Source organism: Malania oleifera, chromosome 1 (genome assembly GCF_029873635.1).
Source record: "Malania oleifera isolate guangnan ecotype guangnan chromosome 1, ASM2987363v1, whole genome shotgun sequence".
NCBI classification, from domain to species: Eukaryota; Viridiplantae; Streptophyta; class Magnoliopsida; order Santalales; family Ximeniaceae; genus Malania; species Malania oleifera.
In genome coordinates, this window is record NC_080417.1 from 51,951,352 (window position 1) to 52,023,440 (window position 72,089).

A 72,089-nucleotide genomic window follows, 5' to 3' on the forward strand; every position below is an offset into this window, starting at 1 on the left:
AGAATTAGTGAAGCTTAGAGATGACAATATAGTTAAGCCGATACCCGCCACATGAAATTGGAGTTTGATATCGGTGATCATGTGTTTTTGAAAATAGCTCCATTGAAAGGGGTTATGAGAGTTATAAGGAAAGGTAAACTTAGCTTTAGGTTCATTGGCCCGTTCGAGATTCTAAAGAAAGTGAAGCTGGTTGCCTACATGCTAGCTTTACCACCTGTGTTGTCCAGGATACACGACGTATTCCATATCTCCATGTTAAGGAAATACGTCCTAGACCCTTCTCACATAATCAGTTATAATGAATTAGAGCTCAATGATTCACTAGTTTATGAGGAGGCACCAGTACAGATTCTGGACAGGAAAGAGTAGGAATTATGTAATAAGAAGATTCCTCTAGTAAAAGTCTTGTGGAGAAATCACACAATAGAAGAAACTTCTTGGGAGCTCGAGGAACAAATAAGGCATAAATATCCACATTTATTCAGTGGGGTTCAGTTATAATCAGAAAAGTGTAAGTGGTTCAAAAATGTTTCTTTTGCAAGTTAGTATACGTAATAGTTTAGTTAGTAAGTAGTATTTTGGTTTTGGGAGAATTTTAGTTTATATATGTAATCTCCCAGAACTCTGAATGTAACCACGGTATTCCTCTGCCACAAGTGAGGGTAAGTAATAAAATAAGTAGACTGTTTGTTTTTAGGGAAGGGGATGGTGAATAGCATGGATAGTAAATTTCGAGGATGAAATTTTTATAAGGAGGGGAGAATGTAGAGACCCAAAAAATTATAGTAATTTAATAATAATGGAAAGGAGAGAAAAAGAAAAATTGTAAGGGAGTAAACTAAAGCAATAATTTTCTATGAAAATTATTATTATTTAATAGCAGAATATTTTTCAGAAAGCATGTATTATGTGAGTATATTTGGGAAAATATATACTTATATATATTTGGGAAAATACTGCTGTGACATAGGAATATGTTTTAGTGTAAAATGTCAGAAATTGTAATTCTAAAACAGATTTCATGTTTTATTTAGTTTGTGTGGCATGAATATTATTTCATGTATATTGTATTATGTTAAGTCAGTTTTATAGAGAAAAAACATGTTTACAGTTATTTTTAGGAATAACATGATAAAACAAGAAATTATGGTTTCAGAATATATGATAAACAATACATATGCTCAATTCAGCATCTATGATATGTTCGGCGCAAGGCGGTGATTGTTAGTCGGCACAAGGTTGCAGTTATGTATGTATCTGCTATCAATCTGTTTATGTTAAAACAGTATATGATTATGTACTATATGTTATCAGAACCTGGATTATAGTTCAAATTAGTTTTCAAAAGTATGGTACGGTAGCTATATAGTTTAGACTTGTGCTAACTACCCCTGCTAGTAGAGGAGTTGGGAGATGGATAGTCGATGTGGCTTTTAGTGTAGAGTTGTAGACGTCCACCTGGAAGTTCGGACCAGGGTGTGGCAGGCCCATCGTACTTACAGGCATTTTTGACTCGGCAGTGGTTAGCCAGCCATTGTCCGGTTCGGCCCTCGGGCTACACAACCAGTCATGGGGGGTAATATATGACACCAACTAGCTATTCATCCTGGGTATATTTTAGTACTACTAGTTATATTAGATGATTTTATGAACAGTGAGATACAATATGATTTAGTATAACAATGAAATTGTATGTTTATTCAATTATGATATTATCAATATTTTCAAGCATGTAATATGTACTGTATATTTATTATAGCACGCAAATATTCATGTTGCCACACAACTTCATTTAGTTTATTTCCCTTACTGAGAGGTGTTTCACCCTAACTTAAAATTATTTCAGGAAACCCAGACAGACAAGCGGATTGAGCTCCGCGCTATTAGAGGCAGTTTTTACTACCCCGCTACGAGGGTGAGTTTGTGAACTAGGGTCAGTAGGTTTTTGATGTAAGATCCTAGTTTTATCTTTTGGTATTTTTGAGGATTGTATATATACATCTAATGAAATATGGTGGAATGTAAGAAACTTTGGTATTGTATTTTATGGTTGGGCGGATGAAATTTATATTTACTACTGCTTAGGTGTCTGCTGTGTGTGACAGGTGTGTCCCTGTTACCCACGGGTTCGGGTTGATGTTGTTATGCTATAAGTTAATGATATCAGGGTATTTAATGTGGTTGATTATATAGTAAGATAAGCAGGTCATTATAAAAAACATAAGATGTAGTAAAATAGGGGGAGCATAAGAGAAAATGAAAATAATTAGGAGCATGTTTCGTAGTTGATCATTGGCCAAGTTTTACCTTTGAAAAAATTAATGATTTTGGGCCTTATTAAATCCTTTTCTTCTTTAGTCAATACCCTCAACTTACATTACGATCCAAATAAAATTCTTGATTGGATTGGCATATATTGCTATCTCAAATGAATTGTCACTCTCGTTGTTGAATATAAACTATGTTATGACCTGATCCTAACAAGGTACGTAGGCAACTTGTTCAAAGAACAAGTTTGGTCGATATCTTTGCACTAAATAGGGGCTGAAAATGTCATTTGGGGAAAGGATGTTTGAGCCTTGGTTTCCTTTTTTCTTCTGAAAACCTTATTCTTAGCGCCCTGACTCGCCACGTAGGCCTGGAGTACTAGTAAAACATCTAAATATGTTCTGATACCATAATCTCAATCACGCAGTAGAAATAATAAACTCAATAATATACCAGAGTTTCTACATAAATATAATCTCAAAAGGGTATTCTCCTACATGTAGTATTCACAATATACAACTCAGAAAACATAAATATAATACAATTCCAAAAATATAACCAAAGTTCATCCTCTCTCACACAAAAATGCTACACCACTAGGCCAACCCCGAGCTCACAATGTGATGACCCAAAAAAAAATATATATATATATATATAATTAAAGTACAATAATAATAAAATAATAAAAATGGTCATTAAGTTAATATCAATACAGAAGTGTTTTTCTGTAGGATCCTTGATTCCATGTTTGAAGCCTAAGAAAGACCTTGTCTTAGTGAGTGCTCAGAGACCATTACTGCTTAGTCACTCCCTGGAGGTTGGCCTGGTCAAAATGGAATTTCATAGGATAAACAAGATAGACACTATTTGTACACGTAAATAAGTACATAAAATAATGTTTTGACTGACATAATTTACAGAAATATATAATAAAATAATAATAATATAGGTATCCTATGTGGGGCCCACAAAACTGTGTGGGACCCACATGAGTCCCGAAGCCGTGTGGAGGTTTACATGAGTCTCGAAGTTGTGTAGGGCTAATAAAATCGTATGAGGATTATTGGAGTTACGTAGGATCTGTTTGAGTCTCGAAGTGGTGTGGGGCCCACAAGACCATGTGGGGCCTACATAAGTTTTCAAAATTCAAATTTAATTCTTATTCAAAAATAAATAATAAAATAAATAAATACTAAAAATGGTTCAAAATTAATAACAATGATAATAATAATGATAATAATGATTAAGAAAAATAATAAAATAATAAATAATTAATTAACTAATTGATTAATTAATTAGGTAAGTGATTAATTAAAAATTTATTTAATGGGAATGGTGACAAGCACTCCCACATGGCCTCCATCCCCATCCCATACTCAACCTATACCTTGCCTATTCCTTGCCCATTCTTTAATTTTTAAAAATTATAATTTTACCTATCTTCCCACACTTTTATAAATTTCATTTCTTCCCCAAAATTTTCCTATATATATATAGAGCTCTCAACCTTCATTTTTCACAACAATTTTTCCAAAGAAGAGAAGAATTAGTGAGTGAAAGAAATTGTGGTGGAGAGAGAATTTTTGAATAAGTTTTCAATCACCCACTCTTTCCGATCTCATTTTTTAGAGATAGTTACAGTGTTCGTAAGGAAGAAAGTAAGTAAATTTTGAGTAAGTAAATTATGTTAGTTTTTTTTTTTATTTAAAATTTATACCCGAGTTTATTTTATAAGTAAATTTTAATTATGTTAATTAGTTCCACAAAATTTCTATGAGTTTATTTTTACGCATATTTAATTATACCAGTTCTATCTTTAATATACTTGCATCTATTTTAGGGTTAAGAAATGTTTTAATCCCCTCGGATAAATTTTCAGCATTTCTTTCTATTCAAAAATAAAATTATATATTTTTTTAACACAAAAATTGTGTGGCATAAGTTTATTTCTACGTTGCATTTTTTTATTTATTTATGAAAATATGAGTAAAGATGAGATTTTTATGATGTTATTTTAAATTGCATAAATTATAATAAGATGATTTTAAAACTCCTTATGGCAATGAAAGTTCAAAATTACAGATGCTCGGTACCGCAGCTTAAAGTTTATACGGATCAGAGTGCACCCACACTGTTTACAGAGTGGTTATTTATGTTAGTGGATTTCTCCTGAGTGCACACCTGGTTCTGGACGAGAACTTAATAAGGAAAATCTCACTTAAAGTTTACGTATGTTGATTTAGTTTGGTCGGCCAGCCAGCTAAGTCCAGTCTTTGGACCGCACAACCCAGTTATGAGAGTAAACATGACTTACGGCAAACATGCCTAACGGTGGTTTTTACAATATATGTTTATATATATTTAATTACGTGTACAAAGTGACCGATGATTTGAAAGAAAAGTATAAGTTTATATGAAAATGATCATTTTAGTGCTTAAATGACGATCTAAAGAAAACGTATAAGGAAAAATATATATATATTTATCATTAAATATTTATACAGTTTTAAAGTTAAAAGTTTAATTTAACAGTTATAGTATATAATTATAAAATTTTACTGTTATAATTGATGACAAAAGTTTTATGCAGAAATTTTTAAATTTATATTTATTCTAAAAGAAAATTTGAAGTTATAGTATTAAATATTGTTTTACGAAATTTTTAAAAAGCTTATTTTGGCCACACACTAATAATAATCTTATTTACTTACTGAGTGTCGTCTCACTCCAATCATATTTTTATTTCAGATAACTATGAAGAGCATGTTGGAAATCAGGCTTAGCAAGCATGCGAGTGGGGATAGAAAAATAAAGATTTGTTTAGAAATATTAGTATGATGTCAGATATTTATGCTTGTGTAATTTTTCTTCTTTGAAATAAGTGATTGTAATATGGATAATTAGCGCTCTGGTTTAATAAAAAATGAAGTTTATTTGCTTCCACTGTAAATCAGTAGTAAAAAGTTAATATCCCAGGCCCCTCGGGGTCGGAGTGTTACACACTAAGCTCGATCACGTGAAGGTCCTGAAAAAGATAAAATTTCATATCAAGTGAGACACATCTCAGTAAGACGGAATAAATTAATACCAGTGTGGGGTTACCATGAGGTTTGTGTACAAATTATACAATCATCATTTACAATTTAATCCACAATTATAAAATCATTCTCTATCCCTACTCACACACATGCAACATATTTTACCTATGAGAGTTCCTAAAGACAAGGGTGATTACCCACCCATACAAGTATTACCCCTCTGCTCTGATACCTTATGCAACATATAGCTACAACTGAAACATATGAGGGCACTAACCTTACTCGGTAAGCCCTTAGGTGGATAGTTTATCTCATATACACACACATTCACTCAAATGTTTATCGGCAAAGGTTCTCAAGAATAGGGAAGATTACCCGCCTATACAAGTAGCTTCCCTCCGACCTAATACGTTATGCAGCCTAGTATAGCTACATCTGATACCTATTAGGGCACTCACCTTTCTCAGCATGCCCTGAGATTGAGGTGTTATGTATTGTCATCCCTCAATCCAGCCATACACAATCATCGTCATCGGAGCGTTACGTATCGCCATCCCCAGAGACCTATCACAAAAATTCATCATCGGGACATTACGTATCGCCGTCCCCTGAGACCTTTCACAATATTACACATCACATAAATTTATTTCCCATTCGCTGTTCTCATATTATACATTTGGTTAAATTAAACAATTATGCATTTAGAACTCACTGTCAGATGGATAATTACTGTCATGCTTCCCCCCATGACGGGTTGTGCCGCTCGAAGGCTGGACTTAACCTTGGTCGACCCACCAGAGTTAAATTAGTAACAACATCTTCAGTCTGTAAGTCAGATTGGCTATTCTCATATTGGTCTAGACTCCAGGAGGGACTCAACCCTTCTCAGCCCTATCGACCATCCCATATCCACACTCTTTCTAAGACGCGTGGGTGTACTAAGCTCTATAGAAATCGCGCGCAACAGTATTATGCCTCACTATGGTCCACCAGAGTTCTCAAATCATACATTGCAATTTAATATTCACATCCTGCTTTGATTAAACAATTCACATGTTGTATATATTTCCATCACATCCCAGTATTTCCAACATGTAATACATGTACATATATATATATATATATATATATATCACAACTTAACTCAGTATTTTCATTTTTTTCATGCCACACATTTGAAGTAATACACATAATTATGATCTAAAATAGTAAGCCAACCCATATTCATCATCCATTTTACTGAAGTCACACATCAAATTATCTTTAAAATTTCCAGAAAAATCATTACTTTAATCATTCCATTTTCAGAAATAATAACTATAGCTCTAGGCTCAAAAATCTTAGTTTAAACAGTTGACTTTCAATACTCATAGGATAATCATATAAATACGCAAATAATTTTCATTTTAACCGGTGGAATTTCAAATCAACTAGCTTAATCTATTCCCTTTACTTAGTTTCTTGAACTACGCTAGCAGAGACCCTAAAATGATGCCTGCGACGCTCACCCGAACCCTGATTCAAAAACCCTAGTTTATCAACTCAAACCCCAAATCAACAACTATTAAAGCTCCCTAAGCCCATATACCTCATTTAAATTGTCATATACTAGCCAAACAATTCATTTATACCCTTACCTCAACTTTGGGCTAAAGCCTGGAAAAACCTCGTTCGAGAATCCACTTTGCTAGACTTGTAAAGAATCTCCCCTAGATCCTCATAATGGCTTCCGATCGTCAAATCAGGTGACGAACAACGAGAAAATCGAAGAGAGAGAGAGAGAGAGATAGAGAGAAGCGTCGTTTTAAAGAGAGAAATATAGAAAATAAGGTTGCTTAACAATGAAGAAATGAAAAATTCAATTTATAAGTTGTTGACTCGGCCAGCCTTGTCGACGAAATGACGTCTTCATCGACAAGTAACTGAAGGACGTTCGTCGATGAAAGAAGGACTTTGTTGACGAACCCAAATCCTGAAATTTCTGTCGCTCAGGATCTCTTTGTCTATGACGTTGGAACTTCGTCGACGAACCACTGAAGAACCTTCGTCGATAAAAATAGGAAATTCGTTGACGAAGCCTACTATTTCCTTTTAAAATTTTCCCCTTTCTTCATTCCTTTATTATTTTCCATAATTAAATTTTCTAGGTCTCTACAATACAATCCAAATGGGCATTAGAATTCAGTTTAAAGATTGAAGGAGTGGAAAATAGCAGGTAGGTATTTTTAAGTCTTGTTATTTTATTCAATATTCATTTTAAAATAGGAACAATAGCACTTTGAAAGCACTAAAATCCTACCCATGAGTCAGGATCTGAACCATTGACCAAACCTGTTGACTAGACCCGTTGACCAAACCATTGACCTGACCCATGGGTTGACCCAACCCGTTGACTTAACTCGGGACCTAGGTCCATTTAGACCTGGGTCCATTGATCCATTGTCCATTGACCCAATCCACTATTTTTTTTTTATAAAAAAAAACCTTGGGCCCATTTTTTTGATAATGACGAAGGCCCATTTTTTTAAAAAGCCCATATTTATAAAATCAAAGGGCCTAGGGCCCAATTTTAAACCTAGGTCCCTTTTTAAAACAAACAAGGCCCAGGGGCCCAAATTCAATTTTTTTTTTTAAACCCACTAATTTTTAAAATAGGGTCTGGGGCCCATTTTTTTAAAACCATTAATCTTTTAAAATAGGGCCCAGGGTCCATGTTTTTTTTTTATTTAAATTAAAAAAAACCCCATTAATTCTTAAACAACCGGCTCTGGGGCCCAACTTTTCAAAAATCCAACTCAGTGGGCTGACTCAGTCCGAGTCGACTCGAGCCCTCACCCACTAAGTTGACTCACTTCGAGTCAACTAATGAGCCCCAAACTCTTTGTGTTCATTGAGTTGATTTACCTCTATGCAAACCAAGCCACAGATCAAAGAGATTTGTTTTGTTTCAATAAAAAATTAGCAAAAATGAAAGGGGAGGGGAAAACTTATCTTCTATCAAGGCCTTTGAATTTCCCTAACCATTTTTTGAACTTGCAAAAATATAGAAAACCAAATAAAAAAATTGGAATACAGAAAGAAAACACAAAGAAGAGAGCAAAGCAAAAGGGAGAAGAGAGGAGAGAGAAAGAGAGAAAAAAGAGATTCGCAAGAGAGAACAAAAAAGAAAACGAAGAGAGAAGAGAAAGAGAGGAGAGAGAAAACATTCGGAAGAAATGAGGGAGGAGAGAGAAAAAAATGATTTTATATGAAGGGGTTAGTGGCCACATGTCACCACCGCATGGCGAAATGTAGCACACTCTCATCTGTTGAATTAAATGGGTGATGTGGCAAAATCTAGACCACTTGATCTGTGTTTTCTTTGGACCGTTCGGATCATACCTCATTAACAATCTGTGTCTTTTGGTCTGGGCCACCCGTAGGGTGACACGTGGCAGGGTGACGTTAGCACGACGTCACCCTCTTGAATATATATATTAAAGTGGGCCACGTGTCAGCATTCGTACGGTAACACATGTTACAACCCCCAACCGTTAGGTCTACGTTTGTTTGAATGGTTCATATTGGGCCACGTTAGTGATCCCTATCCTTTTGTCACAACTATTCATGAGCTGGCACGTGGCTAAGGTCACCCTTGCAAAAAAGAAAAAGTAATAAAAAAAATTTCTACCATGTGTCACCACTCGGGGTTGACATGTGGCCCTTACTTCTTGAACTAGTTGAATAGTCTATTTAATTTTTATTTTATTTATTTTATTAATTAAATTTTAAATGGGGAAAAATTTAAAAAATCATAAAAAATAGGAAAATATTCTAAAAAATTAGGAAAAAATGGGGAAAATCAGGGAAAAAAAAAAAAAAAACTACAAAACAATTTTGGGGCTATTTTAAGGCTACTGCTAGGTCTATGTTTCTTTGAACGGTCCATATTGTGTCACGTTAGTGGTCCCTATCCTTTTGTCGCAACCATTCATGAGCTCGCACGTGGCTAAGGTCACCTTTGCAAAAAAAAAAAGAAATAAAAAAAACTTACCACGTGTCACCACTCCGAGTTGACACATGACCCCTACTTCTTGAATCAGTTGAATCGGTCTATTTACTTTTTTATATATAATTTTATTTAATTATTTATTTTATCAATTAAATTTTTAATTGAGAAAAATATAAAAAAATCATTAAAAATAGGAAAATATTCAGAAAAATTAGGAAAATTGGGGAAAAATCAGGAAAAATATTTTAAGGGTAAAAAAAAAATAGAAAAGTATTTTTGGGCTATTTTAAGCCTAAAAAAAAAAAAATGAGTAAAGGTCTTTAGAAATCTCAAAAAAAATTAAAAAAATGTTGGAAATTTCCAGAAAATTCCTACAAAAATTTTGAAAAATCTCCAGTTTATTTTAACGACTCTTTTGTTTATAATATCACATCGGCGCCCCCCCCCCCCCCCAAAAAAAAAATTTGCCTCTGTGTGTCCCTATGATTTGAAAATGGGTAATGAGGTATTTTAGACATCACATGTATTAGCTTTGAGGGGGTTTATCTAACAAGATCCTATCATTTGGAGGTCTTATTAGAGATTCCTAAATCATATTGAGCTTTTTAACCTCCTTTTAATTTTATTTATTTATTTATTTTGAAATGAGTTAATTAAAGGTTATTAAATTTAATTTAGGAATAATTCATAATTAATTATTTACCGTTCATCGAACGGGTGTGTTGGGAATGCGTATACTTTCCTCTCGCATAATTGAACTCTCGATCTCGATTCTGGTATAAGCAAGCCGAGACTACTAGTTCCTTGGCTTAGGTTTAGTTTAGTGACTAATCAAATGAGTAGTGAGTAGGTATTCTAACGACACTAAAGAAAAATAGGTTAGTGGCGACTCCAAATAAGAATTTTTCAATATCATTTTTATCCCCTCGCAGTTCCGGCCCTTCTTCAGGACGTCGCAACATTATTATTACTTCAAAATTTTACTAACTTTCAATATTGAAAAAAATCGTTATGGCTATTCAAAATCATATTGATATTTGCAATCTAATATTGTCTTCATTCTAATTAAAAGGTCAAATCACAATAGATCATGAAGCTAGTAGGTTATATGGAGATACTTCTACTGCATTTGCCATAGTGAGAAAAATAAAAAACTAGAAAGTGCTACAAAATCAAATTGCTAATCCAATAAATAACGATGACCATAACACCATTTCATCCATGTAATATAAAGCCTTCATTTTTCACTTAACAACTATAAGTATTATTTTTATATACATTCGTTATGCAATAAAATATAAATTCATTTGTGACATGACTTTAAGAAAATCCTTAACTGTGTCATGTGTGGAACAAAGAAAAAAACCAAATAATACAAACTTTTGCTTGATTTTGAATAACTGTAAAAAATAATAACACGAAAACATTATGAAAAAAAAAACTTTATTGTCTAATTTCATCTTTAGTTTGACTTTTCTCAATTATGTATTGCTCCACCAACTTTAGAAAAATTCTAACACCTCAAAGAAGCAATGAAAACAGGCATATTTGCTACGTGTCTTATAAGGTTTTAGGAATTTGGCATACCAGAACCAATGTAGAAGAGAAACGAGACAAAAAAATTATATTTGAAAATTTAAATTTTGCATGTACATGCGTACGTGCACGCCCATGCGCGCGCGCACACACACACACACACACACATAGAGAGAGAGAGAGAGAGAGAGAGAGAGAGAGAGAGAGAGAGAGAGAGAGAGAGAGAGAGAGAGAGAGAGAGAGAGAGTAAGTTGCTTACTTGAAAATTAACCCTGAAAGTAATGGTGTAGTCCCAAGAGGGGGGAGGTGAATTCGGTATTTTAAAATTTTAAAGCACAGAAGCTTGATTAATTTTAAAAATTAATTACCACGTGCTCTCATTATTTCAATTACCACGAAAAGCTAAGCAATGAATGACTATACTAATTAGAAATCCTAAATATATAATCAACTCACAAGGTATATTATTTTTCCAGTAGATTAATTAATATAGATAACAAAACAAGTTATTTAACCTTACAAATTTCAGTCTTAAATTTGAACAATTAATTGGTTAATATCATGTAATTTGAGCATATTTAAATCACTTCTCAATGTGAAGTTACAACAGTATTTGATCTCAATATATTTTCAAATCATTCAAACCTTTCAAAAATTTAAGTAAGCATTCACAATATTCTCAAATAATAGTATATCAATCAAGCAGATGACTATCAATTTCTAAATACAAGAAACTAAAGAGATTAAAGGAAAAAAGAACACCAAGATTTTTTACAAGGTTCAGCGGCTTGCCTATGTCTTTGCCTCAAGCAACACACTGTGAGGATTTCCTTTACTCTCTCCATAAAATAGGTGGAGTTTTCTCTCTCTTTTCAGTAGGTAAAGACACCTCTCAAGAGAGAACAGCCTCTTGCTTGTTCGATTCTATCCCCAAATAGAAAGTTCAAAAGCAATACATCATCGGATTTTCGTACAGGTAGAAAACTCTTTAAGAAGAGCTGATTTATATAATATTAAACACAAATATACTCTCAATAATAATATGTTATAAAGCTTAAGAGAAATCTAGGTTTTCTTGGACTGAGAAGTATAAAAACAAAGAGGCAAAAACCATAAAATCGTTTCCAACAAGGAAGAACAGCGCACAACAACTTTAGGGTGATAAGATCAATAAAATTTCAAGCTATTGGATTGTCCTAACATGATTAGGGCTGCCCTAAAATAGTTGGTTTTGAAATTTGACCGTTTGCCCAAAATTTGGAAACAATATATTTTGAAAATAGTAAGAAATCGCGCTATTTATAACTTAACTCGTGATACTTCGGTCGACTGAATTAGAAGTTTGGTTGCCCAAATTGATTAAAAACTCAAATTTCAAACAGGCAGTACCCCTTCGGTAGATTGAACATTGAGTCTGGTTGCCTGAGCTTGTTTGGTTGACTGAACTTTTAGTTCGGCTGCCCAAACCAACATTGTCTGGGTTTATTACACTAGCAGTACCAATTTGATCACCTCACCCAAGAGTTTGGTTGCTTGAACTTATTGATTCTAAACTAGTTTGTTCAGTTTCTTGTGAAATTTAATGTTCTTTATTTCAAAACCCATTTTAAATTTTTTTAAAAAGATATTGTGACCTTGAAAAGATTTTTTTTGAGTTTTTGAAATAGGTTTCTAAGTCCATTTTTATCCTATGAGCTTCATATACAATCTTAAAATTAAGAAGTGCTTACATGAGACTTCTAATACATTACACATAAAATAAAAAATTAAGTCCTTATGTCTTGAAACTTTCACTTCACCCAAGCTTTAGCCAATCTTCATTTAGCTTTTGTTCTTCATGGCTTTTAAGCTTTAAAATAAGGTCCATTGTGCTTTTTAAATCTAATACTTATCAATTCACTTGAAGCATAATTAGATACCTTAGTTTGTCATTATTAAAATTGAGATAAAGCCTTATTAGAACCAAAATCTCCCCCTTTTTGACGATGATAAATAAGGAGCAAAATAAGGTAGCCTTGATAAGGCTTCCCCTCACAATGAGCATAATCATCATGCAAATAAAAAATTTCAATATGCTCCCTCTTAAGAAAATACAAGTAAAAATATGTTTTCAATAAAATCATATTTTGAGTAAGAGTATATTTTTAATACAATAAGCATACTTGAAATTTGCTTTCAGTTCATTTAGCTTGTTCTAGCTTGTTCTCTCAGTTCATAGTAACCACATCAATTCCACAGACATGTAGTTCTCTCAGTATGTTGTTCAATACATATTTTATATTTTGCTTTATTCTCCCCCTTTTGACATTAGCAAAAAGGATATTCAAGAACACATACTTGTCAAACATAAGTTTGTCAAACATCTAGCATGCAGTTCACAAGTATGATATTATTCAATATTTAGCATGCAATTCACAAATTCAATGTTGCTCAACGACAATATATAATGAATTCAAATAAAACATATAGCAATATATACATACATCATATGTTGAAGTTGTTTTCAAAACAAAAACAAACAAATAATTATATCCAGAGTAATAGTATTTAAAATACTTGTTCGAACAACAAACAACTAACAACTAACAACTCTCATCTAATCTTCCCCAATTGCTTTGTCACTGGATGAGCTCTCATCCTTCTCATCCTCTTCACTCGAACCCACTTCCATTGGAGCTTTCCCTTTGGAAGAAGAAAGACAACCCATGTTGCTTTCAATTGTGGCGAGTCACTGATCAAAGGTGCTAAAACTGGATTGGAAGGTCTGCTGAAGTGCTTTAAACTTAGAATCTATATCTGCACAAATAGCACTATATTGCACATCCATATCCCGATGATAGTCTAAGAACCAAGTAAGAGGATCAGTAGTAGCACCAAAATGAGCAGGTGGTACGTTATAAGATGAATCATTTCTATGTTCATGTCCTTCCTCCATTTGTTCTCTTGGTGGTGATCGGTATTTGGGAATCCAATCAAGTACACTAGTAAGCTCATATCCCATTAGCTTAATAGTGGTCGAGGAGAACTATTATGAGATTTTCCTTTTGATAAAAAGAGTTATAGAAATAGCTAGACCTAGGTTCTCAAAAAGGAGGTTCAAAATCCCACCATAAAGAAGTATGGCTCGTCTAGTCTCTTCTTTGGTGATCATTCATTTAAGTATAAGAGAAGGAAGATCCAAACACTTACCTTTATAGATACATCACATAACAAAACAGTCTTGATAGGATATATGGTCTCTAGAACCACTCTTAGGTAGAATGTTATAGGTTAAAAGCAAGTGTATGATCTTTGCGTCAAGGGTGAGCTACCTATACAAAGGTGGATGACAAAAAGCTACTGGTGGTTTAGATAAAACTAAGGGTAGAAATTCTTGGGGTGTAAAACCTTGTTGCATTAACCAATTTTGTTCTATATTTGGACATTCAAACTCCCCAAACTGAATTCTAAATCTTTCCACTATAGTTTGTGGGGTAAGGGCAACGAATTTATTCATGATTTGGGTCATGTAAATAGGTTTGTCCCTTGCTAGGTTTGCATAAAACAAAATGAACTAGGTTTGGACACACACCCTTGGGTTGATAAGTAATAAAACGATTCCAACCTAAATTAGCAAACATCCGAAGAATATGTGGAAAATTTGCTTCCATGAAATTTATGTTTAAAACCTTACCAAGAATTGGTTCTATAGATTAGAGATGCTCTTTGTAGAGTTTACTTGCATTTGGAATCACAAGCCACAATATGATCTGCTCAGTGGCATCTTTACCAGAAGAGGAGTGCTTGTGAGCAACTTCCTTTGTTTTAGGCATGATTTCGAATCTCAAAGTGAAGAAAAACTGAGAAATCTGAGGTAAAACAACAATATTGAGGTCTAGATCAGATGTTTTAGAACAAAAATAAATGGAAGAAGCTTCGAATGGGTTAGGATGCAACTTCGAGTGAGAGAGAACATGTTCGGGTGGCATAAGTTCGAAAAAGTTAGGGTTTTTAGCAAAAAGCAGAATATATATCTACGCAGTTTGGTCACTTGAACTATAAGTTCGGTCACCTGAGCATCCTGGAATATTGAAAAACACTAACATAGTAAGCATTTGGCCGCCTGAACAGAAAGTTAAGTCTCCAGTCGCTTGAACTTGCTTGAAATGCTCAGTGACAAGCCTTGTGAGGGTTCGATCGACTAACCTGGACCCTTCGGTCACTTGAAGTTCGTGGGTTTTTGAATAACTTAAGATTTGACCCGAAACACTCAAATTTATGAACTTCTTCTTCTAATATTTTTTTCATAGCATGCAATAGGCCTAACTCCCGTCTTATTGATATGAAATGATCCTCTTGAAAAGGTTTTGTGAATATATTAGCCCATTGTTCATCCGTGCTTACGAATTCAAAAATGATATTCTCCTTTTGCACCCGATTTTTAAGGAAATGATGTCTTATGTCAATATTCTTAGTCCTTGAGTAAGATATCGGGTTTTTGGATATGTTAATAGCGCTAGTGTTGTCACACTTTATAGGTACAACCTCATATTCCAAATTATTATATTTGAGTTGTTGCTTCATGTACAACGCTTGGCACAATAATTACCAACTGCAATATACTAAGCCTTGGCAGTAGATAATGCCATGGAATTTTGGTTCTTTGAAAACCAAGATACCAGAGATTTTCCAAAGAAGTGACAGGTACTACTTTTACTTTTGTGATCAACTTTGCACCTGACATAATCAGCATTAGAGTAGCTAATCATTTCAAAGTATGTATCCTTAGGATACCATAAACCTAAGTCTATAGTACCTATCAAATGCCTTAAAATCCATTTAACAATAATTTGATGTGATTCCTTGGGCGATGCTTGAAATCTAGCACACAAACAAACACTGAACATAATGTCTAGTCTATTAGTTGTAAGTAGAGCAAACTACCAATCATACCTCGGTAGTATTTAACATCTATCAGTTTTCCTTGCTCATCTCTATCAAGACTACTAGAGGTTCTCATTGGGGTTCCCAATGCCTTGCCACTTTCTATGTCAAATTTCTTGAGCAGGTCTTTTATATACTTAGATTGGTTTATGAAAGTTCCATTTTTGGCTTTGATTTGAAGACCAAGAAAATATATCAGTTCACTCATCATACTCATTTCAAACTCATCTTACATGCATGTAGCACACTATTTGCATAAATTCTCATTTGTAGTACCGAATATGTTTTTTTCAACATAGATTTGAATGATAAGCATATCATCGGCTTGGTTTTTGATGAAGAGAGTACTACCCATCTTTCCTCTAGAAGACCATTTTCTATAAGAAGGCCACTTAATCTTTCATACTAGGCTCTTAGAGCTTATTTTAACCCATATAAGACTTTCATTAATCTAAACATGTGGTTTGGAAAATGGAAGTCTTTAAACCCAGGGGGTTGTGCTACATATACTTCTTCATTTATGTAGCCATTTAGGAATGCATTTTATACATCCATTTGATATAATTTGAAGTTTTTATGGGATGCGTAGGCTAGTAGCATACGAATTGCTTCCATTCTAGCTACAGGAGCATAAGTTTCCTTAAAATCAATACCTTCTTGATTATAACCTTGTGCTACCGGTCTAGCCTTGTTACGAAAAACAATGTCGTTTTCATCCTTTTTATTTCTATAAACCCATTTATTTTCTATCAATGAATGATCATTGGGTTTAGGAACTAACTTCCAAACTTTATTTCTCTTAAATTGATTTAATTCTTCTTACATGACTAATACTCACGAATCATCGTTGATTGCATCATTAATTTTCTTAGGTTCTTCTTGAGACATGACTGTACAATGATCACATAGGTTCTTAAGTGAAGATCTAGTGGACACCCTCGTGATGGTTCAACAATGATTTAGTCCTTAAGGTGGTTCTTCACAAATTTCCATTCTTTAGGCAACTTAGCTTGTTCTTGATAGTCATCATTAGATGGTTATTTGGTTACATTGCTCTCATGTTTGATTTCATGAATTGCTAGGTATTCTAAGCTCTTTGTTATATTTAGATCATTATTTTCAGTAGTTTTAGAAAAAAATGGATTAGCTTCATCAAATACGACGTGAATGGATTCTACCACATATAATGTTCTTTTATTGTAGACTCTAAATTCTTTGCTATTTAGAGCATATCCTAGAAAAATTCCTTCATCTGATTTTGCATCGAATTTTCCTAGGTCCCCTATATCATTTAAAACAAAACATTTACATCCAAATACATGGAAGTATGAAATGTTTGGTCATTTTCCTTTCTAAAGCTAGTAAGGGGCTCGATTTAGGTTAGCCCCAATGGAGATTTTGTTCATTACATAACAAGCGGTGTTTATCGCTTCAACCCAAAAGTATTTAGGCAGGTTATGACCATTTAACATAGTCCTAGTCATTTCTTGTAGGGATATATTCTTTCTCTTAACAACTCCATTTTGTTGAGGTGTTCGTTGTGCTGAAAAGTTGTGTGATATTCCATTTTCATCATAGAAGTTTTCAGGGTATTTATTTTTTTACTCTCCACCTCTATCACTTCTTATGTGTAAAACACCATACCCTTTTTCATTTTGCAAATTCTTACATAGGTTGGTGAGCATTTTATACATTTCATCCTTGGAGGATAAGAATAACACGCAGGTGAACTTGGACTAGTCATCTACTATGAAAAATGCATATTGCTTTCCTCTTAGGTTTTGTGTTTTAGTGGGCCCAAACAAATCTAGATGAATTAATTCTAATAGCCTTCTAGTGGAGATCAATTTCTTCTTTTTAAAGCTTGTCTGGATTTGCTTCCCAAGTTGACATGCATCACATACTTTGTCTTTTGTGAAGTTTGTGTTAGGTAAACCATTAACTAAGTTCTTCCTAACTAACTTGGATAAGATGTACATGCTAGCGTGTCCTAATATTCTATGCCATAGCCAACTTGATTCATTTAAGGTTGTAAAGCATTTTACACCTTAGGATACTAGGTTTTCAATGGTTACGCAGTATACGTTCTCAACCTGTTTTGCAATGAAGAGTATTTCATATTTTTTGGTATTTTCAACTATGCACTTATCCTTTTTAAATACTATGTTAAATCCTTTATCACTAAGTTGACTAATACCAAGTAGATTATGCTTTTAACCTTCAACTAACAAGACATTTTCAATTATTAAACATGGTTCCTTATCGACTTTGCCGATGGCAATAATTTTACCTTTAGCATTGTCTCAAAAAGTGGTGTGTCCACCTTACTTTAGGGTTATCAATGTAAACTTAGACTTATGTCTCATCATGTGGCTTAAGCATCTACTGGCCAAGTACCACTTGTCTTTTGAAGTGGTGGACCCAAAACATACCTACAAAAGGATTCAAGTTGTTACTTTAGGTACTCAAACCTTCTTTGGTCCTTTTAGGTTAGTTTTAGAGGTTTCTTTGACTCTCCTCACCTTTTTGGTATTAACATGTTTCCTTTTAAATAAACACTCAAATTTTATATGTCCCTTTTTTCTTATGCAAGAAACATGTGGTGTGTGCGTATGCATTGGTTGAGGAGGTGCTTGCATACTGTTGACTTTTTAAGTCCAATTCCTATTTTGATTATGACAAACCACAACATATCATTTGTGTGTTTATTCTTTGAACAAATTTATGATTCATAAGGCACAAATAAGGGATGAAAAATGGAAGTCAAGGAGTACCTAATCAGGCACAAATTTTGGCGTATTCCATGGAGTATTAAGGAGAAGAAGCATGAAGATTTTATTTATTCTTTAAGTTGTCTTAATAATTAGGTTTCAATTTGTACATGCATAATCATATGATTTGAATTGAAGCTTTTAAAAAATTACCAAGACCTTAGGTTGACCTTAGGGGAATAAACTTCTCGTGAAAACATTTTTCCAAAGCAAGTTTTTTTTTTTTTTTTAAAAAAAAAACCCCTTCATGTTTCTTCCATCGCATTGATGAACATGTTTCTCTATCAATAACTCCTTAACATAAAAGGTGTTCAACATGAAATTTATGGGATTTTCTCTTAGATTTTTGTTGATATCAAGAATGTTTAATTTGGAGTTTTATAGAAAATGTTATGTTAAAAATACTGAAGAGTGTTCGCTGTAGAAAAATTCCCTTTATGTTTCTTTCGTCTCATTGATGAGCAATGTTCTCTATCAAAAACTCCTTATATTAGAAAGTGTTCAACATGAAAGTTGTATAATTTTATCTTAGATTTATGTTGACACTAAGAATGTCCAACTTGTAGTTGTATACAAAAAGTTATGTCTGAAAAACCAAAGAGTGTTCGTGCAAAAAGTGCCCCAACGGCTGAAAAACGGCTAGTTTTCAAATTAAATTATATTTTAATACCCCAACGGCCATCAAACGGTTAGTAATGAGTGTTCCTTATAAATACAAGCCTAAACCATTTGAAAAATGTTAAAAAAACCATTTGGGAGCATTCTTGCATATTCTCTCTTTTCCAAACATATTTTATACTCCATTTTTGAAGATCAACGTTTATTTCTTATACTTTTCTTCTTGAAAATCTTTTTGGGGGAATTATTTTTGGGGTTTACAAACAAGGTTTGAGTTTGAGCATATATTTATATCAATATATATTGCTTGAAAGCCTTCTTGCCATTTGATGCTTTTCAAAGGTCAATCTCGAAGAAATTCACTTTCCTACTCTTTCTTTGAGAAATCATTTTTGGAGAAATGTTGAGTATTACAAAAAGCCTTGAGCATATTTTAACTCATATATTAACTGCTTGAGAGACTTCTTGATTTATCAAAGGTCATTTGAAAAGAAAATCATTTTCCATTCTCTCATTCAATTAATAAAGAGGTAGCTACGCCTCATGTAAGCAGCGGATTGTAAAGAGAAGTTTTGCCCTAATAAGAAGTGGATTGTAATGGGAAGCTCCGTTCCAGTTTTAAGGAGCGGATAGTGGAATCCTTAGGTTGTTTGCCCAAGATGAGGACGTAGGCAGGAGTTGCCAATCCTCGTTAAAAACTTTGTTTTTGTACTCCCCCTTCCCTACACTATTTAATTTCCACACTTTACTTTCCGCACTTGTATTCTTATGTTCAATTTGTGTTAAATGTTATAATTATTTTAAATATTTGTATACAGTATTATTTGTGGGACTCATGCTTGTTTAAAAAGACCCTAGGTTGTGTTATACTGATTGTGGAATTAAAATAGGGATAAATTGACCTAGGAAGAATTTTTTAAATACCCAATTCACCCCCCTCTTTGGAATACATCATAACTCTCATGTATTTTTTAGACTCTTTTACAAAATAGCCCATGTAGAGTTTCTTTTTCCCCCTATTTTCTATTCCATTAAATCCAATGCCTTCTTTGTCTAAGAACTTCTTTTGAGACCCCAACTAGTTTCTCAAAATTCTCCTTTCCTCTTGTGAAGTTGTAGATGATTTTAAATTAATCTTCTATTTTTATTTCTAGACTAGCTATCTTTAAACCTTCCTCATTTTCACAAGTGGCCTATAATTTCAAATTCTCTAGTTATTTTAACATCTTGTTGATCTTATACTCTAGTTCAGTAATATATAAGTCTTTTTATTTTTTAGTAGATTTAGTTGACTCTAGTTTGTTTATCAACATTCCATTCTCTCATTTTAGTGTGGTGTTTGTTTTGGACACCCTCACAAAGCTTTTATGCAATATAAATAGCTTTGTTTTTTGTTCAGTGTATGATGGCATGTTGTCATAAGATTCCTTACAAGATTCATCAATAGATTCAATGAAGGAGTTTGAATAAGAATTTACCTCTTCATTTAACGCCATGAGGCAGAAGTTTTCCACCTCCTGATTACTCGAGTCATTTTCCAAGCTGCTTGAGCTAGAGTCATCCCAAGTTGTGGCCTTCATCGCCTTCTTCTTCTTCTTCTTAGATTCCTTCTTAAGCCGTGGACAGTTAAGTTTAATATAACCTACCTTTTTGTAGTTATAGCATATTGGAGGTTCTGCTTTAGTTTCTTTCCTACTAGTTTCTCCTTTGTCCATTCTAGATTCTCTAAAATTCTTGTTCTTTCTGAAAAATCTACCTAGTCTTCTAGTGATTAAAGCTAGGTCTTCATCATCCATCTCTTTGTCTTCCTTGTCACTCGAGCTTTCTTTGGAAGCTTTAAGTGCTATAGATTTCTTGGCTTTGCAAACTTCTATTGTTATTTCATTAATGGACATCTCATATATGAGAAGTGACCCAATGAGTTTATCTAAGGTCATGGCTTTTAAGTTTTTACCTTTAGTTATAGTTGTAGCAATGGGTTCCCAAATAGATGGGAGTTCTCTAAGGATTTTCTTAATCATTTCCTATATTGGGTAGTTTTTCCCAAGTGCATTTAGGGAATTTATGATGTGGGTGAACCTAGTATACATACGTGATATAAATTCTTCTGGGTTCATTCTGAAGGCTTCATACTCACTAGTGAGCATGTCTATTCTACTATCCCTTATTGACTTTTTAAGTCTGATCCCTATTTTGATAATGAAAAATGATAGTGTCTCATCTGTGTGCCAAGTGTATAAATAAGTTTATTTTTCTAAGAACAGATGATAGATGAGAAATGGAAGCCGGCACACCAATCGGCGTATTCCATGGGATTGCAAAGGAGCAAAGCATGAAAATTTTATTTGTTTTTTAAGTTGTAATAGTAAATTAGATTTTAATTGTGCATGCAGATCATATGATTTAAATTGAAGCTCTACCTGACCTTAGTTTGACCTTAGGAACCATAATCTTTCATGAAAAACTTTTATTCAAAGTTAAACTTATACCAAAAGGTTTTAAATGGTTTTGAAGTTAAAAGAAGGCAAAAACTAATTTTTACAAAGGGGTCGGTCAACCAGCCAGTCGACCAAACAGTAGAAAGGAACATTTTTCTCAATCCATAACTTCTTATCTTGAAAGGTGTTCAACATGAAAGTTGTAGGATTTTCTCTTAGATTTATTTGGATATCAAGAACATCCAATTTGGAGTGTTATAGAAAAAGTTAGGGCCAAAATACTGAAAGGTATCCGTAGTAGAAAAACTCCCTTCATGTTTCTTTTGTCTCATTCATGGCCATTTTTATCAATCCATAACTTCTTATCTTAAAAAGTGTTTAACATATAAGTTGTGGGATTTTCTCTTAGATTTCTTTTCACACCAAGAACGTCCAATTTGAAGTTGTATAGAAAATTTGATGGCCAAAAACCTGAAGTGTGTCCACAGCAGAAAATTCCTTTCATGTTGAAGACTTTCAAAAAAAAAAAAAACAGTTGACAGTGTGGGAGAGCCCAAAAAAATCGTTGATAGTTTTGTATGTGTTAGAACACTCAACAGGCATAGAATGGCTAGCTTTCAAAATAAAATCATTTCTTTATACCCCAACGACCATTAAACAGCTACTTTGGGTTCTTGCCTATAAATACTAGCCTAAACAACTTGGAAGAAGTGAGAGAATCATATTAAACTTGTTTTTAATCCTTTTTTGATTCTCTCACACGTTTATACCCCATTTGAGCTTTAAATTTCCATTTTCTTCTACTCTTCTTTTATTTAAAAATCATTTGTAAAGAAACTATTCTTGGGGGTTTTATTTGAAGAGGCTTGGGCATATTCACATTGCTTGAAGGCCTTGTTCATTTTTCCATGCTTCTCAACGGTAAACTTCTCCCAAACTCTTTTATTTGAAAATATCCTTTGGGGGGAAAACTTTTTAAGAAAATCTTGGAGGGCTTGAACTTATATTCATTATCATAATATATAGCTTGAAAGCCTCCTCATTGTTTTGAAAATCAAGGTTCAAATTTCTCCTACCCATATATTTTGAAAATCATTTTGGAGAAAAATATTTTTGGGGTTTTATTTAGAAAGGCTTAAGCATATACTCTCATTCATAGGTATATTGCTTGAGGATCTTTTATTGTTGTTAAAAGATTAAATTTCTCCCAAACTCTTTTATTTAGAAAATTCTTTTTTGGAGAAATTTCTTTTGAAAAATGTCTGGAAGGCTTGAACTAATATTCTTGCTCATATATTTTTATTAAAGGCCTTTTTGCATTTATTTTTTAAAAAGGTCAATCGTTTTAAAGAAAATCCTAATATTCTCCTACTCTTTTCTTGAAGTGTATTTGTTAGAGAATTTCTTTGGGTTATACAAGAGAGAGCCTTGGGCATATATCATTTTCATTTATACTTGCTTGAGAGGCAGCTCCTTTTATAAGGTAAATCATTTTAAAGAAAATCCTAGTTTCTCCCATATTCTTTTAATTGAAAATATTTTTGTAGAAAACTTTTGGGGGTATTCAAGATAGCTTTGAGCACATATTCCTTGATATACATTATTTTTGAAAAGTTTCTTGACAATGGCTTAAGCTAATATTCACTTTCATATATCTTGCTCAATGCCTAATAGTATTTGAATTTGAAATGTCATTTTCAAAAGAGCAAAATCATTTTCCATACTCTCGCCGATTTACTTGAAAAATATTTTGAGAGGATTTTTATAAACTCTACAAAGCTTCATTATTTAAATCATATGAGAGTGCATTTAGATTTCAATGTGTACATCTCAACTTATTGTAGAAGCACTTTATTTGTACGAAAACTTTCACATCTGTGAATCGGTTTGGCTCAAGCCTGGTTAGGTGAGCTAGGGAGACTCCGCCCTATAACGAGAAACTAGTTTGGCTCAGCCTGGTGAATTAAGCTGGGAAGGCTCTGCCCCGTAAGGGGGAACCAGTTTGGCTTAGCTTGGTGAATTGAGGTAAGGAAACTCCGCCCCGTAAGGAGGAACTAGCTTGGCTTAGCCTGGTAAATTGAACTGGCAAAACTCCGCTCCATAAGGAGAACTGGTTTGGCTCAACCTGGTAGGTGATCTAGGGAGACTTTGCTCTGTAAGGAGTATTGTAAATGACATCACTCCACCTAGTTAAGTGAGCCTATAGTGGAATCCTTGGGTGGTTGGCTTAAGGCAGGGACGTAGGCAGGATTGACCGAACCTTGATAACAAATCATGTGTGGGTGTGTGTCTCTTTCTATCTCATTTAATTTTCACACGTGTATGCTTGTTTATTTATTATTATTTTGCATACACACATTTAATTTAAATGGGATATGTTCTACACGTGTATATTTTATATTCATTGTTTAATTATTTTACATACACGCTTGTAATTTGAATGGGATATGATTTGAAGTGAATCGACATAAATTTAATTTAGCCAAAAAGTGTTTAAACCCAATTCACGCCCCTCTTGGGAATACACCATTCCTGTCATCCCTGACATCTACGGTTCCCTCATAGGTTATTTCTACCTTTTTCCATTATCGTATTAAACTTGTTAGCGTCTAACACACCACCGACAACTCTATGGCTCTAATAGATTTTTTCAAGACACGAATGAGCCGAGACTCCTATGAACTAGTCAAGCTAGATGAAATGATAACAGGCAGGGTCTTGTGGGGGTACAAGAAGACATACTTGATGGAAGCCAGAAGGGGCTTCAACTCAAGCGATGGTGGTGCCTCTATGGAAGGATGTGCTGGAATGCTATAAAGAGTAGGAAGAGTTTCAAACTTAGCTTTCCAAGGCCTTTTCTCTAGGTTAGAAACCGAGTCACAAATAGCAGAAATATGCTCATATGGGTCCTCTAGACCTAAGATGGAAGGACGATCAAGCAAAAACATAGTCTCAAGGGGGTCCCTCAAAAGCATCAAGGGGGAAATTTCCTCAACACACTCGTAAATCATATCTATGTCCACACATTGGACATCATAGGATGGGTGTTGGGAGGAGGAAAAAAATTTCAGCCTGAGCTTCATGTTGTCAAAGGATATATCCAAGACAATGGTTCTACATTGGACACATGCATTAGTCGTGGCTAAGAATGGTCAACCTAGGAGGACAGGGATCTATTTTTTGGCCAGATCGATAGGTTCCATGTCTAAGACAACAAAGTCGACTGGGAAATAGAACGTATCAACCTTCACTAGGATATCCTCAACAACACCCTGGGACACTTTGACAAATCGTTCAGCAAAGATCAAAGTGACTGGGGTAGGCTTAAGCTCTCCTAGACCAATTTGTTGGTAGACCGAATAAGAAAGTAGGTTCATGCTCGCTCCCAAATCCAAAAGGGCCCTATCGATGGTGTAATCTCCGATCAAACATGAATTGGTGGCAACATCGAAGTCCTTAAGATTTGGAGGAATGTGATCTAATAGAATGGAGCTCACATTCTCGGTCAACCGGACTCTTTTGTTCATGTGCACCTGATATTTGCACTTTTGGGTGCATAGGCCCTTGAGGAATTTTTCTTAAGCAGGCACTTTCTTAATTGCATTTAAGAGGAGAATATTGATCTTGACGTGCTTAAATGTGTCCATCATGGACACTACATTGGCTTCCTTCTTAGACTTAAATTTTGATTGAAGAGCTGCAAGAATTGGTACTGCAGGGATATAGTGGGGCAATATGAAATCATCGGAGGAGGCAGGCATCATGGGATCACTCACCGAATTGGAGGAAGAAAGGGTACATGGTTAAACAATGGGATCAATACTCATCTTCTCCTTACCCTTACCTAAGTTCGACTTCTCCTTGACCTTGTTGTCTACCTCTTTGCCACTTCTAAGGGTGGTTATGGCTTGGGTTTGCTCATAGTAAGTCGAATGACTGGAATCCAGATCACTTTCTACCCCATATTGACCTTTTGGGTAGACTAGGGCTAACTTGGCAACTTCCCTTCTTCCCGCCTACTCACAAATGTAGCTAGTTAGCCCAAGGTGGCCTTTAGATTCGCTATGGACTGAGAGGGGGAATGGAGCAGTTGTCGATCGACCTAACGATCTCCCTCAGTACCTTTAAAGGCTTTCAACATTATCTTATGAAAAAAATGATCATATTGAGGTTGTTGAGGAGGTGGTGGTTAATAAGTTTAGTGATGGGGAGCAGGCACATAAGGATTTTGCTAATTTAGATTTTGAAACGATCGAGGAGGGAGAGCATTTTGTGATTGTTGAGGTCTTATGGCTGGAAATCCCAGAGCTTGTGCCTCCAGGAGAAGTTAGGATGTCAAGCCCACCTAGGATTGTACTTAGTCGAATATAGATCATTGACTAGTATATTGTACCAATTATGGGTGGACTTAACTACCTCATGCACAAACTAAGGTGTGGGAGGCACATGGGGGCCAATATAACAAGTATGAGATGGGTTAGAGCATATGGCACACAACTTCACACATGCTACCTAATGAGATGGTTGTTCTAAGCAATGGACCTGAACAAATTTCTTGATGATAGTGTGCGAAGTGGGTGCGAGCACAAGGCCAACTGCTAACTCGTAAACTCCATTAAAATGGGAGGAAGAAGTTTGGGAAGTTTTACGAGCAGCAATGGTGTGTTGCCGAGAATTCTCGGCAGGGGCCTCAAAAAGAGTCGAAGCCTCATTCTCAAGCTTTGTGAGGAAGGTACCTCTACAGGATGCGTCGACCATAGTTTGATCACGCTCAGCTAATCTCTCATATCATGTGTGGACTAGTTGCCACCTAGGTACTTGATGATGTGGATATTTACGCAGAAAGTCCCTAAAACGCTCCCTAGTCTCGAAGAATTGCTTACGCTCCATCTAGGAAAAACTAGTGATGGCCTTCCTAAGTTGATTATTCTTCCTGATGGGGAAGTATTTTTTAAGAAATTAGTATTGCATGGTGGCCCAAGTGGTCACCGAGTTTGACTCTAAAGAATTTAGCCAATACTTGGCTTCATCCTTAAGAGAAAACAGGAATAGCCTAACATGGAGAGCATCATCACCAAAATTGGAGATGCGGATGGTCGAGAAAATTTTGAGGGATTCATCAAGACACTTATAAGGATTTTTAGTGAAATTCCCACCGAAGTTGGGAAGCATCGAGATGATCGAGGTCTTGATTTCAAATTGTGCCACCTCAACATCCAGGAACCGGATGCCAGACTGTGATGTGTATGCATTGGGAGTGAAGTAGTCCCGCAGAGGCCGAAGAGGTTGCTCCACCGCTGCAGGTCAATAAGGAGCAGAAGGGTCTGGATTTTAAGTCAGAGGACTCAACTAACTTTGGACTCGAAGTGAACTTCCTACCCAACCTAATGGATCTCTCAATCTTAGGGTCAATAGGCAATAATTCAGGTTCTAGAGATCTCAAACCCTGTATACAACAAGTTAGCACATGATATCAATACTTCGAGTAACAACAATAATGAAAGAAAAAGGAAAATAAAAATAAAGATCGCACAGTAAACTTCACTATTTTCGGCTAACTACCGTAAGTGAGTCCTCGGCAACAACGCCAAAAATTTGATAACTTCACCAAGGCTTGGGTCCTTAACTACCAAAGATAAAATTTATAAATCCCTAACTACTCCCAAGTTTAGTAGAACATTGAGTAAGTCGGGTGTCACTCCTCAAGGACTCAATGCAGTGGTGTACCAAAATTTATCTAATTTACTACACTATAAACAATAAGAAAAGGTTGAATTTTGGATTTTCTATTTAGAACTATGAAAGCAAATTAATTAATTCAACTATACTAAGACAAACACAAAGTCTTTATGGGAAGTCCTTATAAGAGAGTAATTCCTTGGTTATGAATCCACCCTAAGCCGTTAATTTGCAATAATTAAGGTTCAGTCAATTATCAATAATGGGGCTTCTATGTTTCATCCTAATTCAAGTGCATAGGATGAACCCTAAATAAAGACAAGTAATCCGCTTGAGTAGTATAGTGTATTCAAGTTTGCACCAATCATCCGGAGCATAATTAGGAGAACCAGGTATACCATATATAGTGAACACGAATTCCTTTCTATTAATCCCATTGCATGAACATAGATTAAGCTTGGTCCACACTAATCTAGGTATTTCGATTATGGAAATTAATTCAAAAAGCCTAAAAAACATCATGCAACCACATCCTATGATGAACAATTAACTAAACCATAGCTTTGCGAATCTAACTTAGGGTTTCATCACAACTGGAGAATTTAGGAGATTAGCTAGTCATTATACAGGAAATCAAACACAAAGACAAGATGATAAACGATAATGAAAAAAATTATTTGATTGAAGTTCAAAATCTCTACACGGTAAAAATGAAAACTACATTAAAACTTCGCAATCCAAAAAACAAAATCAATATAAAGATGGCTTGACGACTTCACCTCCCTATTATCTCCCAAAAAGTTCAATTAATACCCCTTTAGGGTTTGCATTCATTCAGATTCAAATTAGGAAACAATTAGCAACAAAATTGCGAAACATAATTCTGAAGGCAACTAGCGGCGACTTGGTCGCACTTCCAAGGTGTGACGTGGTCGACCATGCTAAACCTATTATGCCTTTAGCACCCTAGTCAAACTCTTCCTTGGAACCTTCATCGTCGAGCATATTATGCCAAAGGGAGCTTATCACACCATCTTCATGACCACGGCGTGCCATGGTCGACACAGTCTCGAAGATCTTCAATTATTTCTTCGTGTTCAGTCGGTGGCATCATCGACCAGGTCACAATTCCAAGTTCTCCTAGTCGCACTATGGTTGAGGGTATCTATGAAACTTCTATTAACTAGCACTATGGAATCTTTTAGCTTGACCTGGTCGCCCCTTGTGACTTTTTGGTCACACCACATGGTCGATTAGGGAACTTCAACTGCAGTTGAATCAAGGTCGTGGAGACCTAGTCAAGTTGTGATTTGCACTTGGTCAAGCCTTATGCTTCCAAATTACTGCACTAACTCCTTGCACTGTGTAACGCTTCGATTTAAACTCTGATTTTCTGAAACATCTAATATACCACGCGAAACTTCGAACAATAATAAGAAGTGGTAATTATAGAATTAATAGAAACATCGCACAGGTAAATGGGGGACTAGATAAGCATATTTAGGAACACATCAATGTTCCAACATCATGACCCTTATGTTCCACACTAGAATGATGAGGATTATGATGAAGAGGAATTCCAACCAAGGAGACCATATCATAGGAAAAATCATGATCCGGATATGGATGTGATGAAAAGAACAAAAAATTGGATCCTCTACATATGATGATCAAATGGATCCAAAAAATTTTCAGGATTGGTTAGTTGAAATGATTCATACTTTTATTGGTATAAGATGAATGACCCACATCGGGTGAGATTTGCAAAGATGAGATTAATTGGGCAAGAAAAGCTTCATTTGGTGAATGTTGAAAGATAAGAAGCTCGCCTTGGTCATAGGCCCATAGAGCATTGGGATTTGATGAAAGAAAGGTTGCAAGAAAAGTATGTCCCAATCTCTTATAGGGAACGTCTCATTGATCTCTATAGACTTAGGCAAGGAATTTTGAGTGTGACCGAATACATGAGCAAGCTTGATGAAATTTCCATTAGGTGTGGTGTGGAAGAAAGTATTAGCCAACAAATTTCTCATTTTAGGATTGGCTTGAAACTTGAAATGAGGAAAGAATTGTTTCCCCATCACATTAACTCCCTTGAGCATGCATTTAATTTGGTCAATGAGTATGATAAAATGAGTAAAGCTCAAATGGGAATGAAATTTTGAAACACTTCCAATAACACTTACCAAAGAAAGGCCACATCATATGAGAAGACTAGACCCACCAACACCAGTCAAGTAACTTTTAGAGGTAGCAATCCCACCATCCAACAACCATTGGACAAAGGAAAGGTGCCCATGAATGAGTCCTCAAAACAAAATTCTAGGAATGATGTGTGCTACAAGTGTCACAAAAGAGACCACCTTTCTAAGTAATGCCCAACTAGGAATTTGGCAATTGAAAAAGAGGATGAAAAAGAAGATTTTGGAGAAGAACAACCCTAAATCCTCGAGGAAGTAGCAAGTGAGGATGAATAGTCAATGGAGGAAGTGGAAAATGCTAATTTGAATGTCATGAGATGCATCATGGTATCCCCTCGAGGACAATAGGATTGGCACCACACTTCTTTTTTCCATACTTACATCAAGTGTGGGGAAAAAAAGTTGCAAAATGATCATAGATGGTGGAAGTTACATGAACGTAATTTCAAAGTCAACTTTAGAAAAATTAAAATCCTTACAAAGTTGCTTGGGTAAATGTAGCAACAATGCTTGTAAGCCATAGGTGTTTAGTCCTGATAAAAATTGTAGACTATGGAGATGAAATTTGGGGTGATGTCCTTCCTATGGATGTTGCCTATATTCTTTTAGGAAGACTTTGGCTTTATAACCTTGATGTTTCACAAAATGGTCATGCCAACACCTATACCTTTTGGTGTAATGGAAAAAAGATTGTCTTGAGTCCACTTAAGCCTAAAAAGGACAAACAAGACAAGAAAAAGAAGGACTTGAAAGGAAAAGAAAAGGTTGGAAACTCATTGCATGTTTTAAGAAAAAAACAATTTGAGAAAAAGAGCAAAGAGACATTGTTGACCTTATAGGTTGCGCCCGATTTTGATAATGACAAATACTGATATTTGATGTTTGTCAAGTGCTTGTGTAGGTTTAAATTAATATCCCAAGGGACACTTGAGGAAATAAGAAGACCATGAAGTTTTCTAATTTGGATTGTAATTCATATCGGTCTGTAATAATGAGGGTCTGTAATAGTAACTTAGGCATGTGGATGTATGCTTGTCACTTGCACATTATGCACATAAGATATAATGTAAGCTCAACCAGACCTTAGCAAGACCCTAGGCTCCAACACTCACACTCACATTGCATAAAATATGAGTGTGAAATAATTGTGCTAAAATTGATCATATCTAGGCAAGCTAAGAGGAGTCGGGCGACCGAACCTTTGGAGTACAAAACTCCTCGGGCGCCCGAATTTTGAAGGTCAACAAGTTGACTTGTCCTCGGGTGACCGAACCAAAAATGAGCATATCTTCCTTAGGCACCCGAACCCTTCGAAAGGGATATCCCACCAACGACCAAGCCTTTTAGTTCAAAAGAGACTCGGGCAACTGAACATATGCATTCAGGCACCCGAACCTAGGACCAGGCACCCGAAGTTACGTAGCTTTGCTAGTGACTTTGATTCGGGCTGCCGAACCTTTATACGGGCGACTGAATCTCATTTAAAATCTTTTATGACTGTGTTTGTTCGGGCGACCGAACCGAACCTCAGACGGTTAAAATTAATTTAACTGCGGTAAAACTAGGTTAATACGGGCTAAATGAATTTTAATCATTTGGGACTTTCTTAATTATTCCCATTGTGTCCCGAATGGTTATAATTTTCTACCTGCCTATAAATAGGCCTTCATTTGCATGATTAGGAGATGATTAGCAAAGTGATTAGAAAAAAATTCTCTCTCCTGAAAATCCATTTTTTGTTCTAATACTCTCAAACTTGCATCCTTTTGATAAAATCCAAGATTGTGAGAGTTTCATTCGTGTTTGTTTGATTGTTGCTTAGAGCTAATCCTCCCTTTGTTGTGTTTTCTTGATATTTAATTTTTGGGAGCGTAGCTTAGGTTTGTCCCGCAGATTTGCTCATTATAAATCTTGTGTGGGATTAAACCAAGAAAACTTAGGATATTTGCATTTCATTGCAAGTGTCCAAGAGCTTTGTTTTCGGTGTGCAAAGAATTTTTCAAACAAGCAAACAATCCTTTCAAACTAGATATGTTCTTATTTCATTGAAGAAAATCATTTTGAAACTAGTTTGATTATCTATCTAGTGTACTTGGAATATTTATGTGTTGATTGAAATATTCTATTTAGATTCCAAGTCATTGCTTGTGTTGATTATTCTTGAGCATCATACTGATTATATTGCGTCAAACACTCTTGAGCTTCATATTGATTATACTGTGTTGAGTGTTGGTAGAACACATCTTGCATCACTGAGCTTACACTATATTCATGCTATTGATGCGCATTTGATTGAGCTTATTATTTGGGGTACAAATCTGCTTCTGTGAAAGCATTATTTCATTGTACCATTTGATTGTAAAATCTGAGTGTTTCCAGGCATGGCCTGAGGGGGCGGTAATCCAGCCCGATAAGGATTGTTGTAAAGGTTGAGGTCAACCTTGTGCTAATTGACCTGGTTTGTATAGGTGTTGTCCCACCCGTTTAAGTGAGCAAGCTATAGTGGTAATCCTTGTGCTTGTTAGCCAAGGTGGGGACATAGGCAGTTGGCCGAACCTCGATAACATTTCTGCATGTCACCCTTCCTTTATTGCTTTCTGGTGCTTGTGTGATTGATAAAATTGCTTTATTTATATTCTAGTATACATTTACTTTTCTTACACTAGATTGACCATACGTTTGTGAATATACTGGTGTTAGGAGATTGACCTAGGGATTAAAGTTTAAAAATACCAATATGCCCCCCTTTTAGGATCATGGTAAAGCTAACAGACACAGATTGTCTATATCATGGTGACTAAAGAGAATGACTCCTCTATTCCAAAACATAAGACGCCACCTGAAGTGTCACCCATACTATCTGAGTTTGTGGATGTTATTTCTGAACTTGCAAATGAATTTCCTCCCATAAGAGACATTCAGTATGATATAGACCTTGTTACAGGATCATCTTTACCCAATTTGCCTTATTACAGGATGAATCCTAAAGAACATAAGGAATTGAAAAGGCAAGTCGATGAACTGAGGAATGAGGGTTTTATTCAAGAAAGCATGAGCCCATGTGCATGTCCCGCCCTTCTTACTCCTAAGAAAAATGGAACATGGAGAATGTGTATCGATAGTAGAGCCATTAATAAGATCATAGTCAAGTATAGCTTTCGCATACCCAGGCTTGATGACATGCTTGATCAAATGGTTGGTTCCAAGATCTTTTCCAAATTTGATCTTAAGAATGGATACCACCAAATAAGAATAAAACATGGAGATGAATGGAAGACAACATTCAAAACCAAAGATAACTTGTATAAATGGTTGGTGATGCCATTTGGTGTCACTAATGCACTTAGCACCTTCATGAGAGTGATGATTTGAGACCTTTCATTGGACATTTCCTTGTTGACTATTTTGACAATATCTTGATTTATAGACAAACAAGGAAAGAGCATATAGTTCACTTAAGAAGAGTGTTTGAAATGCTAAAAGAGAAAAAACCTTATGCAAATATGAAGAAGTGTACTTTCATTGCATCATAGATAATCTTTCTAGGATTTGTTGTGTCTAATAGTGAAGTGTCTATTGACCTTGAAAAGGTCAAGGCTATTCAAAATTGACCTATTCCCAGAAATATTCATGAAGCAAGAAGCTTCCATGGGTTAGCTACATTTTACAAAAGATTCATTAAGAATTTTAGTACTACCATGGCACCCATTACAAATTATCTTAAGAAATGAGAATTCATATGACCTAAATTTGCAACTAAATCTTTTTTAGACATCAAAGACCGGATGACAAAAGCACCTGTGCTACACCTTCCTGATTTTCAAAAGTTGTTTGAAGTGGCTTGTGATGCTTTTATTGTTGACATAGGAGGCGTGCTTAGTCAAGAGAGCCATCCTGTTGCCTTCTTTGGTGAAGAATTGAATGACGCCAAACAGTGTTACTCCCCCTATGATACACAATTTTATGTTTTGATTCAATCATTGAGGAATTGGACACATTACTTACTCCTACAGGAGTTTGTACTCTTTTCTAACCACCAGGCCTTTAGAAGCTTGAACACTCGAAAGAAACTGAATCATAGGCATCTAAAGTCGATTAAGTACATTAATAAATAAACTTTTGTGCTCAAACACCGAGCCGGTGTTGAAAACCAAGCTTCTGATGCCTTAAGCCAAGTTGTGGCAACTTTACAGACCTTAGAAGTGGAAAATCATAAGATTCGAGAGTATTAAGAAAGAATATTCTCAATGTCCTAATTTATGAGACATATTTTCTGAATTTTTACAAGGACTTCTAGGATCCCATCCTGACTTTGTGATCTATGGTGGTTTCCTTTTTAAAGGAACTAGGTTGTGTATTGATTACGCGCCGAAACTGTGTAATTGGACGTTTAACCCGGGCTTTACAGTTTATATTTTTAATTAAATGTCCAAAATTGTCCAATATTTTAATAAAGTGTCAAAATCATCATTCTTGAACTTTATTGCACTATTTATAAAGTTTTGGTAATTTTTTTTGTCGTAGGAAAATTCCCAGGAACCAAAACCGACACTTGTTCATATTTCATGCATAAATTTTCTGTCCGAGCTTCGATCGAGACCATTCAAATTTTTAGAGAAAGAGGAAAGGATTATCTACAACTTTTATGTTTTGAGTTTTATGAGATATAGGCTCTAGAAGAGTCAGATTTGCGATGAACAGAGAATGAAAAAAATGAAAAAAATATAGCAATTCGGGTCAACTCCAATTGGGTCAACTTGCCGGGTCGGGTCTCCTATCCGGGTCTAGGGCTTTCCCCCCTATCCTATTTAACCCTTCTCTTCCTCTTCCTGCATAGGCAGCCCCCAGGGCTCCCCATTCTCCTCTCCTTCTTCTTCTTCTTCTTCTTCTTCTTCTTTAGTTTGTTTTTTTTGTTCTTTTAAATTCTGCTTTGTTCTCTTCTCTTCCTCTCTTTCCTCTTCTCCTTCCCTTGTTTGCTTTTCCCTTTTCCTGTCCTTTCTCTCGTTCTCTTTATTGTTCCCTCTTGGTTAATCTCCCAATCTTCCCAACCATTGCATCAGCCTGCTAGCCACCCGAAGAAGCAGCAGCAGCCGAGTACAGCAACACCAGCCAGCAGCAGATCCTCCTCTGCAACTTGCTGCAATTTTCTAGCAGCCAGAACAGCAACCTAGCTGTGACTCTAGGACAGCAACCACCCTTCCAGCAGCAGGCCGAGAGCTCTTCCAAAACAGAGCCACACCCGAGCCACCATCAGCGACTCCACAAACAGCCACCTCTTGCTCTGTTTTGTTCTTTTTCTCTCTCTCTCTTTTATCTTTTCTCTTTTAATATTGATATAGGATGGTATTTTTTTTTTTATTTACTGAAGGTATTTACAAAGTTTGGGTTTTGAAAATTTTATTATCTTTGCAATAGTTTATTGTTTAGTTATTTGTTTTTATTTTATTTTATTTTATTGGTAGATTTAGTTGGAAGTTCATATTTAATTACGCTTGGGTTCATATTTAAATTAGTTATTTTTTTCTTTCCAAGATTTAGTTTTTGTTTCTATGTTCGGTTTAATTAGGACCGGTTTTATCAAAGTTTGTATTTTTATTTTCTGTCATTGTTCTTTTTTTTATGTGTTGCATTTTGGTTTGAATTCTTGAATTGTTAAAGTTCCGATTTTTAGTGTGTGCTTGAATCTGATTGAGTTTCCATAGTGTGCTTTTAATTCAGCGTATGAAGTTATCATCTTTAATTAGCACATGCTTCGATATTTCCTCGAGTAGGTTAGGGTTTCCATTAGTGTTCTTTAATTCACTGGATGTTAGTTTCAGGACTTTAAATTGCGTGTCATTTAATTTGTCAAAAGTGAAATTGAACCATCCTGAAAATCCTGAATCTGAACCAAGTTCAGTGCAATTTAATTTCGATTGGAAGAATGTTAAATTTGAGATTAAACGCATTCTCTGAGGAGATGATCTAGCCCTTGGGCTTAATAATACACGACAGAACTCTTATACTTGGGATAGCTTCCGAGCTGCTCATTTTTCGAGTGAGTCATGTATGCCCTCTACATCTCTACGTGATCAATTGATTTGGGAATTACATGCATGAGGTGCTGCAGGTCACTTTGGTAGTGATAAGACCATTGCCATGGTAGAGGATAGATTCTTTTAGCCTACCTTAAAAAGTGATGTTGCTAGAATGGTATCTCATTGTGGTACATGTCAAATTGAAAAGGTAGAAAGAAAAATACTGGATTGTATACTCCTTTACCTATACCTCATACCCCTTGGCAGGACATTATTATGGACTTTGTTTTAGGACTCTCTAAAACTGCTAGAAGGAATGATTCTGTGTTTGTTGTTGTGGATAGATTCTCTAAAATATCACACTTCATCCTATGCAACAAGACACATGATGCCTACAAAATTGCCACTATCTTCTTTAAGGAAGTTGTAAAGTTGCATGGTCTTCCTAAGACCATTGTTTCTAATCAGGATGTAAAATTTGTGAGTTATTTTTGGAAAACCTTGTTGGTCATGTTAGACACAAAACTCTAGTTTTCTAGTGCTTATCTTCTCCAAACTGATGGGAAAATTGAGGTAGTTTATAGGAGCATAAGTGACCTATTGAGATGCCTAGTGGGTGAAAACATAGGTTCGTGGGATTTGTATCTTCTTATGGCTGAGTTTACAATTAATAGTTTAGTGAATAGAACCATCGGATTGAGTCCTTTTCAGGTTGTCATTGGTTATCAACCTAGGAAGCCAAGAGATCTCATCCCATTACCTCCACAGGCTAGAGTGAGTGAACAAGCTGATGCTTTTTTGAAGCACACACATGATCTACACTCTGAAATAAAAATGAAAATTAACTTGAACAATGAGCATTATAATTCTAGTGTTGCTATACATTGCATGTTGCAATAATTTTCGAAGGGTGATATGGTTATGGTCCGTATTAGTCCTGTGCGGATTCCTATAGGAAAGGTAATAAAGTTGCATGCTAAAAAGATGGGTCCTTTCAAAGTTTTAAAGGAAATTAGCTCTAATGCTTACATGCTTAATATTCCTGTTGATTTTGGCATAAGCAGTGTGTTTAATGTTGAAGATCTGACACCTTTTCTTGAAACATCATCTTTTGTGGAGCCATCAAATACTAAACTAGCATCTGATTCTACTCCATTCCCCACTCCTCATGAACCTAAAACCCCAAAATTGCCTTTGCCTCCACCTTTACCCATACCTTAGAACCTTGATGAGATTGAAGAGATCTTGGATGACAATACTACATTCACATGAGCAGGATCATACCAAAAGTTCTTGGTCAAGTGGAGAGGCAAGCCACTTTTTGAGAGGAGCTGGATTATTAAAGAGGACCTCCTTCGTCTTAACCTGGAGTTGTATTCCCATTACATCACTTCTCATTCTTCGGAGAAGAATTCTTTTGGGCTTGGGAGAGATGATGGGGATCAACAAACCTTGACCATTTCCTTTGCAGACATGGTGACACATGGATGACCTCCAAACGTCCCCTATTGTTCATAATTTTTTTGTAGGTACACGTGGGATTTGAAGATTTGGATGGAAGACTCTTTGATGGAAGATGATTTTATTATGTTCATTTTGTTGTACTTGGATATGTTATTTCAAGAATATTAGGTGCTTGAAGAGTCAAAGTGAAGTGTTGAAGCAAGAAGACCCATGTGGGCTCCATACGATTTGTGGGCTCCACATAGATTTGACTTTCTTTTGGCTTATGTCTTTACATTTAATTTGTAATATTGCAAGACAACTAAGCTTGCATGAGTTTTTGGTAAGTTGAGAGAGTAATTGAGGTGTCTAGTAAGTTTGTGTATCTATTATGTGTGTCTCCCATGCTTGTGTAGGAATTTCTAGTTGTTTAATATCCTTGTCCCCGTGCTAGTTAAGCTTGTTAATGCTTTTTTCCCCCCTATGCTAGCTATATATATCTCTCCATTGTAAGAACTAAAAGTTTAGCTAAGTTTGAATATTGAATAGAATTCCATTGTTGAGCTTGAAAGCTTGTCCAATCTTCCAATTGTGTAGTGCGAGGCTACGTCATTCTCTCCGGAGATCAAGTAGTGGGAGACCATTATCTATCCAGTGACTCCATCTCCATCTCCTCCCTCTCACCCCCCACGGCAACTACCCAAAATACACCCCCATAGCCACTTCCCTTACACACCCACATGACTATTACATCTACACTCTATTGTTGTGTTTGTCTTGGTGTTTCAAAGCTTGCATAAAAGACTTACGGCGTGGTCTAGCTCGTGTTGAACAATGTCAAGCCATCCATCGAATCTCTTGCTAACTTTAATAAATGTTTGAACCTTTACTTAATCTTGTGTATGCCTTTGCTTGAAAATCTTAAATTCCATATTTGGATAGCACATTTGAACCATTAGATTTCAATATTGATACTAGCGAGTTAAAATCAATTGTATGAATATTAGCTTGGTAGCTTAGAACTTGAAATCTTGATATTAAAAGTATCGTCTTCCACATAAAACTAGATTCCTTGATTAGTAAACACTTCAGACTTATTTTTTGGACAAACGCATACATCTTTTCAAAAATCCAACAAATTGTGAAAGGTAGCATAATTTATGTTGTGTTCAAGTGTTTGGGCAAGTTATTTATAGGAAAATTGGAGATATAACCATTTTATTGCCATTGGGTTGTTAAAATATAATTTATTTTGAAAACTAGCCATTTTTCGGCCATTTCTATGCCTTTCTCGAGAGGTTGCGAACACCCTTCGTTATTTTGGGCATAACTTTTTCTGCAAAACTTCAAATTGGACATTATTGGTATCAATAGAAAGTTAAGAGAAAATCACAGAACTTTCATGTTGAACACTTTTTTAGATAATAATATTAAGGAAATCACTCATCATTGAGGCGGTAGAAACATGAAGGTAATTTTCTACTGCGAACACTTTCAGTGTTTTGGGTATTACTTTTTCTAGAAAACTCCAAATGGAATGTGAAAGTTAAGGTATAGTCCCAAGATGGTGAATTGGGTTATTAAAATTAATTTTTAAATATTTTTATGAATTCTTAATCTCTTATTAATTTATCAAACACAGCAAAAGCTTAGTTACTTAAGCAATCCACAACCCAATACTTAAACAAACATCCAACCAATCAACAACTTAAATCAATCAATCACAAAATACCAAATCAAGATATAATATGCAACTCTTTTGGAAATTTCAGCTTTTGATTGTAGCCCTGTACTGAATGAAATTGTTTGCACTCTCTTAACAAAGATTTCCGCAAACGATTAAACAACATACTCCCTTTTTAGGTTTTTGCAAACATTTAATCAAAATGTACTTTCTTTTATTAAGAGTCTTCTTGTTAATCTCAGTTCTTAACTTTAGCTACTTGCAATTTGCATTCACACACAACAAAGTATATAGATGCTGAAAATAAAGAGTTGGGAAAGAGAGACACCATGATTTTTATGAGGATCGGCTTATCCCTAGCCTACGTCCTCGCCTTTGGCCAATACCACCAAACGATTCCACTATTACACTCCTTTTCGAGCGAATCAAACTACTACAAGTGATACCCCACACTTAGCCACTCCTTCACTAGGCTAGAGCAACGACTCTCCAAGTGATACCCCACACTCGGTCAATGATCCAACAATCTAGAATCGTTCAAGAACTACAAGAGACAAGAAATAATTTCTGCGTACAAGAATTCTCTCACAAAGAGAATATTAGTACAATTTCAAGCACTAGATACTTTAATATTCAAATATCAAATTGAAATAAGATTGAAGCTCAAGTAAGAATTCACCAAGTTCCTTCTCCAGATGAGAAATCAACAATGAGAACTTAGAGAATGGTGATCAGCAATACAAAGATTCCGCAATTCACTTGAGCAAAGATTTGAGCAAGAAAGAACTTTGATAGCAAGATGGCTTTCAGTAGATTTTCGATTCTTGGTGTGATTTTATTTGCAAAACCATGTATTTATAGGCTTCTAAATGTGTTTTTCGTGTTGCCCAAGATTACTTGTAGTATTTTCCAAATTTTTAGAAAATTTGGGGCACAAGAAACCATTATTTGGATTTTTAAACATTTAAAAAAATTTAGCCGTTAACAATGTTCAGACGACTGAAGTATCAGGTTTAGTCTTTTGATGTTCCTTAACACACTAAAAAATTTGAACTGGACACAAGGCCAAACAACTGAACTGGGGGTTCTGTCTTCTGAGGGTGTACTGCCTCTTATGTATTCCTTTAGGAAAATCTTCAATAGACTGAATTTAATCTTCAGTCTTCTGAAAAATTATTCAGTAGACTGATGTTAAACTTCAGTCGTCTAAGGTAACTCTTCAATCTTCTGGCAGTCAACCTCAGTCGTCTGGGCAAACCATTTTCTGTTTTTTTTTTTTTTTTAAGTTTTAGTTTTCAAAAACATTTTTGCTCTCTTGCTTTGATTTCTCATAAAACATTTTCTGGGGTTTTAAATAAGGTCTCTAAGCCAATGAATAACCCTAGAAGAGCTTTCAACATATTTCCACAAGATATTTTAAACATGAAGTACTTACATATTTCTTAAAGCCTACAACTCTAAGCTTTGAAGTCTTCCATGATATTTTTGCTTTGACTTCATCTTTTCTTCAAGCTTCAATATACTTAAGCAAGTTCTCATTCATGCTCTCATGATCTTCAAGCTTTAATAGATCATCTTTGAATCCATGCCTTAATATTCTTTAAGCTTTATTTGATCATATTTCTATGTAGTGTATGTTTTCATTGATCGTTGTGAGCACTTGACCTTGTATTCTCTTTCTTGAGTCCTGTCACATTATCACTTAACCAAATATATTAAGTTCCTCTGATTTTTTCTCATCAAAACAAGATTTTAAGCCTTATAAGGCCAATAATCTCCCCCTTTTTATGATGACAAATAAGGAGTAAAAAATTGAGTAATTCTTAAAAAGAAAAAATCTACCTTACAATAAGCATCAACTTAACAATATTTGCAATATCAAGATCAAGTTCAATATTAATTTCAATTTCATTATTATGCTTGTATATCAACTTAAGTACGTAGTATTATGCTCAATTTTTGCCTACAATTTATCCCCCTTTTGACATCAATCAAAAAGAGTAAGATATTAAGAAAAAAGTATAAATATTAAGGCAATGAGCAACTATAAGCAAAAGTATAGATCTAGTGAAGGCTCAAAACAAAAACTTTGCATTTATCATGCATAATAAGATTAATAAAAAGTCTCAAAGTAGCATGAAATAAATACAAAAGATTGTATATCATAATTTTCAATGATTTCCATAAATCATGATATTATTTAACAAGTTTAACTCCCCCAAAATGAAATGTATCTTATATTCAATAAATTCTGACTTTCATTTGTGAATTGTAAACTATGTATTTATGAAGATTCCAATTGTGCTTTTAAATCTATCATGTCATATTTCAAATATTAATTTATTTCATGTAAGTGCTCATGGATACCAATAAGAATAATACCAATATTATATCATTATCATAACATGCTCATGGACACAAATATGTTGTCATGTTCAAGTATCAATTAACATACTCACGGATACCAATATATTTCATAGATACCAATACAAATATCATATCATACCAAGATTCATGCTTCATAATCATGCTCAATAATTTCATACTCAAATTTGCAATGTATAGTGAGCCATAAATCATCAATATAAGTCAAGTCATTAGATATCATACATGTCAACATTTTAGCATAGACATCACTCACTATTTACTTCATATTATCATATCATTAGTATCTCGCCACATATGCATATCATAATATCAGCATTTAGCATGTAAGTATGTAGCATATCAACATATTATATAAGCATGGAGCATATTATTATCATTTGTGCATTGTGCTACCATTTTCTCAAATTGTTCTCATGTTGCTCAAGTATCTCTCATTCTCAAATATTTCTCATTTTGCATAAATATCTTTTATTAATCAAAATTCTCATTGCAAAAAGCTCAATGTGCTTCAGATTTTCTTTCTTTTGATTTCATATGAATACCCAAAATTCATATTGCTTTCCAAATCTTATTACTTTCTAAACTAAGCCTTGTACAAATAATCCTATGATTTTGGCCAACAATGCCATTTTTGTCTTTATTTGTCTCAATGTTATAGTCGTCAATAGTTCCTGCGACCTTAGATGACTGCAGAGTTAGTTCAGTCTTCTGAAGATTTTCAGAATCAAGAAACTAAATAGGCAGTAGCACCTCAGTCGTTTGAGGTCCAAGCTTAGTCGTTTGCGCCTTCAGTGCTACAGTGTTTAATCATTTGAGCTTACAAGCTTAGTCGTCTGAAGCCTATAAATTTTCAAAAATCTTTCTATTCTTATCCTAAAACCTTCCTAAATTACTTCCTTACTATGCTTTATCCAATTATTAGGCTTCAAGCATCTTTTTATCATTGAATTTGAGAAATATAGCTTTCTTGTTCTTTGAAGATAAGCCATGTTCAATTTCTCTTGATTTAAGGTTACCAATGACATCTTGTGATTTGTCAATTATCTCATAAGCTTTTATTTATTTCAACTAGTTCATTATCCTTGTATTGAATTGGATTAAGTGACTTTCTTGATTTCTAAATGGGAATACCTAAAATCTATGGAGTCATTGGTTTATGAACTATTCTTTTATCTTGGTACCCATACTTTCTTGGGTCCGGATGGTTTAACAAGAGATACTTCTTTTACTTTCCAAACTTGTATAATTTTCACATCGTTCCTCTTTAATAGACATTCAAACTTTATATGTCCCTTCTTTCTTACATAGAAAACATGTAGTTTGAGTATAAGCATTAGAGGAGGTGTAAACATAGTTTTTGGAGGTTTTCATAAAGTACTAGACATAGAGGTTGTTTTTCCTTGTATTTTCAACTCCATTAAATCCTATGCCTTCTTTGTTCAAAGATATTCTTTGTGCACCAATCATTCTATCAAAATTTTCTTTTCCATTAGTGAGGTTGTAGATGATTTTGTTTTGATCCTCAATTTTTCTCTTAAGATCATAGATTTCTGAATTTTGTATATTTTTACCCTTTTCTTGATTTTGAGACATTTTGCTGATTCTATTTTCTAGTTCAGAAATATTTAACTCTTTTTCATCATCCATAGAAGTTTTGGTCTTTAGATGATCTAGTTCTTTTATCACCTTTTCATTCTTGCTTTCTAGTTTATTTATTTTTAAATCCTTTTCTCTTTCAGCAAGTCTTGGAGATTCCAACTCTTTCATTGCACCTTCATTCTTATTTTTCAATGATATATATATCTTTTAGTGACATTAACTAAAATCTTATGCACCTTGAATAGCTCATTTTAAAGTTCTTCATAAGATGGTATATTTTCATCATTGGATTCGTCAGATGAATAATTGCAAGAATCACTAATTGATTTGGATGAAGAGCTTTCCTCATCATCCCATGCCATATAGCAAGTAACCTCTTGGTTACGTGATTCATTATCTGAACTACTTGTACTCATATTATTCCAAGTAGTTGCTTTTATTGCCATTTTCCTTTTCTTTTTGGGATCTTTCATAAGTTGTGGACAATCTGATTTTATATGTCTAACTTTCTTACAATTATAGCATGTTGGAGGTTCAGTTTTTGTTTTCCTTTTACTAATTTCCTTTTCTTTTTCTTCATCTAATTTTGAGTTCCAGATTTTTCTTGTAAATTTATTCTTCCTTCTAAGGATTTTTGCAAGTTTCTTGGATATGAAGGCTATTTCTTTTTCATCCATCTCTTCTTCATCTTCATCACTAGAGTTTTTGTTTGATGCTTTAAAAGTAATTGATTCTTGGGCTTTAGATTTTCCACTTCTTTCATTCATAGTCATATCATACGCGAGAAGGGATCCTTTGAGTTCATCTAGGGATGTATTTTTGAGATTTCTTCCTTTCATAATTGCTGTAACTTTAGGTTCCCATATTGGAGGAAATCCTCTAAGGATTTTCCGTATCATTTCATAAGTTGAGTAATTTTTCCCTAAGGCATTGAGGGAGTTTATGATATGTGCAAACCTTGTATATATATTTGTTATGGTTTCATCTGGGTTCATCTTGAAAGCCTCATACTCACTTGTGAGCATGTCAGTTCTACTTGAAAACAAAGGTGTAGTCGCAAGAGCGGGGTTGAATTGGGTTATTAAAAATTCTTTTAAACCCTTTTAAACAATTCTTTACCTCTTGTTTATTTATCAAACTTACAACAAAAGCTTTAAGTATTTATTCAATCCACAACCACATAGTAAAATAAAACTTAATCAACCAAGCAAACCAATCAATTATCCAATCAACCACAATATCCAACCAAGATATAAGATTCAGCTTTTTACAAAAATTCAGCTTTTGTTTGTTTGCAGCCCTGTATATATGATTTTGATTCAATCTCTTAAAGTAAAGATTGATAATGTAAGTTTTTTGATATAAAGCTCTGTATTAATGGATTTTCTTTCTCAAAATAAAGTGCAATATAAAATCCAACACTCTTTCCAAAAGCTTAGACTTTAAATAAACTTTCAGTTAAAGAGTCTTTGGGTATTAACTAATCAACGTACTTCCCTACGGTTTCCGCAAAGTATTAATCAACCAATGTACTCCCTTTCGGTTTTCACAAGCCCAAAAACAATTTAAACTTCAATTTATTTAATTTCTAAACTTCATAGTTTATATGATCATGAAAATTAAAAACATCCACGCAGTTTATATGTTTTCTAAAAATAAAAGAGAGTAAGGAAAGAGAAGGAGACCAAAATTTTTATTAGGTTTGGCTTATCTCCAGCCTACGTCCTCGCCTTTCGCAAACCACCAAAGAATTCCACTAAATCAATTCCTTTCCAAGCAGAACAAAACCATTACACACTCCTTTATTAGGCTAGGGCGCCGCATCTCCAAGTGATACCCCACACTCGGTCACTCCTTCAATAGGCTAGAACTACACCTCTCTAAGCGATACCCCATGCTCGGTACAATGATCCAAACAAACCTTAGAATCATCAATATACAAGAGAATCAATAAATATTTTTGTGTACAAGAAACACTCTCAAAAAGATCGAGTTAGTACAATTGCAGCACTATATACTTCAATGTAAAATATCAAAAGAATTTAGATTGAAGCTCAAGAGTGATTTCACTAATATCTCCTTCAGATGAGAATTAAAAACTCATAACACTAGAGAAGGATGATCAGTACTTTAGGGATTCTTAGCAAATCAGATTAGCAAGAGTGAGAGCAAGAGAGAATTTAGAGAGCTTTCAGCTTTTGTGAGAGTTTTCAATTTCTTGGTTAATTTGATCTTCTAAATACATGTATTTATAGGCTAATAAAAGTATTTTCATGTTTCCCAAGACTACTTGGAGTATTTCCCAAGTTTCCTTAAAATTTGGGGTACAAGAAATTTAAATTTGAAATCAGAATATTTAAAAAATATGGCCGTTAACAGTGTTCAATCATCTAGGCCTTCGAGTTCAATAGTCTAAATAGTTCAAAAACTCTAAAGAATTTGGACTGATACAGGGTCAGCCGTCTGAAGATCCTATTTAGACATCTAACGTGACACTTTAGTCGTCTGAGGATCCAGTTCAGACGTTTGAAGGTATACTTCTTCTTTAAAATCTGTTTTGGAAATTCTTCAACCGTATGAATAAAATCTTCAGACGTCTGAGGAAATTCTTCTGACGTATGAAGTGAACCTTTAGTCGTCTAGACAGACCAAAAACAGGTTTTTCATATTCGTTTTCAAACACAACTTGCTCTCTTACTTTAATTACTTTATAAAACATTTTCTGGGGTTTTGAAAATTAGGTCTCTAAGTCCATAATACCCTTAATGAGCTTTAAAATATTTTCTCATGGTATTTTAATATGAAGTACATACATTTGCATATCCTAAAGCCCTACACTCTAAGCTTGAAGTCTTCTATGATATGGTCACTTTGAGTTTCCTTGGACTTTAGCTTGATTCGGCTTTAGATTCCTCATCCTTTGATCAATTAGGTGTTGCTTTGAGCTTCCTTTGGATCTCTTTAAGTATGAATATAGCTTTAATGGTCTTGATCCTTTATAACTATTGAAGCTTTTGAACTTTGCGCTACAAGCAATTCTGAAACATCATCACTTTAACATATATTAAGTTCATCTTATTTGTTATCATCAAAACAAAATTTTAAGCCTTGTAAGGTCAACAATCTCCCCCTTTTTGATGATGACAAATAAAGAGTAAAAAATTGAGTAAGCCTAAAAAAGACTCCCCCTTACAATAAGTATTATCTTAACAATATTTGTAATATCAAGATCAATATTAATTTCAATTTCAATTTCATGCTCATATAAATCATTCAAGATATCATGCTTGGGTAAATCACACTCAATTTTTACCCAAAATTTCTCCCCCTTTTGACATCAATCAAAAAGAGTAAGATATTTAGAGAAATGTATAACCACTAAGGCAAAGAGCAATCATAATAGAAAGTTTTCATTCTTTATGCATAAAACGATAGACAACATGTTCCAAAGTAGCATGAGAAGATACAAAGGATTGAATATTATAATTTTCAATGATTTCTAATTCACTCGAAAAATGAGCAGCTCGTAAGCTATCCAGAGTATAGGAATTCTAATTCCTAACATGCACTTAATTTAACAACGAGAAAAGGAAATCCTATGTTAACAACCAAACAAGAATTGAAATATAAAGATGATAACTTTCCTACGTAATTACAACACACAATTCTAAAAACTCAACCAATCACAAATTTAAATAAAAACTAATTTTAATGTGATCAAGAACTTAAACAGAAATTTAAAACTTTAAGAACTAAACAGTAAATGGAACATGCTAAAAAAAAATCAGACTTTAATAAAATTAAACTTAAACTAAATCGAACTCAACAAAATTTAAATTTTAAAGAAGGCAATTAATATAAATCATAAAGAAGACATATTTATTTTTATTTATTTTTTATTTTAAGAGATTAAACCGAACCTTAACGACAAAAAATAACCCAACCAAAATTAATTCTAATAATGACATTAAAAAAAACATAAATTGACTCTAATAATAATAACCCAATAGAAATTTAAAGTTCAAAACTTTAATTAAAATTCAAATCCAAATTAATAGTAACTAATCAAATATTTAAATGCAAGAAAGAAATAAAGGAAAAAAAATTAGAGAACAAAATAAAAAGGAAAAGAGAGAGAGAGAGAGAGAGAGAGAGAGAGAGAGAGAGAGAGAGAGAGAGAGAGAGAGAGAGAGAGAGAGTCGTGTGGAGAAGTTGGAGCAGTAGGCGCAGTACATAGGGGAGAGCAGGGGAGCCTTGGGAGCCTCAGGTGGCTGGTTCACGGTAGCAAAGAAGAGCTTCTTTAGCAGCAGCAGAGAAGAGGTGGTCTCGAGTTCTCTTTAGCAACAAGTTGTAGGGGTGTCTCGAGTTGTCAGTTTCTAGCAGCAATGACAGCCATGGGGAGCAGCCGGTAGAGCAGGAACAAGGAAGACTCGGGCAGCAGCAAGAGGCTGGCCATGAGCAGCAGTAGCGGCACGCAACAATGGGTCTCAATCGGAGGAATGGTTAGCAGAGGGGCTCAGATGCTTATGTAGAAACTGCACAACAGCAAGGGTGGCTGTCCACGGACAGCAAGGAAGGAGCCAAGAAGAGGATAAGGAAAGAGAAAGGAGAAGGGATAAAGAGAAAGGGAGAGAAGAGGGAAGAAGGAAGAAAGAAAGAAAAAAGTTTGAGAGTGAGAAAGAGAAAGGAAGGAGAAGGGTGGGGCGCTGCTCCAAGAGAAAAGAAAAAATAAGCAATTTAAAGGGAGTGAGAGGGGGGCTAGCCCTACGCACAAGAAAGGAAAGGATCTAGACCTGGCTACATGGCCGGGTCACATCAAGTAAGTATTTAATTTTTTTTTCTTTTGCTTCTCCTTTTCTTCTTTATTTTGTTTCCTAATGAATGAGAGTGATTTTGACCATCTTAGAGTCCATATCTCTCAAAGCTTAAAACATGGAAGTTGTAGATAATTTTCTCAACTTTCCATAGAATTTTGAATCATCTTGATCAGAGCTCGAATAAGAAAATTATGCACAGATTATGAAGTAGCATTGATTTTAGCTTCCAATAATCACCCTACGATAAAAAATACCAAATATTCATAATTTACTCAATAAAACCCAAATATTATAAATAGGACACCATGGTAAAATATTGAGAGTAATTAGGTATTTAATTAAAAATATAAGCCTCAATGCATGAATTAAATCACCTAATTACGCAATTTAAGGGCGTAATTGCACCCCCAACTAACGTTTTGCTAGCCTCTAGCAAATAACGTGAATGAATTCTAGGGCGGTATCCACAAATACTAACTCCAACAAACATGAAATGAATGCACATGCGACACAACCATATCGTTTCACATATAGGAATATAACCAAATTTCACACCAGCTCGTTCATATTCAATGCACACAACTCTGAAGCACGTTACTCATGTAAGTTTCATCATTATATAGTAATTAAGAACAATATACTCACATGAAGTTAACCAGCAATACAATTCAGAGTTAATATGGTCATATAAATTCGAGTATAAATAGGTGAAATCTCGAGGAATATGTGATGTGTGTGACTCGTTACACCTATGATACTAGTGGACACCTATAGAACGGTTGTTTTGACTCAGCCTAACTAGTATACCCTAAAAAAAACTCAAAAAGGATAGGTTCACTCATCATATGTGAGGAGGAGTGTTGCGATCAAACATCTCATATATTGTAAGGAATAAATGCTAAATGTATGGAGTTGACTAGTCTAAAAAAGATCTAGCCTATTTGTGAGGTGTCGGGTCCTTAGCCCTAACATCTTCTCACCTACTCGCCTTGTCTAACCAAGACCACCCTAGATCAACTTATTCACAAACCATGCATGAATGCATCTGAGGAATTAAGCGGTTGAAGAGTCTTCATATGTGGAGAACATGTGTCATATCCTTGACTTTTTGTGGTATTTGTGCAGAGTAGGCATTAATCTTTCATTTCATATGCATTTATAATTTTCTTATTCTTTCTTTTGCTCATTCTTTAATTTCTATATTTTCTTGGTCAATTAGGACAATCATTACACTTCTTTTATTGTCTTCATACCACCAATGGGAATTAAGCTAGAACAGTAGTCTATGAACTAAGTCTATCTCTAGGAGTGGCTCAGCCTTCACATATTGAGTAGGCTACAAGACCTAGGTTTCTATCTCCCCACTAGATGTCACCTCCAGGCTAGCAAGTCAAATATCGAGACTAGCACAAAGAGTATCCAAAAAAAAAAAGGAAAGTTGAGTTTCATGAAATATGAGATGATGTCAAAAACTCAAAAGAACAATAAATAGCTCAAAAATGCCTCACAAAGTGTCATAGTCCCCACAAATGTTCTCTCAGTACTCATAAGGAACCCTAAGTGCTACAAGTCACGTGAACGTGTATTTTCAACCTCATGAGATACCATGTAAATACAAGAGTTTATTTAGGCAAATTAATGCAAGTGTACTACCAATAAATTCTTTATTGAGTTACAAAATCATATAAAGAGAAACTACACATAAATGACTCAAATGTGTAATTCTTAGGTTATATGCAAGTATGTGAAGGGTATAAGTCAATGTTAATCATGGCTAAGTTGGTGTAATTCCTCAATACTTTTTTTTAATTAATATAAAACCGAGCAAGTAGATGTGTACAGTGTCACATGCAAATTCTCATCCCCTCTCAACTAAAGTGGAACATTGTCCTCAATGTGAAAGCATAAGGGAAATAGAAAAACTGTGCACGGGTATAGTAGGGCATACCTGGGTGGAGAAGTAAGGAAAAAAAAATTGAAACTACAGAAAAATGTACCTAAAAATAAACTAAAAATAAAGCAAGGTAAAATAAGAAGAAAAGAAGGGAAAGAAAAACATCATAGTCTTGTCTGGCGGAGGCTCTATCGGAATTTCATCTAGTGAGTACACGTCTATAAATTGAACCAATGAGTCTCCAAATTTGAGTCGCCACAATGAATTTGTCTTGTTACTTGCACAAAAGTTAGCCTCAAATAAATCAATATGTTCTAAGGTACTAGACAAAACATGTGCAGATTGCCTTCCTTGTTTTAACAAGAAGGGATCATTATTTAGTATATTTTCCAGGGATTTCACTTCTTTAAGAAATGGTCTTTGAGGCACAGGTGTCATAACAATTACCTTTGGTTCTCCAGAAGCATTAGCATTAAAAATTTTACCTAGTTCCTTAAAAGTTAAATTCTCACCATTCTGCTCACCCTCTTTATCGGGCGTACCAATCATCTTACCACTGCGGGGATTTGATTTAGCATTGGACTACTTGACCTTTATTCCAGTCAGGAGTGATAGTTCCACGACTGTCAACCTCTAAGGGTAAGGTACCACAGGTTAGTACTCCTTACTGGTCTCGCTCTCCTTATTAATTGACTTCTTCACTTCCAAGCCTGCTTCCTCTGATTTTTCTTTGACTTCATCTATCTTAGTCGTAATTTTAGGTGTCGAGACAACTGGTTGTCTATCAATGAGTATCTTAGGTTGGGAAACTTATTTTCCACTTCTTGAAGTAATAACAGCCTCCGCTATCTCAAGAGAAACATTATGTATTTGTTGTTGTTGCTGCTAGTATTCTTGAGGACTATGCTGAGATTCTATCGAAAATTCCCTTTTTTCTAAGATATCTAACTATGTGCTTATCGCATTAGTTGCATGTTCATTTAATTTATCAAAAGAAATCTCAAATATCTTGAAAAACTTGAATCTGAACTGTGTTTAGTGCTCTTTTTTTTCTTATTTTCTTATTGGAATTACGTAAAATTTAAGATTAAACTGCATTCCCTAAGGATACGATCTGTCCCTTGGGCTAAATATTACACGATAGAACTCCTATAGTTGGGATAGCTTATGAGCTACTCATTTTTCGAGTGAGTCAATTTTTTGGCGTTGTTGTCGGGGAATGTTAGACTTAGTTTCAAATTAGTGTTTTTCCAATCATTTTAATTTTTCTCATGAAAAAAAGAAAAAAAAAGAAAAAAAAAAGAATTGAGTTTTGAAGAAAATATGGCTGCACCTGCACCACGCACACTTATGGATTTTTTGCAGCTTAGATACACCACTGCACCATCTTACACTGTTTTACCTAATGACAAACTTAATTTCATGATGCAGCGCGGAAGGACATCATTGATACCTCAGTTTAACGGGACGGAATCTGAGTGCCCTTATCGGCACCTGACGGAGTTTGAGTTGACTTACAATATTTATTTATCTCGTGCTAGAACTGATGAATTTATTAGACTTTGTTTATATCTTGCCTCTTTAAAGGATAGGGTGAAGATGTGGTCTTATTCTTTGAGACCTCACTCTATCTCTAATTGGGCTGATATGGAGTGTGAATTTCTGCATAAGTTTTTTCCCTCATAGAGAACTCAATTTTTGCAAGAACAGATCATTTGATTTATGCAGAAGGGTGAAGAGACTTTTCGGGCTTGTTGGGAGAGGTTGAAGGATGTGTTAAGTACTTATCCATATCACGGGTTTGAATCATGGAGGTTAGATAATTATTTCTATACAACTCTTACTCCTGATTGCAAACACTTTGTCTAGACCATGTGCAATGGAGAACTCTTCAACAAAGAACCGGATCAGGCACTATCATTCTTTGATTACTTAGCTGAAAGTGTTCAACAATGGAATACACGATATAATCGGGCAACCATGACAGTACAACATATCAGCGCAATCAATGATGGAGATAAATATGAGCCAACATATTATCCAGACACTCTTCCGCCTCACTATCAACCACAATAGATCCCTCAGAGTTGTGCACCATTAGGATTTCAATTTAATGTAGCACCTGCTCCACCGGAGATGTCTCTTGAGGATGCTTTCCAGCAGTTCATGCAGATTCAAATCACAACTAACAATCAGTATACTCAGTCCATAAATGAATTGCGGGACACCCAAGTATAGGAGTTCTATCGTGTAATATTTAGCCCAAAGGCCAGATCGTCTCCTCAGGGAATGCAGTTTAATTCTAGATTTTACGTAATTCCAATCATAAAATAAGAAACAAAAGGGCACTGAACACAGTTCAAATTTGAATTTTTTAGGATGTTTGAGATTTCTTTTGATAAATTAAATGAACATTCAATTTAAATTCTAATTTCTAACATGCACTGAATTTAACAATGAGAAATTGACATCCTACGTTAACAACCGAACAAGAATTGAAATATAAAGACGATAACTTTCCTATGTAATTACAACACACAATTCTAAAAACTCAACCAATCATAAATTTAAATAAAATCTAATTTTAATGTGATCAAGAACTTAAACAGAAATTCCAAACTTTAAGAACTAAACAGTAAACAAAACACGGTAAAAAAAAATTTGACTTTAATAAAATTAAACTTAAACTAAATTGAACTCAACAGAATATAAATTTTGAAGAAGACAATTAATATAACTCCTAAAGAAGATATATATATTTTTTATTTTTTATTTCAAGAGATTATTTTATTTTTTTTCTTTTTTATTTTAAGAGATTAAACTGAACCTTAACGACAAAAAATAACCCAACCAAAATTAATTCTAATAATGACATTAAAAAAACATAAATTGAATCTAATAATAATAACCCAAAAGAAATTTAAAGCTCAAAACTTTAATTAAAATTCAACTCCAAATTAACAGTAACTAATCAAATATTTAAATGCAAGAAAGAAATAAAGGAAAAAAATTAGAGAACAAAAGAAGAAGGAAAAAAAGAAAGAGAAAAAGAGAGAGAGAGAGAGAGAGAGAGAGAGAGAGAGAGAGAGAGAGAGAGAGAGAGAGAGAGAGAGAGAGAGCCATGTGGAAAAGTTAGAGTAGCAGCCACAGTGCATAGGGGAGAGCTTGGGAGCCTCGGGTGGCTGGTTCACGGCAGCAAAGAAGAGCTTCTCCAGCAGCAGCAGAGAAAAGGTGGTCTCAGGTTCTCTTTAGCAGCAAGTTGTAGGGGTGTCTCGGGCTGTTGGTTTCCAGTAGCAACGACAGCCATGGGGAGCAGCCGGCAGAGCAAGAATAGGGAAGACTCGGGCAACAGCAAGAGGCTGGCTATGAGCAGCAGCAGCGGCACGCACCAATGGGTCTCAGCTAGAGGAATGGTCAACAGAGGGGCTCAGATGCTTGTGCAGAAACTACATAGCAGCAAGGATGGCTGTCCACGGATAGCAAGGAAGGAGCTGGGAAGAAGATAAGGAAAGAGGAAGGAGAAGGGAGAAAGAGAAAGGGAGAGAAGAGGGAAGAGGGAAGAAATAAATAAAAGAGTCCAAGAGTAAGAAAGAGAAAGGAAAGAGAGAAAGAGGTGGGGACTGAGGGAGAGAGAGCCGAGAGTGAGCGAGAAGAGAAGGGAAGGAGAAGGAGAAGGGTGGGGCATTGCTCCGAGAGAAAAGAAAAAAAAAACAATTTAAAAGAAGTGAGAAGGGGGCTAGTCCTACGCACGGGAAAGGAAAGGATCCAGACTCGGCTGCATGGCTAGGTTACATAAGGTAAGTATTTAATTTGTTTTCCTTTTGCTTCTCCTTTCTTCTTTATTTTTTTTTCTAGAGAACGAGGGCAATTTTGACCATCTTAGAGCCTATGTCTCTCAAATCTTAAAAAACGGAAGTTGTAGAAAACTTTCTCAATTTTTCATAGAATTTTGAATCGTCTTGATCAGAGCTTGAACGAGAAAATTACTCACAGATTACGAAGTAGCATCGGTTTTAGCTTCCAATATTCGCCATGCGATAAAAGATACCAAAAATTCATAATTTACTCAATAGAACCCAAATATTTTAAATTGGATGTCATGCTAAAATATTGAGAGTAATAAGGTATTTAATTAAAAATATAAGCCTTAATGCATGAATTAAACAACCTTATTACGCAATTTAAGCGCGTAATCAATTTCTAATAAACATTGATCATGATTATTTATCAAATCTAACTCCCCCTGAATTAAATGTATCTTATCTTCAATAAATTCAGATATCAATTGTGAATTGTATGTATTCATGAAAATGTCAAGATTACCAATTGAAAACTATGCATTTTTGAAGATACCAATTGACTTTTTTAAAATTATCATTCCATTCTTCAAATATTAATTTATTTCATGCAAGTGCTCATGGATACCAATATTAAGAATAATACTAATATCATATCAAAATTATCTATGTCATAACATGCTTAAGTTTATCCATTGGTCAATTATACAAGAGATATATAATTGATCCATCATTAGCATGTATGGTCAAGAATTAATTTCATATTCATATATCATCTCAATATCATCATATGCTCATGGATACAAATATGTTGTCATGCTCAAGTATCATATTCATGTTAGTGGATACCAATGTATTTCATAGATACTAATATCATATTATGCCAAGATTTATGCTTCATGCTTAATAATTTTATGCTCAAATTTTCAATGTATAGTGAGCCATAAATCATCAATGTAAGTCAAGTCATTATCATGATATCATATATGTGAGCATAGCATAACTTAGCATTTAGTTCATATTATCATGTCATTAGTATCTCACCTCATATGCATATCAAAATATAAGCATGTAGCATATTAGCATATATAAGCATGGAGCATAATATTGTGCTACAAATTTTGTTCAAATTGTTCCTCATGTTTCTTAAATATTTCTTATTCAACTTAATTTTGCTTCATATTTCCTTTTGATTTCACATGAATTATCAAATCTTAATATTTTCTTAAGTTAAGCCTTGTACAAATCATCCTATGATTTTGGCCAACAATGTCATTTTGATTTGTTTTAATTCAATTAGCTCTTAAGCTCTTCTTTGAGATTTTCCATTTCAACTAGTTTAATATCCTTGATTTAGATTAAGTAGTTTTCATAATTAACTAATCCAAATATCTTTGGTGTTATTGGTTTATTGAACTAGTCTTTCATCTTGGTACCCATACTTTTTTGGGCCTGGATGGTTTAACAAGGGAAGTTTCTTTTTCTTTCCAAACTTGTTTATTTTTCACACCCTTTCTTTTTAATGGACATTCAAACTTTATATGTCCCTTTTTCTTACATAGGAAGCATATAGTGTGAGTATAGGCATTAGTGGAGGTGCTAACATAGTCTTTGGAGGCTTTTGTGAAGTACCCCATGTAGAGATTCTTTTTCTTTGTATTCTCAACCCCATTAAATCCTATAACTTCTTTATTTAAGGACATTCTTTGTGAGCCAATCATTTTGTCAAAATTTTATTTTCCTCTAGTAAAATTGTAAATGATTTTGGTTTGATCCTCATTATTCTTCTTAGGATCATTTATTTTAGAATTTTTTGCATTTTTACTGTTTTCTTGGTTTTGAGACATCTTAGTAATTTTATTCTCTAATTCAGAAATATATAAGCCTTTCTCATTTTCCATAGAGTATTGGGATCTTAAGTCTTCTAATTCTTTCATCAATTTTTCATTCTTGCTTTCTAATTTCTTGATTTTCAAATATTTTTCCTTTTCAGCAAGATTTTTAGCTTCTAATTCTTTTATCACAACTTCATTCTTATTTTCTATTTTATTAATATTTGAATCTTTTTCACTTGCAGCAAGTTTAAGGGATTCTAACTCTTTCATAACTCTTTCATTCTTGTTTTTCAATGATGTGTATCGTTTAGTCACATTAACTAATATCTTATGCACCTTGAATAAATCATTTTGAAGTTCTTCATAAGATGACATACACTGATCATTAGATTCTTCTATTGAATCATCACAATAACTATTTAAGGATTTGGATGAGGAGCTTTCCTCATCGTCCTAGGTCATATAGCAAGCAACCTCTTGGTCACTTGATTCATTATCAGAACTACTTGTACTCATGTTGTCCCAAGTAGTGACTTTCATTGCCTTTTCTTTTTCTTCTTAGAAACTTTCTTAAGTAGTGGACATTTTGGTTTTATGTGTCCATCCTTCTTGCAATTATAACATGTGGGGATTTTTATTTTTTGATTTCTTTGTATTGGTTTCTTCTTCATCTAATTCCGAGTTTTGGATTCTTCTTTTGAATTTATTTTTCCTTCTTAATATTCTTACAAGTTTCTTTGATATGAAAGCTAGTTCATCCTCTTCATCTTCACTACTAGACATTTCTTTTAAAGCTTTAAAAGCAATAGATTCTTGGGCTTTAGATTTTTCACTTCTTTCATTCATTGTCATTTCATATGTGAGAAGAGAACCTATAAGTTAATCTAAAGAGATGTTTTCCAAATTTTGTCCTTCTGTAATGGCTGTGTCTTTTGGTTCCCATATAGGTGGTAGCCCTCTAAGAATTTTTTTAATCATTTCATAAGTGGTGTAAGTTTTTCCTAATGCATTTAGGGAGTTTATTTATGAGTGAACCTAGTATACATACTAGTGATGGTTTCATCTGGAATCATCCGAAAAGCTTCGCACTCGCTAGTGAGCATATCGATTCGATTGTCCCTTACATCAATAGTACCTTCATAGGTTAATTCTACTTTATTCCATATTTCCTTAGCTGATTTGCAAGCCATGACCCTATTAAATTAATTTATGTCCAGAGCACAATATAAAGCATTCGTAGCACTAGAATTTATTTGTAACATCTTGCGGTCTTGGTTGGTCCATTATTTTTCTTCTTTGGGTACTTCTTTACCACCTACAAGTTTAGTGGGGATAAGGTCACCATGTGTGACAACCCTCCATGCTTTTCAATCCATGGTTTGAAGGTAGATCCTCATGTGTTGTTGCCAAAATGTGTAGTTTAAACCACAAAAGATAGGAGGCCTAGTTGAGGATTGACCATCTCCAAAGGGAGCTATGCCTAAGTGTGCCATCTAGATCTTTGTATAGCTACTGATTTAATATTTTCTACAACCCCGCTCTAATACCAATTGAAAACAAAGGTGTAGTCCCAAGAGGGAGGGTGAATTGTGTTATTAAAATTTCTTTTACATCCTTTTAAAGAATTCTTTACCTCTTATTTATTTATCAAACTTACAACAAAAGCTTTAAGTCTTTATTCAATCCACAACCATACAATAAAATAAAACTTAATCAACCAATCAAACCAACTAATTATCCAATCAACCACAATATCCAAACCAAGATATAAGATTCAGCTTTTTACAAGAATTCAACTTTTGTTTGTTTGCAGCCCTGTATATATGATTTTGATTTAATCTCTGAAAGTAAAGATTGATAATGTAAGTTTGCTGATATAAAGCCCTGTATTAATGCTTTTGCTTTCTCAAAATGAAGTGCAATATAAAATCCAACACTTTTTCCAAAAGCTTAGACTTTAAATAAACCTTTAGTTAAAAAGTCTTTGGGTGTTAACTAATCAACGTACTTTCGTATAGTTTCCGCAAAGTATTAATCAACCAACGTACCCTATTTCGGTTTCCACAAGCCCAAAAACAATTTAAACTTCAATATATTTAATTTCCAAACTTCATAGTTTATATGATCATGAAAATTAAAAACCTCCACACAGTTTATATGTTCGCTGAAAATTAAAGAGAGTAAGGAAAGAGAAAGAGACCACAATTTTTACGAGGTTCAGCTTATCCTCAGCCTACGTCCTCGCCTTTGGCAAACCACCAAAGGATTCCACTAAATCAGTTCCTTTCTGGGTAGAACAAAACTGTTACACACTCCTTTAATAGGCTAGAGCACCGCCTCTCCAAGTGATACCCCACACTCGGTCATTCCTTCAATAGGTTAGAGCTGCATCTCTCCAAGCGATACCCCACGCTCAGTACAACGATCCAAACAAATCTTAGAATCGTCAATCTACAAAAGAATCAATAAAGATTTCTATGTAGAAGAAACACTCTACAAAACAGGAAATTAGTACAATTTCAACACTATATACTTCAATGTAAAATATCAAAAGAATTTAGATTGAAGCTCAAGAGTGATTTCACCAATATCTCCTTTAGAAGAGAATTAAGAACTCAGAACACTAAAGAAGGATGATCAGTACTTCAGGGATTTTCAACAAATTAGATCAGCAAGAGTGAGAGCAAAAGAGAATTTAGAGAGCTTTCAGCTTTTGTGAGAGTTTTTAATTTCATGGTTAATTTGATATTCTAAACACATGTATTTATAGGCTAATAAAAGTATTTTCATGTTGCCCAAGATTACTTGGACTATTGCCCAAGTTTCCTTAAAATTTGGGGCACAAGAAATTTAAATTTGAAATCAGAATATTTAAAAAATCTGGCTGTTAATAGTGTTCAGTCAGCTGGGCCTTTGGGTTTAATCATCTGAACAGTTCAAAAACTCTGAAGAATTTGAACTTATACAGGGTCAGCCATCTGAAGATCCTGTTCAGATGTCTGAGGTGCCACTTTAGTCATCAAAGGATCCAATTCAGACGTCTGAAGGTATACTGCCTCTTCAGAATCTGTTTAGGAAATTCTTCAGCCGTCTGAATAAAATCTTCAGCCATTTGAGGAAATTCTTCATACGTCTGAAGTGAACCTTCAATCTTCTGGACAAACCAAAAATAGGTTTTTCATATTTGTATTCAAACACAACTTGCTCTCTTACTTTAATTACTTTATAAAACATTTTCTGGGATTTTGAAAATTAGGTCTCTAAGTCCATGATATCCCTAATTAGCTTCAAAATATTTTCTCATTTTATTTTAATATGAAGTACTTACATTTGCATATCCTAAAGCCCTACACTCTAAGATTGAATTCTTCCATGATATGGTCACTTTGAGTTTCCTTGGACTTTAGCTTGAGTCAGCTTTAGATTCCTTATCCTTAGATCATTTTGGTGTTGCTTTGAGCTTCCTTTGGATCTCTTTAAGTATGAATATAGCTTTAATGGTCTTGATCCTTTATAACTATTGAAGCTTTTGAATTTTGCGCTATAAGCAATTCTGAAATATCATCATTTTAACAAATATGTTAAGTTCATCTTATTTGTTATCATCAAAATAAGATTTTAAGCCTTACAAGGCCAACACTACTATCTCTAACATCTATAGTTCCTTCATAAGTTACTTCTAACTTGTCCCAAATTTTTTTGGCTCATTTACATGCCATGACCCTGATATACTCATTAACATCTAAAGTACAATATAGTGCATTTATAACACTAGAGTTTACTTGCATCATTTTGTAATCAATGTCAGTCAAGTCTTTTTCTTCTCTAGGAACTTCTTTTCCATCTACGATTATAGCAGGAATGTGGTCACCATGTATGACAACCTTCCATGCTTTCCAATCCATGGTTTGAATATATATTCTCATTATTTGTTTCCAAAATGTACAATTTAAACCACAAAAGATGGGAGGCCTAGTTGAAGATTGACCCTTCCCAAAGGGAGCTACTCCTAGGTGTGCCATATAGATCTTTATATAGCTTCTAATTAAGATTTGTTATAACCCCTCTCTATTACCAATTGAAAGTTAAGGTATAGTCCTAAGAGGAGGGTGAATTAGGTTATTAAAATTTTCTTTTAAGCAATCCACAACCTAATACTTAAACAAACATCCAACCAATCAACGACTTAAAGTAATCAATCATAAAATACCAAATGAAGATAAAGTATGCAATTCTTTTAGTAATTTCAGCTTTTGATTGTAGCCCTACATTGAATGAAATTCTTTGCAGTCTGTTAACAAAGATTTCCCCAAACGATTAAACAATGTACTCCCTTTTTAGGTTTCTGCCAACATTTAATCAAAATGTACTTTCTTTTATTAAGAGTCTTCTTGTTAATATCAGTTCTTAACTTCAACTACCTGCACTTTGCATTCACACACAAAAAAAATATATAGATGCTAAAAATAAAGAGTAGGGAAAGAGAGACGCCACGAATTTTATGAGGTTTAGCTTATCCCCAGCCTACGTCCTTGCCTTTGGCCAATACCACCAAACGATTCCACTATTGCACTCCTTTCTGGGCGAAGCAAATCATTACAAGTGATACCCCACACTTAGCCACTCCTTCACTAGGCTAAAGCAACACCTCTCCAAGTGAAACCCCACACTCGGTTAATGATCCAACAACCTGGAATCGTCCAAGAACTCCAAGAAACAAAAAATAATTTCTATGTACAAAAATACTCTCACAAAGAGCAGATTAGTACAATTTCAAACACTAGATACTTCAATATTCAAATATCAAATCGAAATAAGATTGAAACTCAAGTAAAAATTCACCAAGTTCCTTATCCAGATGAGAAATCAGTAATGGGAACTCAGAGAATGGTGATAAGCAATACAGAGATTCAGCAATCCAATTAACTAAAGATTTGAGCAAGAAAGAGCTTTGATAGCAAGATGACTTTCAGCATATTTTTTAACTGTTGGTGTGATTTGATTTGAAAAACCATGTATTTATATGCTTCTAAAAGTGTTTTTCGTGTTGCCCAAGATTACTTGGAGTATTTTCCAAGTTTTTAGAAAATTTGAGACACAAAAAACCATTATTTGGATTTTAAAACATTTAAAAAATTTAGCTGTTAATAGTATTTAGACGACTTAAGTATCGGGTTCAGTCTTCTAGTGTTCCTTAACACACTAAAAAATTTGAACTGGACACAGGGTTAGATGACTGAACTAGGGGTTCAGTCTTCTGAGGGTGTACTGCCTCTTCTGTATTCCTTTAGGAAAATATTTAGCAGCCTAAGCTTAATTTTTTGTCTTTTGAAGAAATTCTGAAGTAGACTAAAGTTAAACTTCAGTCGTCTGAGGTAACTCTTCAGTCTTCTGGCAATCAACCTTAGTCGTCTGGACAGACCATTTTCTTTTTTTTTTTTTTTTTTTTTTTCAGTTTTAGTTTTCAAAAACATTTTTGCTCTCTTGCTTTTGATTTCTCATAAAACATATTCCGTGGTTTTAACTAAGGTCTCTAAGTTAATGAATAACCCTAGAAGAGCTGTCAACATATTTCCATAAGATATTTTAAACATGAAGTACGTACATCATATTTCTTAAAGCCTACAACTCTAAGCTTTGAAGTCTTCCATGATATTTTTTCTTTGACTTCATCTTGTCTTCAAGCTTCAATATACTTTAACAAGTTCTCATTCATGCTCTCATGATCTTCAAGCTTTAATAGATCATCTTTGAATCCATGCCTTAATATTCTTTAAGCTTCATTTGATCATCTTTCTTTCGAGTATATGCTTTCATTTATATTTGTGAGCACTTGACCTTGTATTCTCTTTCTTGAGTCCCGTCACATCATCATTTAACCAAATATGTTAAGTTCCTCTGATTTTTTATCATCAAAACAAGATCTTAACCCTTATCAAGCCGACAGAACATTCCTAATATCAAGAGAAAGCTAAGAGGAAATGCCACAACATTTGTGTTTCATAATTTTTAATGTGAGAATGAATTGATCAAAAAAAGTGCTCATTAATGCGACAAAAGAAATATGAAGGAGTTTTTGAAAAACTTGTTTTGGAGTTTTTCATTCCAAAAATGATTTTTACACTTGAAATAATTTTTACGCACTTGTAAAATAATTTTCCATAAAATATAGAGTGCCTAAGGTCAGCCTAAGGTCAGTGATGAGTTTCAATTTAAATTAGATGATATGCATGCACAATTGAAACCTAATAACATTACAACTGAAAAATATAAGGTCTTCAGGATTTTTTTGTTCAAATATTGATGGAATTCACCAAGATATGTGCTGGTTTGGGTACTTCATGGCTTCCATTTCACATCGGTCATTTGTGCCTTCTAAAACTTAAACCTATTCAAATTCTTAATGTACAAATGAGATGCTATGATTTGTAATTATTAGAACGAGATAGGCCTCAAAAAGTCAACATTTATGTTAGTTAATTGAATTCTTAATCCAAAGTGTTTTGATTGTATGTGCTTGTGTGGGGATTGAACTGTAGGACATAGGTCAATCAATATTGTTCTACATCATCTTGGTATCAGAGCTTAGGTCAAATTAGGCTAAACACTCAAAGTCCCATTTTCATAGTAGCCGCAAGAATTCAGTTTCAGACTGAAATTGTCGACGGTTTGAGGAAAACAGTTGACGGTTTTGCCCAAAACAACCCACCTATATTCTCAATTTTGGATATTTGGAACTCAGATGGTCTAGGTTAGGGGAAAAATATGCAAGGAGGAGGATTGTGTTTTGATGGCAACCTGAGCCAAGAATCATTATCATGGTCATAGGAATGGTATGGACTGGCATATACTCTTAGATGACCTACAAGACTAAGTTCATTTCTTAACTAAAGACTTGACTAATGCACTTGCAAGAATTGAGAGGCTGGAAGCTAGTTTAGCTCCTAATCCAATCCCAGAAAATCTATGACAGCCTCTTGAGGTTGACAAGGAGCTTGCTTTCTATCTAGGGAACCAAAAAACCTTTCAAGAGAGAGGACACCACCTTTAGAACAACCTCCCATTCCTCCCCTACAAAGACCGAATGCTCCTAGAAGGTTCCAATGTCATGACCCTTATGTTCCACACTAGAACGATTAGGATTATAATGAAGAGGAATGCCAACCAAGGAGACTATATCATAGGGAAAATCATGATCTGAATATGGATGTGATGAAAAGAGTAAAAATTGAAGCCACTACATATGATGGTCAAATGGATCCAAAAATTTTTTAGGATTGGTTAGCTAAAATGGATTCATACTTTGATTGATATAAGATGAATAACCCACATCGGGTGAGATTTGCAAAGACGAGATTAATCGAGCAAGCAAAGCTTCATTGGGTGAATGTCAAAATACAAGAAGCTCTCCTTGATCATAGGCACATAGAGCATTGGGATTTGATGAAAGAAAGGTTGAAAGAAAAGTATGCCCGAAACTCTTATAGGGAACGTCTCATAGATCAACTCTACAACCTTAGGCAAGGAAGTAAGAGTGTGACTAAATATATGAGCAAGTTTGATGAAATTTTCATTAGGTGTGGTGTGGCAGAAAGTATTAGCCAACAAATTTTTCATTTTAGGATTGGCTGTAAACCCGAACTGAGGAAAGAATTGTTTCCTCATCACATTGACTCCCTTGAGCATGCATTTAATTTGACACATGACTATGAGAAAATGAGTAAAGCTCAAATGGGAAGAAAATTTGGAAACACTTCCAATGAACCTTACCAAAGAAAGACCACATCATATAAAAATACTAGACCCACCAACACAGGTCAAGTAACTTCTAAAGGTAGCAATCCCACCATCCAACAACCATTGGACAAAGGAAAGGCACCCATGAATGGGTCCTCGAAATAAAATTCTGGGAATGATGTGTGCTACAAGTGTCACAAAAGAGCCCACTTTGCTAAGTGTCATGGACTAACCATATTCAAACTTTTGTGAAAGGGTCGTGCATCACTAGCTAAAGTACTTTTGCTTAACTAGCCAGCCTATCATTTACCAACATTCATCCACTAAATACTTTCATTAGCATTCAATCAAATGACACTTGTTCACTATCTTGGGGATCTTCCATTCTTGAATCATCCTTACCTTCTCCATACCCCTCCGGATACGACCTTGTTCAACCACATGACCAAGGAATTTGTTGCTCTGCTAAGCGAAATAGCACCTCTTTCTTCACATATAGACTACTTCCCCTCAGCTTGTCAAACACCTTCCATAGATGCTCTTCATGTTTCCTCAGAAACAACACCGATGCTCCCAATGGTTCTTTGAAAAGGCGAACTATAACGACCCAAAATTTCTACCATCTTTTTTTCCAATCTCTGATACCATAACTATACGAGTCATACCACATCAGGGTATCGAATTTACCTATCCAAATCTTATTTTCATAACCAAGCAGCGGAATCATAACATAAAATCCCAAATACAATGCTAGAGTTCTAATACCATCATATTTACATAAATACTCCCAAAACCTTATTACAACCCCACTAAAAAAAAAACATGTCTAATTGTATACACGACAATTCTCACCAGTACTTACTTTTGATAACACTATATATACCTTGCTCTAAAGTGCTAAATTCGATCCCCAAAAGGTCTTGAAATGTTAAAATATTTGTTGGGGTGAGACAACTCTCAGTAAGATGAAATAAGTTTTTATCAGTGTGTGGCAACATAAGTTTTAGTGTATCAAAATCACACCCATTAAATCATAAACTTCAACTGAGAAATCATATATGGAAATTGTACTCATGCATACACATATATGTAGATATTTTTGGTAATACATACTTTTCTCAAAACACACTCTAACTCAACAAATTTCTTTGTGTAAATAAATGAACATATATAGATATAAGAACCTCCCTTGTAGGGCTACCTAGCTAATGACATGCTTCCCCCCATGCTGGGTTGTGCGGTCCGAAGGCTAGACTTAGCCATGACTGGCCTACCACTAGGCAAAGTCAACTTCAACATGCCTCTATAGTACGAATTGCCTACCGCAGCCTGGTCCAGACTTCAGGGGCCATCCATAACACTCTGCAAGTCAAATCGACTGTCTACCACCAACACTATCATACATATTGCAATTTACATAGTATTATATAATAACAATAGAGCGATCTCCTCAAATCCTGCCAACATTATATTGGTATTTATGTAATGAACAATATAATGAACTCCTCATAACCTGTCAACGTTATATTGCAATTTTCATAACCAACAATATAATGATCTCCTCATATCCTACAAACGTTATATTGCGGTTTTTCATAATTTTATATAAAAACAATATAACGATCTCCTCATATCCTGCCAATGTTATATTACAATTTTCACAACAAACAGTAACATAATCTCATTTTCATAAATCTGTATAAAAACAGACAAGTCACATCTCGGTATAAAACCATCATTTTCTATCTCAGTATAAAACGACATATCATAACTTGGCAATATAGTCGTCATATCATAACTAGAAAAATCATCATATTTAACCAAGCCATAAAAATCATCCTCATGCCACTCAATTTTTTGACTGATAAATTATAACATTATAACTGCTCAAGAAAATATAAATTTTGCTGAAATAAAGTATCTATATTTCTAGGGTTTTTCTTAAGTTCAAACACCAGGTTTTTTGAGAAAAAAACATATGTATAATAATACTGAATTTCCATTCCCAATGCCTGAATATTAAAAAAAAACATATATAATAATTCTGTAAGTATATGCTTAACTTTAATCAGTTGAACTTCTGAAAATGCCCAACATAACCTATTCCCATTACCTTTTTACTGAGAAAGTGCCTATAGGGATCCTTAAACCAATGCCTACGGCGTTCAGAGCACAAAATCTTGTAATCATATATTTTAAATTTAATCAGCTAAATTTCAGAATAATTACTATCCTAACATCCCTAGGCTCTCACGCTCCTATTAACCGGTTAAATTCTAAAACAATAGGCATAAATCATTTTTCTTACCTTAACTTTGGAGTGGTGCCTAGGATCCCCAAACTACGAATCTGCTCAAATTAAAATGATAAGAATTGAAGTTAGGAACTTGTGGTGGTGTCCGATTATAGATTTGGCTACAGATTGGAAAGAGATTAAGGAGAGAGAGAGAGAGAGAGAGAGAGAGAGAGAGAGAGAGAGAGAGAGAGAGAGAGAGAGTATTTTCGCTGCCCTAGGAGAGAGAAGAGAGATAGAGTATTTGTTTCCAAACTAAATGAGCTTAAACCCTTTATATATAAGTTGCTGCGTAGGGGAACCATCGACGGTTTTCCTGAAACTGTCAATGGTTTGGCTTTTTAATCGAATTGTTTACTACTATTTCACCTTTACTAAGCCTCGGTAAATCGAAACCATCGACGGTTTTCCTGAACTTGCTAAAACCGTCGATGGTTTGGCCTCACTATACCATACACACTCAAAACTGTCAACGGTTTTCCTGAAACTGCCCCAAACTGTTTACGGTTTGCTCTTGTGCCGAACCAAATTTCTTTTTTTTTATTATTTTTATTATTCTATTTTTTGGTTCTCTACATCCTCCCTTCTTTATATAAATTTCACACTAATACCACTTTTGGAAAATTTGCTGAAATTTTATTAATTGCCCCCACTTGTTGTGGAGGAATACTATGGTTACAATAGAGGTCCTAGGAGAGTACAATTATTCAAAGAAAACTCTCCCAAAACCATTCATAACTTAAAACCAAAAACACTAACTGTTGACTTTTTAAGTCTGATCTCTATTTTGATGCTGACAAAGCATATGTCTCTTATGTGTGTTTTTAGCACGTGCACATGTTCATTAATTAACACACACATAAGGAAACAGAGATGGAAGCTTATAGGACTTAAAGCTTATACGATCAGGTGCATTTCATGAAGTCAGAAGAGCAAAGAAGAAGATAAAGAAGACAATTGATTGTAATTGTAATTGCATTTAATTTTTATCTGTGGTCTGTAATAATTCATGCATCTGCATGATATGGATAAAATACTCAGAATGACCATAGACAGACCCTAGGGACCAACACACTTCACAAAAAACCTTTTCCTAAAAGACTAAAATCATACAAAAGGTTTAGAAATAATTTAGGGTCAAATTTGGAGCAAAAACAGACTTCGATCGACTAAAGTTTGATTTTTTGGGTAAAACATTAATTGTTAATGCCCTCAATCGATTGACCAGTTCGAGCTTTAATCAGCTCAGTCGACCAAACCACTATTTTCCTTAGAGTCAAAATATTGGCCATAGCTTGATCGATCGACCCCATTTTGAACTAACCTTCCTTGGTCGACTGAACCATAAAAAGTTACTTTTCCAACTACTTTGTCGACCAAACCTTGTAATTCAAATTGGCCTTGGTTGACTGAATCTATATGAATGGTCAACCAACCTTTACCTTAGTCGATCGAACCCACGAAGGGTTTAGAAACACCCTGATATGGTCGACAAACCAGTAGTTCAAATTTGCCTTGGTCGACCGAACCTTGTTCGTGGTCGAGTGAACCTCTCGAGTTGGTCAATTTTTTTACCACAGGTAAATGAGGTTAATTTTAATTAAACATCATTAATCTTTTTCTAAAATGACCTACGTGTCCCCAACGATCATACTTTCTTGAAATTCTATATATACCCCTTCATTTGCTTAGATTAGCAACTTTGATTAGCCCAAATTTTCTCTCTAATCCATTCTTAATCAAAGTTCCCCTAAAACGTTTTTATTGTTAAAATCATTCTTCTGGGGCGTACTTCCTCAATATAAATATGTGGAATACGTTATGGATTCTAGACAATACCAGAGGTAATGCCAACCTATAGGCAATTGGACCAACTCTTTCTAGTATCCTAAATTGTCCAATATACCTAAGGCTTAGCTTACCCTTCTTCCTAAATCATATCACTCCTTTTATTGGTACAATTATCGACAATACATGATTCCCCACACTAAACTCCAACTCTCGATGGCAAGTGTTAACATAAATTTTCTGTTGACTCTGGCCTGCTTTGATTCTTTTTCAGATAAATCTAATTTTCTTAGAAGTCTGCTACATAATCTCTGGCCCCAAAATCTACCTTTTACCAATCTCGTCCCAGTATAACGGAGATCGGCACCTTCGACCATACAACGCTTCGTACGGTGCCATCCCAATACTGGTCTGGTAGCTGTTTTTACAAGCAAATTCAACCAGTGGCAAATACTAGATCCAGCTACCACCAAAGTCTAATAGACAGACCCACACCATATCTTCCAGTATTTGTATGGTCCTCTCTGTTTGTCCATCAGTTTGAGGATGAAATGCTATGTTGAATATCATTTGAGAACCCAAAGTTCCTTGTAAACTCTTCCAGAATTAAGATGTGAACCGTGGGTCCTGATCGGAAATGATAGACACTGGTACGCCATGCAGTCTAATTATCTCCTATATATTCAACTCTGTCGTTCTAGTCATGGAGTAGTTAACTATGATTGGAAGAAAATGGGCAATCTTCATCAATTGATCGACGACTACCCAGACGACATCCTGTCCATGAAGTTCCAGTTGTAACCCTGTGACGAAGTCCACAGAAATGTGCTCCCACTTCCATTCATGGATGTGAAATGGTTGAAATGGTCCCACCGGTCTCTGATTCTCAATTTTCACCTACTGGCATGTCAAGCACTGCTCTACATATCCTACAATTTCTTTCTTCATATTACTCCACCAAAAATATTCTCATAGGTCCCTATACATTTTGGTGCTTCCTAGATGCACTGTATATAGAGAACGATGTGCCTCTGCCAAATAGTCCTTTTAATCTCAGCATCCACCAGTACACATAACCTGGTATGGAACCTCAACACTCCTTCATCTATGATATTAAAATCGGCTCTCTCACCCTCCACACTTTATCCATAATTTTCACCAACTTCTCATCCTTTATATGAGCGACCTTGATCCTTTCCAACAAAATGGGTTGGATTACCAGGTTAGCGATGAGTGCCTGGTGATTTCCCTCTACTAATTCCATACCCAATCTTTCAAAATCCATCCTGATCTAGGGCTAAGCTACCACTGTTGATATCGATGCATCCACTAATTTTCAATTCAAGGCATCAGCTACCACATTAGCTTTTCCTAGGTGGTAACTGATGGTACAGTCATAATCTTTAATTAGCTCAAGTCATCTTCTCTATCTCATATTTAGCTCCTTCTTCGTGAAAAAGTATTTAAGACTTTAGTGGTCTTTGAAGATCTCACACCTACCCCCATACAGATAGTGCCTCCAAATTTTCAATGCATAAACCACTGCTGCCAATTCCAGATCATGTGTCAAATAATTCTTCTCGTACTCCTTGAGTTGCCAAGAAGCATAAGCCATAACTTTCTCCTACTATATTAGCATACATCCGAGCCCCTTCTAAGACACATCATTGTAGATTACAAAATCCCTTTTTCCCGAAGGAATTGTCAAATATGGTGCAATGATAAGTCGCTGCTTTAATTCTTGAAAGCTTTGTTCGCATTCGTTTTTCCATTAATATCTTACATTATTCCTGGTCAATTTTGTCAAAAGGCTTGATAACTTAGAAAATCCCTCCACGAAGGTGATAGTATCTTGCCAATCCCAAGAAACTCCTAATCTCGTGGATCTTTTTCAGTGTTACCCAGTCCACTACTACCTTTATCTTGTTCAGATCTACAGAAATACCACCCCTAAATACCACATGCCCAAGGAATGTGACCTATTCCAACCATAATTCACACTTCTTAAATTTGGAATAGAGCTTCATTGCTCTTAGCATCTAAAGAACTACCCTCAAAAGGTTCTCCTACTCCTCGAGGCTCTTTGAATATACTATAATGTCGTCAATAAAAACCACAACAAACTGATCCAGATACTGATGGAAGACCATATTCATCAGGTCTACGAATACAGTAGGATCATTCATCACTCCGAACGGAATAACCAGGAACTCATAATGGCCATACCGAGTTCGGAATGCTGTCTTCGGAACATCCTCTGCCTTGACCTTCACTTGATGGTACTCGAATCAAAGATCAATTGTAGAGAAAACTCGTGTTCCCCGAAGCTGGTCAAACAAATTATCAATAAGGGAAAGAGGATACTTATTCTTGATCGTCACTTTATTTATCTCCCTCTAGTTGATACACATCTTCATTGACCCATCTTTATTTTTCACAAAAAGCACGGGTGCCCCCTAGGGTGACACATTGAGCCTGATAAATCCCCCTGTCCATTAATTCTTGCAACTGTTCTTTTAATTCTTTCAACTCTACCGGAGCCATTCTGTATAGAGCCTTAGAGATCGGTGCCGTCCCTAGAGGCAGATCAATAGCAAATTCGACTTCACAATCGGGACGCAACCCCGAAAAATCCTTTGGAAACACATTAGGAAAATCCCTCACTACCAGGATATCTTCTAACTTTAATTATACATATGGCGCTTCCTTCACACAGGTCATGTTCCCCTGGCATCACTTTTGAAGCAATCTCCTTGTCTAAATAGTTGATAATATCTGTGATGAGGAACACACACACATCCCAACAAATCTATATTATTTCTCCCCTAGAAACCTGAATACTACCTCTTTCCTATAGCAATCAATACTCGCATAGGTGTTAGCTAACCAGTCCATCCCTAAAATCACCTCAAATTCATGTATGTCAAGGACCACCAAGTTAGCAGGCAGTGACCTCCCCTGAACACTGATTGGACAATCTCTAAGTATTCTCCTACACACTACTATGGTTCCTGTCGGTGTAGCCACTGATAAACCGGCATTCATTGGCTGAACTTCTATTCCATATATTTTGATAAACTCCCTGGTTATGAATGAATGAGCCACCCCTGAATCAAACAACACAAAAGTTTTATATGACAGAATAAAAATGGTATCTGTCACCACATCGCCTACGGCCTTTACGTCTCCCGGTGTATGTGCATAAAACCACTCTAGGGCGGTATTCCTCTACTGATTGCCTTAGGGTGCTTGATTGTTTCCTCAGTAGTAATTAGGAGCGAGCATATGATTCAGTGGAATACGATAATCTCATACAATATGGCCAAGTCTATCGCACCGATAGAAGATAATCGCCCTAACTTGGCATTCACCTGAATGTCTCCTGTTACATTTAGGGCAGATAGGGTGTGATGGGTTTCCCTGTAATGCTTGATTCCTTATCTCCCATCTCTGGCTTCCACTGCTACCATGCCTTCTCCACGGAATGTGGCTAGTTCTTGCTTAAAAACCAAAAGGCATGGGCCTTTTCCTCTGACTCTACCCTCCTATACCCCTCTGCTGACAGGTCTCTACTACAATGGCTTTATCCACTAGCTCTAAAAAACCTCGTACCTGCAAAACTACCACCTGCTCATATATTTCCTATCTCAACCCTCTCTCGAACCTCTGCGCCTTTCTGAACTCATCTAGGTTCATAAATGGAGTGAAACGAGATAGTTCCACGAACTTAGAAACATATTGTGGCATTGTCAGATGACCCTGGGTCATATTCAAAAACTCCTCCATCTTAGCATTTCTAATGGAGGTGGGGAAGTACCAGTTGAAAAAAGATCTCTTTAAAACATCCCCAAGTTAGTGCTACGGGTACTGGCCTCTACTCCTACAGGAGCTTCCCTATTAACCACCATCGCTCGACCTCATCCATCAGCTTAAATGTTGCGTAAAGAACTTTTTGCTCGTCAGTGTAATGTAATACTGCAGGATATTCTCAATCTCATGCATCCAATTCTCTGTCATAATCAGATCAGCACTTCCTTCAAAATTCGAGGGATTCATTTAGGTGAATTGCTCTATGGTGTAGCCCTGGTCTACCGGCAAGCAACCCTGTTCCTTAAAACTCTGTACTATTTTTGCCATAACCTATTAAGTAACGCTACGCATGACTCGATCTGAGTCACAGGCACCAGAGCTGGAAGCCCCTACATGGCTACTACCTTTACCATTAGCGTTATTATTTTCGGGGTCCATCCTGAAAATAGGACAGAAACAATCTTAAAATTCCAATATCTTAACGTGTTGGGTACAATTATCTAACTAAGAATACAATTTAACATCCATATTCTCACCATAAGCCTTAATACACAACTCAAATACAAAACCGTCAACAGTTTTTCTGAGACCTCTATAATCATCGACGGAAAACATAAGATCCCAAGAACCTGTTTATAGGAAACCGTCAACGGTTTGCACCAACCACACAAAGTTGTCGACACTTTGGCCGCGAAATCCCTCTAATCCACAAAATTTCTGACCAATCTAACCAACTAACGTCTCAAGTTCCAGTCTCTCTGCTCAGAAACAAAGACCATCAATGGTTTGCCTTAATTTTCCTAAAAATGTCGTCGCAGGAAAATCATAAAGGACCGTCAATGGATTCCTGCTTCTAGGCTTTGAAACCAAACCCAAGATTCTAACTTAACTTCCAATAATAACTTGCTAAATTCCTAATCTACCTATTTCTTACCCTCATCAAGATCCATTCTTATACTCTGGTGTTGCCATCACCTGAAGTCTGTAGAACCTAGCAACCTAGGCTTTAATACCAAAACTTGTAACGACCCTAAATTTCTATCATTTTTTTTCCAATCTCTGATACCATAACTATACGAGCCATACCACATCAGGGTACCGGGTTTACCTGTCCAAATCTCATTTTCATAACCAAGCAGCAGAATCATAACATAAAATCCCGAATACAATACAAGAGTTCTAATACCATCATATTTACATAAATACTCCCAAAACCTTATTACAACCCCACTACACAAAAACATGTCTAACTATATACACAAAAATTCTCACTAATACTTACTTTCGATAACACTATATATATATATACCCTACTCTGAAGCACTAAACTCGATCCCCACTAGTTCCTAAAATGTTAAATATTTGTTGGGGTGAGACACCTACTAATAAGATGGAATAAGTTATTATCAGTGCGTGGCAACATGAGTTTTAGTGTATCAAAATCACACCAATTAAATCATAAACTTCAACTGAGAAATCATATATGGAAACTGTACTCATGCATACACATATATGTAGATATTT

General features: G+C 35.0%; 1 protein-coding gene across 1 annotated transcript; it reads right to left on the reverse strand.

Moving 5' to 3' along the window:
* Window positions 1-24,258: 24,258 nt before the first annotated feature.
* Window positions 24,259-25,110, reverse strand: LOC131162312 (uncharacterized). The gene is made up of 2 exons (XM_058118687.1): window positions 24,821-25,110; window positions 24,259-24,697 (listed from the first exon to the last, which is right to left on the reverse strand). Exons 1-2 carry the CDS (start codon window positions 25,108-25,110, stop codon window positions 24,259-24,261), a joined length of 729 nt encoding a protein of 242 aa, XP_057974670.1.
* Between the last annotated feature and the right edge of the window lie 46,979 nt (window positions 25,111-72,089).

Bases quoted from the DNA above. Each gene is read 5' to 3' on its own strand.
- LOC131162312 (XM_058118687.1), bottom strand. From the start codon at position 25,110: ATGAACAAAAGAGTCCGGTTGACCGAGAATGTGAGCTCCATTCTATTA. The intron at 24,698-24,820 runs GTTCTATTTCCC...TGTCCAATGTAG, and splicing joins ATCCTAGTGAAGGTTGATAC to AACCATTGTCTTGGATATAT.